Below are 72,089 nucleotides of genomic sequence, written 5' to 3'. Positions count from 1 at the left end.
TACTTATGTTGATGCTTTATCTTAAAATTTTCTTATTTCTGTTATGTTTGTCTTAAATGAATATATCTACTTTGTAAAAGTTTTAAATGCAATCTGCACCCTAAAAGTTAAAGAAACTCATTTTCTTTTATATACAAATTTATACAAATATCTTACAGAAAAGTCACATTCACTCAAAAATGTATATAATATAATTTTTCAACTATTATTAAATAATTACCTAACCATTTGATTTGAAACAATTTGTACGGTTTTTGTTATGAATAGGCATAAGAAATATTGCCAAAGTTTTCCTCATAAATATTTATTATTCCTAGAAGAACACTAGTTGAATAGGATAAGCTCAAAAATCTAATTCATGTGCGAATTATTTATATGGGATCATGCCAAAATGAAAGAAGGGCTTAGCTTTAATATACCCATACCCCTTAAGCAATTGAGACCTAAGCTGCATGAACCAGTGAGATAGAAGGTGGTGTTGCACTGCCAAGATACGGGTCTTTGTATTTCTCGTGCTCATTGATTTACTCAGATAAAGAAGAGAAGAAAGTATCATCACCGCCTCAGTTTCATTTCTCTTTTTTTGGTGAGGAGTTGCAGAGACGAATTTAGTACAACTCCAAAACTTAATGACCATTTTGAGTCAAAAAAATTCACATGGTGTGAATTATTTTTCCTTGAGATTTTTCTTTTAAGAGACAAGCCATCAGAACAACATAATATTATGTAACTCCTTGGTTTTAGTTTAAAGGACTATATAAGTTTTGTACATCCATCAACGATAAAGAATAACAATGGAAGTTATACATATCACCTTATCAAAGTGATCCAATAGTCATTTAGTGGATCATATGTTACTGACACGTTGAGTTACACGTTGAATTCTTATCCAAACATATATATTAATTAGTTAATATCCCACTAAAATCAATAATTACATAGTTATCCACATAATTAAAAATTATCTCAAATTACTTATCATACTACTTACTTTTAACACACTTTATACATATTGCTATTATGGTCATGTGGTATATTATTAGTCCATAAATACGGAGTATTACAGCTTGAACCGTATTTTATCTCCAAATGTCAAACTTCGACCAACCTCATTTTCTGCAACTTGTTTACCCTTTCACCTTCCCGACTTTACTTATCACTTGTTATAAATATCATAAGCACTTATAACCTCAAAGATAGTCTTGTCCCCATCCTAAAGCAGTACTATTAAAATATTAAAATAATAAGTCGTGCTACCATATAAAATTAATACATACATTATTATTATATTAAAATATCCATGTAAAAATACATATATTTTCTAAATGGGTCATCACTTGTTTTAAAAGTAAATTCTGCATTTTGAGGCCTTAAAAACCTCTTTCTGCATCACCTCGATTTACGTGCGCAGTCCATGCGCATAGCTGGAAAGCCAATATGTGATGTGAAAAATAATGAATTTTGACTTTAAAATGAATTAAGTGAACTTCGGTCAATATTTTTGGGTAAATGGACCCAGACCAGTGATTTGACGGTCCTGGAGGGTCCGTAGGAAAATATGGGACTTGGGCGTATGCCCGGAATCGAATTCCGAGGTACCAAGCCCGAGAAATGAATTTTTAAAGAAAATTATTTTCTGGAATAATTATGAGTTTTTGAATATGAAATGTGCCTAAAACTTGATGGTATTGGGCCCGTATTTTGGTTCTGGCGCCCGATACAGGTCTTACATGTGATTTAAGATAAGTCTGTGAAATTTGGTAAGAAATGGACTTGAAACTACGTGAATCGAATCGTATTTGAGAAAAATGGAAAATTTGAAGTTCTTGAGAAATTTCATGATTTTGATGTCAAATTCATAGTTTTTGATGTTATTTTAGTGATTTTAATGCACGAGCGAGTCCGTATGATATTTTTAGGTTGGTGTGCATGTTTGGTTTGGAGCCCCGAGGGCTCGGGTGAGTTTTGGATAGGCCACGGGGTAAATTTTTGGACTTAAGGAATTGCAGGCTTCAGCTGTTTCTGTGCAGGCCTGCAGGCTTCGACTGGCTCGCAAATGCGATATCGCAAATGCGAGGGCTATGTCGCAATTGCGAAAGTAGCCCAGGCCAGCCTATCTCGTAATTGCGAGGATTTTAATTGCAAATGCGATCCCCCAGCTTGTGGCCAGTCATTGCAAATACGACCCACTGTTCGCAATTCTCACTTCGCAAATGCAAAGGATGCTTCGCAAATGCAAACTTAGTAGAAGTTGGGGTTCGCAATTGCGAACCCTGGTCGCAATTGCAACACCTGCAACCTGTATATTCATGACTTAGACGCATTTCAACCATTTTTCACATTCTTTCAAAACTAAAACTCCCTAGGGCAATTTTTCAAAGGCAACTTCTTCTCCAAATTAATTGTAAGTGATTTCTAACTAGTTTTCTTCAATCTTTAACATCTTTTCATATGATTTCCAAAATCAATGATTTTCATGGGGGAAATTGAGTGTTTTGGGTAGAACCTAGATTTTTTCAAAAATTGGGGATTTGGACCTCGATTTGAGGTCCAATTTCAAAATAAATTATATATTTGGGTTCGTGGGGAAATGGGTAATCGGGTTTCAGTTCGAACCTCAGGTTTTGACCATGTGGGCCTGGGGCATTTTTGACTTTTTTATATAAAACTTTGAAAAACTTATTTTCATGCATTGGAATTGATTCATTTAGTGTTTATTGATATAATTAAGTAATTTGTGGCTAGATACGAGCAAATTGGTGGTGGAATCAAGGGGTAAAGCGATAGTTAGGACATGAATTGTGTTTGTGGCATCGAGGCAAGTGTTTGGTCTAACCTTAGCTTGAGGGAATAGGAGTCGAGTCCTATTTGCTATGTGGTATTTTTTGAGTACGACGTATAGGCATGGTGACGAGTATCTATACGTTGGTGTCAAGCATGCCCGTGAGTCTTAAATTGTAACTATCATGACTTTGTTGTATTATTCATGCTTTGGTGATGATTTCTATTGTTGGGCAAAGTTTGTAGAAGTAATTGTGACATTTGAACATTGAGAGGCGTTGGCTCAAGTTGTATAATGAAATGTGAAAGTATAAGTGGTAATGACACCTTTAGATCATTGGCTCAAGTTGTGAAGTGAGTTGTGAAGTAAGAGTAAAAAAGAGAAGAGAATCATTATATTATCTCCCTTGTCGGGATATTGTTGCTTTTAAATGTTATCTCCCTTGCCGGGATGTTGATGCTTCCTTTGATATTGTTCCCTTGCCGGGACTTGTTTGTTGAACTATTGTTCCCTTGCCGGGATTCTTATTGTAATTTCATTTATCCCATTGCCCTCTTGTTTGTGATTGTTGTTTGGGTGAGGAAGAGTGTTAAAGCACGAAGGATGATGCCGTGTATTGTTTTGGTAAGAGAGTGTTAAAGCACGAAGGGTGATGTCGTGTATGATTTGTGAAGAAAGAGTGTAAAGCACGAAGGGTGATGCTGTGCCGCACGATGTACCATTCCGTGCCAATTATATTGATTATATGGTGAGGACGAGAGTAAAAGCACGAAAAGTGATGTCGTACACGTTTTTATTACTTGATAGCTTTGGTAAGGACGAGAATAAAAGCACGAAGGGTGATGTCGTGCACTTATTGATTTCTGATTCTTTGTTGATATCTGAGATTTGTTGTTTCTTTCTATTACCTATCGTCTTTCTATTCTAAATTGATAGTTCCCCCGCAGCATGTTACCCCTCCCATACTTGACTGTTTATTATTGTTCTTCCTTTCCGCTGTATATAGTTGAATTGCACAGGTTTATTTGGTAGTCTGGTCCTAGCCTCGTCACTACTTCGCCGAGGTTAGGATAGGCACTTACCAGCACATGGGGTCGGTTGTGCTAATACTGTACTCTGCACTATGTGCAGATCCAGGAGTAGCAGCTTTTGGACCATAGATTGGGTGGTTGACTTCAGTCCACGCAGAGATCCAAGGTAGACCTGCAGGCGTCCGCATGCCTTAGCGTCTCCCTTTATTCCTGTTTCATTTCCTTAGTTCAGAAACAGTGTATTGTTTATTTTCAGACTTTGTATGTAGCATTCTTAGATCGTCTGTGGTACAGTGACAACAATTCTGGGTGGTCGAGGTTCAAATAGTTGTATTAGATACATATTTCAGATAGTTCACTGCATTTCTTCCGTTTATTGAAATTTTTGTTGTTTTCACATTATTGCTTTATAGTTGTTAAAGAGTATAAAAAGGGTAAAAAGGAAATTTGTTCAATAGTCGGCTTGCCTAGCTCACATTAGTAGGCACCATCACTACTCCCGATGGTGGGAAATCCGGGTCGTGACAAGTTGGTATCAGAGCTCTAGGTTATATGGATCTCACAGTTCACAGACAAGCTTAGTAGAGTCTGAAGGATCGGTACGGAAACGTCTGTATTTATCCCTCAAAGGCTACAAAGTTAGGAAAAACTTCACATTTATTCCTTCCTGTCGTGCGGTTTGGTTTCTCAATGTTAATTGAATTTCTACTCTGTTCTTTCGCAGATGGCGACAACACGTGCTTCCTCATCCACTGACCAGCAGCCCAAGTCCCCAGCAGCAGCTCCTGCGAGGGGCAGAGGCCGAGGTCGAGGCCGAGGTAGGGGCAAAGCTCAGCCCAGAGCAGTAGCACCAGCGGCGAAGCCTCAGGTTGACTTTGATGATGAGGTTCCGGCCCCGGCAGTTCCAGTGGGCCCAGCTCAGGTCCCAGAGGGGTTCATTGCTAACCCAATACTCCAGGATGCTTTGGTCTGTCTACTGGGCCTTATAGAGAGTGTCACCCGGGCAGGCTTGCTTCCTGTAGCCCCAGCCGTCTCTCAGGCTGGAGGAGGAACCCAGACTCCTGCTACACACACTCCGGAGCAGGTAGCTCCCCAGTTTCAGACTCCAGCAGTTCATCCGGGTGTGGTAGCTCAGACCAGTGATGAAGCAGTGATGTCTGCCAATGCTTTATGGAGGTTGGACAGATTCACCAAGCTCTTCACTACTACTTTTAGTGGTGCATCTTCTGAGGATCCCCAGGATTATCTAGACAGCTGTCATGAGGTTCTCAGGAACATGTGAATAGTGGATACCAATGGGGTCAATTTTGCTAGTTTTCGCTTGTATGGATCTACCAAGACTTGGTGGAGAGATTATTGTTTGGCTAGACCAACCAGATCGTCAGCTTTGACTTGGGAGCAGTTTACGCAGCTATTTCTGGAGAAGTTTCTCCCCATCACTCAGAGAGAGATCTATCAGAGGCAGTTTGAGCATCTCTAGCAGGGTTGTATGACTATTACTCAGTACGAGACCAGATTCATCAACTTGGCTCGTTATGCTCTTATCATACTTCCCACCGAGAGAGAGAGGGTGATGAGGTTTATTGAGGGACTATCCAGCCTATTCGACTTCAAATGGCCAAGGATACAAGGAGTGAGATTTCCTTTCAGGAGGCGGCCAATATGGCCAGGAGAGTTGAGATGGTTCTATCGCAGGAAGGTGGTCAGGGGTCTGACAAGAGGCCTCGTCATTTAGGCCGATTCAGTGGTACCTCGTCCGGAGGCAGAGATTCGTATGGTAGAGGCCATCCTCCTAGGCCTTTTCAGTCAGCACTTCAGGTTTCTCACGGGGCTTTAGGTGGTCGTGGTCCTCAGATGCAGTATTCTGATTAGCAGTCCTGCAGTGCACCACCAGCTCCTATCAGTGCACCGCCGCTCCAGAGTTTTCGGGGTGGTCATTCAGGTCGTCAGGGTCAGCAATCTCAGCAGTTGAGGGCTTGTTACACTTGTGGTGATATGGGTCACGTTTCTAGGTTTTGCCCTCGAGCATCGAGCAGCTCTCAGCATCAGGGTTCCCGTGCCATAGTTCAGGCACCGAGTGTTCCACAGCCCGCTCAGCCAGCTAGAGGTGGAGGTAGAGGTTGAGGTATTAGAGGTGCTAGAGGTGGAGGCCAGCCAACAGCAGGCCGTCCCAGAGATATAGTTTAGGATGGTGGGGCCCAGCCCCGATGTTATGCTCTTCCATCCAGGCCCGAGGCTGAGGCTTCCGATTCAGTTTCATAGGTACTGTTCTGGTTTGTAGTAGAGATGCTTAAGTTTTATTTGATGCAGGATCTACATACTCCTATGTGTCATCTTATTTTGCAACGTATCTGGTCATGCCTAGTGATTCCTTGAGTGCTCCTGTTTATGTGTCTACACCGGTGGGTGATTCTATTATGGTAAATCGAGTCCATCGTTCTTGTATAGTTGTGATTTGAGGTCTTGAGACTCGTGAAGATTTTCTTCTTCTGGACATGGTTGATTTTGATGTCATACTGGGGATGGATTGGTTATCACATTATCACGCTATCTTGGACTGTCATTCCAAGACTGTGACCTTAGCCTTAACGGGTTTACCTCGTTTAGAGTGGAGAGGGACTCCTGGTCATTCTACATGTAGTGTTATCTCTTATATGAAGGCTCGGTGTACGGTCGAGAAGGGGTGTTTGTCCTATGTTCGTGATTCTAGTGCTGAGGTTCCTTCTATTGATTCTATGCCCGTTGTTCATGAGTTTCCTAAGGTATTTCCTTCAGACCTACCGGGTATGCCACCCAACAAGGATATTGACTTTTGCATTGACTTGGCTCTGGGCACCCAGCCTATTTCTATCCCGCCATATCGTATGGCCCCGCTTGAGTTGAAAGAGTTGAAGGAGCAGTTGCAAGACTTTCTTGAGAAGGGTTTCATTAGACCGAGTGTTTCGCCTTGGGTTACGCCAGTGTTGTTTATTAAGAAGAAGGATGGATCGATGAGAATGTGCATTGATTACCGGCAGTTGAACAAGGTTACAATCAAGAATAAGTATCCATTGCCGAGGATTGATGATATGTTTGATCAGCTTTAGGGTGCCAAAGTATTTTCGAAGATTGACTTGAGATCTGGCTACCATCAGTTGAAGATTATGGCATCCGATGTCCCTAAGATAGCTTTCCGCACTCGGTACGGGCATTATGAGTTTTTGGTAATGTCATTTGGGTTGACAAATTCCTCAGCTGCTTTTATGGATTTGATGAACCGAGTGTTCATGCCTTACTTGGATTCGTTCGTGATAGTCTTCATTGATGATATTTTGATCTATTCATGCAGTCGGGAGGAGCACGAGCAGCATCTTAGAGTGGTTCTTCAAACCTTGAGGGATAGTCAGTTGTACGCCAAGTTTTCGAAGTGTGAGTTCTGGTTGAGTTCAGTTGCATTCCTGGGTCATATTATATCAGTAGAGGGTATTTAGGTTGATCCGAATAAGATAGATGCAGTCAAGAACTAGCCTAGACCAGCATCAGCTACAGAGATCCGGAGTTTCTTGGGATTGGCAGGCTATTATCATCGGTTTGTGGAGGGGTTTTCATCTATTGCAGCCCCGATGATGAGGTTGACCCAGAAGGGTGCCCAATTCAGATGGTCAGACGAGTGTGAGGCGAGCTTTCAGAAGCTCAAGATAGCTCTAACTACGGCACCGGTGTTGGTTTTGCCCGCAGGTTCAGGGCCTTATACAGTTTATTATGATGCATCTCGTATTGGACCTGGTGCAGTGTTGATGCAGGACGACAAGGTCATTGCTTATGCTTCGCGGCAGTTGAAGATTCATGAGAAGAACTATCTGGTTTATGATTTGGAGTTGGCAACCATTGTTCACGTGTTGAAGATTTGGAGGCATTATCTGTATGTCGTGGCATGTGAGGTGTTCATGGATCACAAGAGTCTGCAGTATTTGTTCAAGCAAAAGGAGTTGAATTTGAGGTAGAGAAGATGGTTGGAGTTGTTGAAAGACTATAATATCACCATCTAATATCATCCGGGAAAGGACAATATGGTGGACGATGCTTTGAGTAAGAAGTCAGCCAGTATGGGCAGTCTTGCTTATATCCCGGTCGGGGAGAGCCCGCTTGCTTTGGAAGTTTAGGCCTTGGCCAATCAGTTCATGAAGTTGGATGTTTCTGAGCCCAGCTGTGTGTTAGCTTGCACAGTCGTTCGTTCTTCATTATTGGAGCGTATCCGATATTGGCAGTATGATGATCCTCATTTGTGTGTCCTTAGAGACACGGTGCAACACGGAGGTGCCAAGCAGGCCACCTTAGGAGATGACAGAGTTTTGAAGGTGCAGGGTCGAGTTTGTGTGCCTAATATGGATAGGCTTTGAGAGTTGATTTTAGAGGAGGCCCATAGTTCCCGGTACTCTATTCATCCGGGCGCCAGCGAAGATGTATCAGGATTTGCGGCAGCGTTATTGGTGAAGGAGAATGAAGAGGGATATCGTTGCATATGCGGCTCGGTGTTTGAATTGTCAGCAGGTTAAGTACGAGCATTAGAGATCTGGTGGTTTGTTTCATAGGATTGAGCTTCCCGAGTGGAAGTAGGAGCGGATCACTATAGATTTCGTTGTTAGACTCCCACAGACTAGGAGGAAGTTCGATGCAGTATGGGTTATTGTTGATAGGCTGACCAAGTCAACGCATTTCATTCTTGTGGCAGTCTCCTATTCATCTGATAGGTTAGCTGAGATCTATATCCGGGAGATTGTTCGCCTTCATAGTGTGCTCGTGTCTATCATTTCGGACCGAGGTACGCAGTTTACCTTACACTTCTGGAGGGCAGTTCAGTAAGAGTTGGGCACACAGGTTGAGTTGAGCATAGCGTTTCATAATCAGACGGACGGCCAGTCCGAGCAGACTATTCAGATTTTGGAGGATATGCTCTGAGCTTGTGTCATTGATTTTGGAGGCTCGTAGGATCAGTTTTTGCCTCTATCAGAGTTTGCCTACAACAACAGCTACCAGTCGAGTATTCAGATGGCTCTGTATGAGGCTTTATATGGTAGGCGGTGTCGGTCACTAGTTGGATGGTTTGAGCCGGAAGAGGCTCAGTTGTTGGGTACGGATCTAGTACAGGATGCCTTGGACAAGGTCAGGATAATTCAGGATAGGCTTCGTACAGCTCAGTCCAGACAAAAGAGTTATGTCGACCGCAAGGTTCGTGATTTGGAATTCATGGTCGGTGAGCGGGTATTGCTTCGTATCGCCTATGAAGGGCGTGATGAGATTTAGGAAGAAGGGAAAGCTTAGCTCTAGGTTTGTTGGACCGTTTGAGATTCATGATTGAGTGGGAGAGGTGGCTTATAGACTTGTGTTGCCGCCGAGCTTGTCAGCCGTGCATCCAGTGTCTCATATATCCATGCTTCGAAAGTATCACGACGATCCATCCCACGTGTTAGATTTCAGCACTGTCCAGTTGGACAAGGACTTGTCTTCTGAGGAGGAGCCGGTGGCTATTCTAGACCAGCAGGTTCGTCAGTTGAGATCGAAGAGTTTTCTTTTTGTTCGTGTTCAGTGGAGAGGTCAGCCTGTTGAGGCATCGACCTGGGAGTCCGAGCCCGATATGCGGAGCCGTTATCCCCATCTTTTCCCCGACTCAGGTACTTCCATCTTCTGTCCATTCGAGGATGAACGGTTATTTTAAAAGTAAATTCTGCATTCTAAGGCCTTAAAAACCTCTTTCTGCATCACCTCGATTTGCGTGTGCAATCCGAGCGCGTAGCTGGAAAGCCAATATGTGAAAATCTGTGAAAAATGATGAATTTTGACATTAAACTAAATTATGTTGACTTTGGTCAACATTTTTGGGTAAACGGACCTGAACCCATGATTTGACGATCCCGGAGGGTTCGTAAAAAAATATGGGACTTGAGCATATGCTCAGAATCGAATTCCGAGGTCCCAAGCCCGAGAAATGAATTTTTAAAGAAAATTATTTTCTGGAATAATTATGAGTTGTTGAAAATGAAATGTGCTTAAAACTTGATCGTATCGGGCCCGTATTTTGGTTCCGGCGCCCGGTATAGGTTTTTATATGTGATTTAAGATAAGTATGTGAAATTTGGTAAGAAACGGACCTGAAACTACGTGAATCGATCATATTTGAGAAAAATGGAAAATTTGAAGTTCTTGAGAAATTTCATGATTTTGATGTTAAATTCATAGTTGTTGATGTTATTTTAGTGATTTGAATGCACGAGCGAGTCCGCATGATATTTTAGGTTGGTTTGCATGTTTAGGCTTCAGCTATTTCTGTGCAGGTCTATAGGCTTCGCACTCGCAAATGCGAGGGCTATGTCGCAATTGCGAAAGTATCCCAGGCCAGCCTATCTTAATCACAAATGTGATCCCCCAGCTTGTGGCCAGTCGTTGCAAATGCAACCCACTGTTCGCAATTCCCACTTCGCAAATGCGAAGGATGCTTCACAAATGCGAACTTAGCAGAAGTCAGGGTTCGCAATTGCGACACCGGCAACCTATAAATTCATGACTTAGACGCATTTCAACCATTTTTCACACTCTTTCAAAACCAAAACTCCCTAGGGAGATTTTTCAAAGGAAACTTCTTCTCCAAATCAATTTTAAGTGATTTATAACTAGTTTTCTTCAATCTTTAACATCTTTTCACATGATTTCAACTCAAAATCAATGATTTTCATGGGGGAAATTAGGTGTTTTAGGTAGAGCCTAGATTTTTTCAAAAATTGGGGATTTGGACCTCGATTTAAGGTTCGATTTCAAAACAAATTATATATTTGGGTTAGTGGGGGAATGGGTAATCGGGTTTTGGTTCAAACCTCGGGTTTTGACCATGTGGGCCCGGGGGCAATTTTTGACTTTTTGGGTAAAACTTTGGAAAACTTATTTTCATGCATTGGAATTGATTCATTTAGCGTTGATTGATGTAATTAAGTAACTTGTGGCTAGATACGAGTGAATTGGTGATGGAATCAAGGGGTAAAGCGATAGTTGGGACGTGAATTGTATTCGTGGCATCGAGGTAAGTGTTTGGTCTAACCTTAGCTTGAGGGATTAGGAGTCGAGTCCTATTTTCTATGTGGTATTTGTTGAGTACGAAGTATAGCCATAGTGATGAGTATCTATACGTTGGTGTCAAGCATGCCCGTGAGTCTTAAATTATGATTATCATGACTTCGTTGTAATATTCATGCTTTGGTGATGAATTCTATTATTGGGCAGAATTTGTGGAAGTAATTGTGACATTTGAACATTGGGGAGCGTTAGCTCAAGTTGTGAAGTGAGTTGTGAAGTAAAAGTGAAAAAGAGAAGAGAATCATTGTATTATCTTCCTTGTCGGGATATTGTTGCTTTTAAATGTTATCTCCCTTGCCGGGATGTTGATGCTTCCTTTGATGTTGTTCCCTTGCCGGGACTTGTTTGTTGAACTATTGTTCCCTTGCCGGGATTCTAATTGTAATTTCATTTATTCCCTTGCCCTCTTGTTTGTGATTAATGTTTGGGTGAGGAAGAGTGTTAAAGCATGAAGGGTGATGCCGTGTATTATTTTGGTAAGAGAGTGTTAAAGCACGAAGGGTGATGTCGTGTATTGTTTTGGTGAGAGAGTGTTAAAGCACGAAGTGCCGTGTATGATTTGTGAGGAAAGAGTGTAAAGTATGAAGGGTGATGTTGTGTCGCACGATATACCATTCTGTGTCGATTATATTGATTATATGGTGAGGACGAGAGTAAAAGCACGAAGGGCGATGCCGTGCACGTTTTTATTACTTGATTGCTTTGGTGAGGATGAGAGTAAAAGCACGAAGGGTGATGTCGTGCACTTATTGATTTCTGATTCTTTGTTGATATTTGAGATATGTTGTTTCTTTCTATTACCTGTCGTGTTTCTATTCTAAATTGATAGTTCCCCCGCAGCATGTTACCCCTCCCATACTTAACTGTTTATTACTGTTCTTCCTTTCCGTTGTATATAGTTGAATTGCACAGGTTTATTTGGTAGTCTGGTCCTAGCCTCGTCACTACTTCGCCGAGGTTAGGCCAGGCACTTACCAGCACATGGGGTCAGTTATGCTGATACTATACTCTGCACTATGTGCAGATCCAGGAGCAGCAGCTTTGGACCGTAGATTGGGTGGCTGCCTTCAGTCCATACGGAGATCCGAGGTAGACCTGCAGGTGTCCGCAGGCCCTCGCGTCTCCCTTTATCCCTTTATTCCTATTTCTTTTCCTTAGTTCAGAAACAGTATATCGTTTATTTTCAGACTTTGTATGTAGCATTCTTAGATCGTCTGTGGTACTGTGACACCAGTTCTGGGTGGTCGATGTTCAAACAGTTGTATTAGATACATATCTCAGATAGTTCACTGCATTTCTTCCGTTTATTGAAATTTCCGTTGTTTTCACGTTATTGCTTTATAATTGTTAAAGAGTATAAAAAGGGTAAAAAGGAAATTTGTTCAATAGTCGGCTTGCCTAGCTCACATTAGTAGGCGCCATTACGACTCCCGGGGTGGAAAAATCGGGTCGTGACACTAAACTTCCAATTTTCCTAATCTCATATAAAGAGTACAATTTTTCATACGCGTAATTCTTAAAATGGTAAACAGATAACCTTCTTTTCTTGTGAGAAAATAATTTCTATCTTTACAATAAAGAAAATCTTCTTTTATAAACTTTCTCATATTATGTGTATAATTTAAAACATATTCGAAAGTAATAATATTAATAATTATATGATATTATATTTTTCAAACTTTTTTTTTACAAAAATTGTTCTACTCAAAATACCATATCAAATGTATATAACGGCATCAATATTATTAATCTTACATAGTCTTACAATAACAATGTCTTAAACCCTCTATAACCTCCTAATAGACACAATCCCTTTTGTATTCATGTGGATTTACTACGACACATCTTAATGCTAAGTTACGAGATGTAACATTTTTTAATTTAAATATTGTATGAAAGTTGAAAAATATTGTATAAAAATTATATTTAAGTTGTATGATATTGTAGTTGTATATAACTGGGTAGAAATAATGTATGAAAATTGTAGATAAGTTGTATAATATATAATTAGTTGTATGAAATTTATTTTTACTATATATAAATCAGATACAAAATATACAAAAGACATATTGTATAAAATTTGTATAAAAATTATATTTAAGTGGTATGATATTGTAGTTGTCTATAACAGGGTAGAAATAATGTATGAAAGTGTAGATAAGTTGTAGATAAATTGTATAATATATAATTAGTTGTATGGAATTTATTTTTACTATGTATATATCAGATACAAAATATACAAAAGACATTGTATAAAAATTGTATTTGTGTAATAAGGAATAGTTTCAAGAACTGAGAAGTGGTTAAATTTGAGGTCATTTTCATCTATTTTCTTATAAAATTGAAACTTCTTTTGTGAACTTTAAAAGGGTGTATTGGTACTGATTTTTGGCTTGTTTGTTTATTAAAAACAATGAAGATGTGAACAGACTAATTTTAAGTGTGAAATTGAGGCGCTGGATATTTGGTGATTGGTATTACAATCTGATTCGATATTGAGGCGCTCGATATCGTGTTGAAATTTTTGAATTCACATTTAATTTCATTTTTTACTACGCACCCCAATAAAAAAACAAAAAAAGGGAATGCACCAATATTTATAGTGAACCTGTAGTTCACAGAATCAATGGCTGGAGAGACGAATATTCTAGAAGACGAATAGAGATGTGAAAGTAATCCACCAAGAAACTTGCCGGATATTGTGACGATCCGGCCAGTCGTTTCATGAGTTATCGCTCCGTTTTCCCCATTTCTGCTTCTTATTGATTTGTTTATCGGTTTTATATGTAACCGGGTTGGTCGGATTGAATCCGAAATGATTTTGGTAAGGTTTGAGACACTTAGTCTCTTTGGAGTGAGTTTAAGTTGGAAAAGTCAACCAGATGTTGACTTAGGTGTTAAAGGGCTCGGATGTGAGTTCCGGTGGTTTGGATAGCTTCGGGAGGTGATTTGGGACTTAGGAGCGTGATTGGAATGAGTTTTGGAGATTCGGAGTAGATTTCGGCTTGAATTGGCGAAATCAGATTCTTGGTGATTTTCGGTTGATAGGTGAAATTTTGATATAGGAGTCAAATTAGAATTCCGAGAGTTGCAATAGATCTGTTGTGTCATTTGGGATGTGTGTGCAAAATTTCAGGTCATTCGGACGTGGTTTGGTTGGGTTTTTTATCAAAAGCATAATTTAGAAGATTTTGGAATTCTTAGGGTTGAATACGATGCGAATTTAGTGTTTTGATGTTTTTTTGAGAGTTCCGAAGGTTGAAACAAGTTTGAATGAGGTTATGGGATATGTTGGCATGTTTGATTGAGGTCCCGGGGGCCTCGGGTGAGTTTCGGGTGGTCAATCGGACCATTTAATGTTGTTTGGAGTTGCAGAAAAACTGTTGTGTGTTGCAGAGAATTTAGACCTTCACGTTGGCGAGTGGGTTATTTGGTGAAGGCTGGGATTCAAGACTTCGCGTTCGCGAGGAAAGCTCCGCGTTCGCGAAGGGCTGGATGATTGCTCATCACGTTCGCATGAAGGGGATCGCGTTTGCGTAGAGGAATTGGGCAGCTGAGCTTCAGGGTGTTTTATTCATCGCGTTCGCGAGAGAGGTAATGCGATAGCGAAGAGTTGTCTGAGGAAGTATCACGTTCGCGATGGGAAGTCCACGATCGCGAAGAGGAAATTTTTGGTCAAAGTTGGTTTGTGCTTCACGAATGCGAGGCGTTGACCGCGTTCGCGAAGAAGGAAATGAGGCCTGGGCAGAATGTTTAAATAGTCATCTTGTCCGCGATTTTGGGGTTTATTTCCACCATTTTTGAGTGTTTTGGGAGCTTTTTGAAGAGAGATTCAAGGGGAATCACTTGGAGGTAAGATTCATGGACTTAAAACTCGATTCTAATGTGAATTCTACCTAATTTAAACATGGAAATTAAGCCTAAATTGAAGAACTAGGGCTTGGAAACTTAGGCCTTTGATTGAGGATTTGAAGGACCATTTGAGGTCGGATTTCAGAAATTTTGATATGTATGAACTCGTGGGGAGATAAGGAATCTATTGATGTAAAAATTATCGAATTTCGAGACGTGAGCCCGGGGGTCGGGTTTTGGTAATTTCGGCCCTTATGTTAAAAATTGATTATTTTCGCATGGGCTTTGTTCCCTTAGCATATTTTGACGTCGTGATTCTGATTTTGGATATATTCAACACGATTGGAGTCCGATTCGAGGGGAAAAGGCGTCGCAGGCTAGAGCTTGGATAGGATTGAGGTGAGTAATGAATGTAAATGATGTCTTAAGTTTATGAAACCCCGGATTTGCACATCGTTGTGCTATTTTGAGGTGACGCACACGCTTGATGACGAGTGTGGGATTGTGCACTATTGGGGATTGTGACTTAGTCCGTCCCGAATGACTATTTTACCGTGTATTTGACTGAAATCTATTTGCTATCATCTTGTTTTGGGCCTCGTGCCAACTATTTGAACCCTTAGGGGATTTTTATTAATATATCCTCATTGTTTTGACTTTATACTTGAACTCAGTCATGCTATATTCTATTGTTTTTCATCACTCAGCCATGTCTACTCTGCTTTAACACTTAAATGATATTTTAAATGATATTTTTGGCTGAGCACCATGTTTTACCATTGCCCGAGTGGCTTGTGAGGATTTTGACTGAGTAAGGCCGATGGAATATGTTGTAAGGAAACACCTGATTATGATTATGAGGCCGAGGGCCTAAGATTTGTACGCCACGATGTGGCTTGTTGATATGAGGCCGAGGGCCTAGTGATGATGCCACGAGATGGCTTGATATTGCGCTTGGGTCGTAAGGGGACCCTCTAGGAGTTTGCACACCCCCAGTGAACGCGGGTACCCATTGTGATGTGAGATATAGCCCGAGGGGCTGGTATTGTTTTGTGATTTTTGCCCTAGGGGCGGATTTGTTAACATTGTGCCCGAGGGGCGATTCTTTATATGCTTATCTTTCTTATTTGCTTGCCATTTTCTTGATCAAATTGTTAAAAGGCATTTTTATAAAGTTTAAACTGAACTCAGTACTTTACACCTATTTATTGTTTCGCTGTTTCTACTGGCTTTTACTGCTTCCTTATAGCCTGATATGTACCTTACGTGATTTCATATTTCTCAAACTTTATTTATTATTATTACTCACTGAGTTGGAGTACTCACTTTACTCCATGCGCCCCGTGTGCAGATTCAAGCATTGTTGATCCTGCTCGCGAGGGTTGAGAGCTCCCCGCTGACTTCGGAGTTCACGAGGTAGTTGCTTGGCGTCCGCAATCCCGTGCTTCTCCCCCTTTATCTCATTTCTTTCCCCTTTTAGTTATTCTGTAATAGCTTATAGACATTTCATACTTGTAGAATTTTGATAGATGCTCATGACTAGTGACACCCCGATATCGGGCTGTGTTGGGTTCTATTTTCGCAAACTGTAATGCTCACTGCTTATTATTTTGGGATTCTTATTATTATGATGTTTAAGACTTAATGCTTATTATTGTATATTGCTTAAAAATTCAAATGGGAATGTGTCGGCTGGCCTTGTCTTCACGAGATGAGTCATTACGATCGGGTCTGGGTTTAGGATCGTGACAAGTTGGTATCAGAGCCTAGGTTAGATAGGTCTCACGAGTCATGAGCAGGTTTAGTAGAGTCTCGTGGATTGGTATGAAGACATCTGTATTTATCCTCGAGAGGTTGCAGAACCCTTAGAAAAAAATTCATATTCTTGAAATTCTTGTCATGCGAATTTGTTGATCCGAGTACTAAACTTATGTTATTCTATTCTCTCACAGATGGTGAGGACACGTGCTACCGGATAGGATGGACGACCACTAGTGGATGTTCAGGCCTTGGAATCAGTTCGTGAGGTTAGATATTTCGGAGCCCAGTCGGATACTGGCTTGTGTGGTTTCTCGGTCTTCCTTATATGATCGCATCAGAGAGTGCCAGTATGATTATCCGCATTTGCTTGTCCTTAAGGACAGAGTTCAATATGGTAATGCCAGAGATGTGACCATTGATGATGATGGGGTGTTGAGGATGCAGGGCCGGATATGTGTGCCCAATGTGGATGGGCTTCGAGATTTGATTCTAGAGAAGGCCCATAGCTCGCGGTATTCCATTCATCCGGGTGCCGCAAAGATGTATCAGGATCTGAGACAACACTATTAGTGGCAGAGAATGAAGAAAGACATTGTGGGATTTGTAGCTCGGTGTCTCAATTGTCAACAGGTGAAATATGAGCATCAGATACTGGGTGGCTTGCTTTAGCAGATGGATATTCCAGAGTGGAAGTGAGAGAGGATCACTATGGATTTTGTAGTTGGACTTCCACGGACTTTGAAGAAGTTCGATGTTGTTTGGGTGATTGTGGATCGGCTGACCAAGTCCGCACACTTTATTCCTATATGTACTACCTATTCTTCAGAGCGGTTGGCAGGGATCTATATCCGAGAGATTGTTCATTTGCATGATGTTCCGATTTACATCATTTCAGATAGAGGTACTCAGTCTACTTCGCAGTTTTGGAGGGCCGTGCAGAGAGAGTTGGGTACTTAGGTTGAGTTGAGCACAACTTTTCACCCTCAGATGGAAGGGCAGTCCGAGCGCACTATTTAGATATTGGAGGACATGTTGTGTGCTTGTGTCAATGATTTCGGAGGGTCATGGGATGACTTTCTACCACTTACAGAGTTTGCTTATAACAAAAGCTATCAGTCAAGTATTTAGATGGCTCCATATAAGGCTTTGTATGAGAGGCGGTGTAGATCTCCAGTCGATTGGTTTGAGTTGGGTAAGGCTAGGCAATTGGGGACAGACTTAGTGCAGGATGCTTTAGAAAAAGTGAAGGTGATTCAGGAGAGGCTTCATACATTGCAGTCGATACAAAAGAGTTATGCTTATATAAAGGTTCGGGATGTGTCCTACATGGTTGGTGAGAAGGTTCTATTAAAGGTTTCGCCCATGAAGGGTGTTATGAGATTTGGGAAGAAAGGTAAATTGAGTCCTCGATTCATTAGGCACTTCGAGGTGCTTCGGAGGATTGGGGAGGTAGCTTATGAGCTTGCTTTGCCACCCAGCTTGTCGAGTGTGCATCCGGTATTTCATGTTTCTATGCTCCGGAAGTATATTGGGGATCCGTCTCATGTACTGGATTTCAGCACGATTCAGTTGGATGGTGATTTGACTTATGATGTGGAACGAGCAGCTATTTTGGAGTGTCAGGTTCGAAAGTTGAGGTCAAAGGATATAGCTTCAGTGAAACTGCAGTGGAGAGGTCGGCCCGTGGAGGAGGCTACCTGGGAGAACGAGCGGGAGATGCGGAGCAAATATCCTCACCTATTTGAGGCTTCAGGTATGTTTCTTGATTCGTTAGCGGACGAACATTTGTTTATGAGGGGGAGGATGCGACAACCCGATCAGTCGTATCATGAGTTACCGCTTCGTTTCCCATATTTCTGCTTCTTATTGCTTTGTTTATCGGTTTTATATGTGATCGGATTGGTCGGATCGAATCCGGAATAATTTTGGTAAGGTTTGAGACACTTAGTCTCTTTGGAGTGAATTTAAGTTGGAAAAGTCAATCGGATGTTGACTTAGCTGTTAGAGGGCTCGGATGTGAGTTCCAGTATTTGGATAGCTTCAGGAGATGATTTGGAACTTAGGAGCGTGATCGGAATGAGTTTTGGAGGTTCGGAGTAGATTTAGGCTTGAATTGGCGAAATTGAATTCTTGGCGATTTCCAGTTGATAGGTGAGATTTTGATATAGAGGTTGGAATGGAATTTCGAGAGTTGCAGTAGTTCTGTTGTGTCATTTTGGGATGTGAGTGCAAAATTTCAAGTCATTCGGACGTGGTTTGGTTGGGTTTTTTTATCAAAAGCGTAATTTAGAAGATTTTGGAATTCTTAGGCTTGAATCTGATGCGAATTTGGTGTTTTAATATTGTTTTGAGCGTTCTGAAGGTTGCAAAAAGTTTGAATGAGGTTATGGGATATGTTGGCATGTTTGGTTGAGGTCCCGGGGGCCTCGGGTGAGTTTCGGGTGGTCAATCTGACCATTTCATGTTGTTTGGAGTTGCAGAAAAACTGTTATGTGTTGCAGAGAATTTAGACCTCCGCGTTGGCGAGTGGGTTAGTTGGTGAAGGTTGGGATTCAAACCTTCGCATTCGCGAGGAAAGCTGCGCGTTTGCGAAGGGCTGGGTGATTGGTCATCGCGTTCGCGTGAAGGGGACCGCGTTCGCGTAAAGGAATTAGGCAGCTGAACTTCAGGGTGTTTTATTCATCGCATTCGCGAGAGAGGTAACGCGATCGCGAAGAGTTGTCTGAGGAAGTATCGCGTTCGCGATGAGAAGGCCGCGATTGCAAAGAGGAAATTTTTGGTTAAAGTTGGTTTGTACTTCGCGAAAGCGAGGCGTTGACCGCGTTTGCGAATAAGGAAATGAGGCCTGGGCTGAATGTTTAAATAGTCATCTTGTCCGCAATTGTGGGGTTTATTTCCATCATTTTTGAGCATTTTGGGAGCTTTTGAAGAGGATTAAAGAGGGATTCACGGGGAATCACTTGGAGGTAAGATTCATGGACTTAAAACTCGATTCTAATGTGAATTCCACCTAATTTAATCATGGAAATTAAGCCTAAATTGAAGAACTAGGGCTTGGAAACTTAGGCCTTTGATTGAGGATTTGAAGGACCATTTGAGGTTGGATTTCGGAACTTTTGATATGTATGAACTCGTTGGGAGATAAGGAATCTATTGATGTAAAAATTATCGAATTCCGAGACGTGAGCCCGGGGGTCGGGTTTTGGTAATTTCGAGACTTATGTTGAAATTGATTATTTTCGCATGGGCTTCGTTCCCTTAGCATATTTTGATGTCATGATTCTGATTTTGGATATATTCGACGCGAGTGGAGGCCGATTCGAGGGGCAAAGGCATCGCGGGCTAGAGCTTGGACCGGATTGAGGTGAGTAATGATTGTAAATAATATCCTGAGGGTATGAAACCCCGGATTTGCACATCGTTGTGCTATATAGAGGAGACACACACGCTTGATGACGAGCGTGGGTTCGTGCACTATTGGGGATTGTGACTTAGTCCGTCCCGAATGACTATTTTACCGCGTATTTAACTGAAATCTATTTGCTATCATCTTGTTTTGGGCTGAATGTCATATTTGGGCCTTGTACCAACTATTTGAACCCTTAGAGGATTTTTATTAATATTTCCTCACTGTTTTGACTTTATACTTGAACTCAGCCATGCTATATTCTACTGTTTTTCATAACTCAGCCATGTTTACTCTGCTTTAACACTTAAATAATATTTTGGGTTGAGCACTATATTTTACCATTGCCCGAGTGGCTTGTGAGGATTTTGACTGAGTAAGGCAAAGGGCCTATGTTGTGAGGAAACACCTGATTATGATTATGAGGCCGAGGGCCTGAGATTTGTACGCCACTAGGTGGCTAGTTGATATTAGGCCGAGGGCCTAGTGATGATGCCACGAGCTGGTTTGATATTGCGCTTGGGCCGTAAGGGGCCCCTCCAGGAGTCTGCATACCCCTAGTGAGCGCGGGTACCCATTGTGATGTGAGATATAGCTTGAGGGACTGGTATTGTTCTGAGATTTTTGCCCGAGGTGCAGATTTGTTGACATTGTGCCCGAGGGGCGATCCTTTATATGCTTATCTTTCTTATTTGCATGTCATTTACTTGATCAAATTGTTAAAAGGCATTTTTATAAAGTTTAAATTGAACTCAATAATTTACACCTATTTACTGTTTCGCTGTTTCTACTGGCTTTTACTGCTTCCTTATAGCCTGATATGTGCCTTACGTGATTTCATATTTCTCAGTCTTTATTTATAATTTTTACTCACTGAGTTAGAGTAATCACTTTACTCCATGCACCCCATGTGCAGATTCAGGCGTTGCTGATCCTGCTCGCGAGGATTGAGAGCTCCCGGCAGACTTCGGAGTTCACGAAGTAGCTGTTTGGCGTCTGCAGTCCCGTGCTTCTCCCCCTTTATCTCATTTCTTTCCCTTTTCAGTTATTCTATAATAGCTTATAAACATTTCAGACTTGTAGTATATTGATAGAGGCTCATGTCTAGTGACACCCCGGTATAGGGTTGTGTTGGGTTTTATTTCCGCAAACCATAATGTTCACTGCTTATCATTTTGAAATTTATTATTATGATGTTTAAGGCTTATTGCTTATTATTTTAAATTGCTAAAAAATTGAAATGGGAATTATTATGTTTAAGACTTAATGTTTATTATTGTAAATTGCTTAAAACTTTAAATGGGAATGTGTCGACTGGCCTTGTCTTCACGAGAGGTGCCATCACAACCGGGTCCGGGTTTAGGGTCGTGGCAGATATAGGAGTAATTGCGAATGAATTATTTTCTAAAAATGAATAAAGGAATTAGATCTTCGTTGTTTACTGAAGAATGAAAAGATTCTCTCATCTAATGTTGCAGGAGAGAATACCTTTATTAAACTGAAGTTAATTGGATAAGATAGCTACAAATAACCTTGAATCAAATACATCAATAATGTCACGACCCAAACCAATGGGCCGCGATGGGCACCCGGTACCTTATTCAACCGAGCACCAACACAACGTATCTTTCTTATTACATTATCATATACATGTGACATACGAGCCTAATAGTCCAACATGATTATTTATAAACTCAAGACATATGCCGACAAGGCCGTACAATCTTTCACGTACACGACATATGTCTACAAACCTCTAAGAGTACATAAATATCATAAAGGTTGGGACAGAGTCCCGCCATACCAAACAATACACATCTAAATCATACCAGCCAAACAAGCAACTCCGAAGTAAATGGAGCGCACCAACATCTTCCGCTGATCTGATAGCCTACTTGGAGGGCTCTTGACCTGTCTATCGGGACCTGTGGGCATGAAACGCAGCATCCGCAGGCAAAAGGGACATCAGTACTAAAAATGTACTGAGTATGTAAGGCACATAAATAAGTACATAATAGACATGGAAGAAATATAGAGTGCTTGACTCAACCTGTAAGTATGAATAACTCTGTAAATCATAAAATACTTTTAGCGTCATGCATATGCGTATGAATGTCATGTCGTGCATAGGTACATATCTCATAACATCATCAGCCTCTGAGGGCATCCCATCATATCATATTAGCCATTGTGGGCAAAATCATCAACGTATATCAGCTGATCAGGTGGTGGTGCATATATAACGTCATAACCTTTCCTATATCCCATATACATACATACATACATACATATATATATATATATATATATATATATATATATATATATATATATATATACGCGTATATAACGCCATCTGGTCATAGGTCAATGCACATGAATGCAATGCATCAAAAGTACGTTAATAAAATCTTTCGGAATTTCATAAGACCATTTTGCCTTTGAGTAATATCATAAAGTAAACTCTTTTCAACTTTCGTATTTTTCTAAGATCCATGAACAAATGATAAAATATTATGACACATGAAAATTTAAGAACATATATATCTCTAATACTTCTATGAATAGAGTCATTTATGGAATTTGTGCATTTGCATTCATTTGTGTCATATAAATCATGACAAAAGAAAGAAGGGATAGCCTTAACATACCTGGAGTAGGAAAAATCCGCATGATATTCTTGAAAAATATTGCACCGTACTCCTTTATAACCGCAAAACTTTACATTGTTAGTCTTCTAAAACTTCTCGTGGTGAATGAAGTGTTGAAAATCAGAAATTTGTTGAAAGTGTTATAAGATGGCAATGTTCTGTTTTCTATAAAACTTCCTAACTATCAAGTCATTCCTAAGCTCAAATTGTAGGAGATGACTACAATTCTGATTTGGTGTTATTGTTTGTAAGAATGGTATATCAAAATGTAAGGAATGAAGTGGTGTAGGAATTTTTGTAAGAAATAACGTGCAAGAGCTTATTCTAGTTGTACTGTTGACATTATAAAGTAGTTTTGCTCATGTTTTCAAGATATGAAGTATTATCCATTTGTTTCCACCTATTCAAATGTGACCATGAGTCATTATTCAAGACCTCTATGGCTTTCACATAAGTTATTGTAAGGCTTATCTAAAAATTATCCACGTATTAGTTAATTGGGTAATATCCTGTTACCCGGTAATCAACGAATTACCCGCATAATTGAGAATTATTTCCACTTTCTTAAAATACGACTCATTTTTCACATACCTTATACACCTTACTATCATGGTCATGTGGTACCTTATATAGTACTAGTCCATAAATACTGGGTATTTTAGCTCGGGCCTTATTTTATCCCAAAATACCAAATTTCAACGAAATTCATTTTCTTCGACTTGATTCCCCTCTCACCTTCACGAATTTATTCATCCCTCACAATCCTTATAATCTCCAAATAATGTTTTCCTTTGACTGATGTCAATTACCTTACAACAAATTCAACGCACAATACTACAGGGTGCAACATCGTCGTAACTTAATACTGTGAAGCGTAACATCACCATAATGTAATATTGTTGGGTGCAACACTATCGTAACTTATTACTGAGAAGCGTAACATCACCATAATGTAATATTGTTGGGTGCAACACTATCGTAACTTATTACTGCGAAGCGTGACATCACTGTAATGTATTACTGCAAGGCATAACATTATTGTAATATAATACTTCAAGACGTAACATCATCGTAATATATTACTGCATGACATAACACCATCATAATATATTACTGCATAGGGTAACATCATCGTAATATATTGCTGCAGAGCATAACATCGTCGTAATATAATACTAAGGGATGTAATATCGACGTAATATTACGGGGCGTAACATCATTCCCCCCTTTGGAATATTCGTTCTCGAATGTTGACTGATGCTCTTATCATTTTCGTAACTTATAGTTCTTGTGAATACCTTAATACTCTTCTTGCCATTTAAGCACTCGTCCTAATTTTTCAACTGTTGTTATCTTCTGTCATGCAGCCTTTATAACCCTGGCTTTATAAGTGCACTTATGCAATTCATCTTTCCTTTTTCCTTTTATCTTTTAGTCAATCTCTAGGCCTTACTTTGTATATACAAGGATTAAAAGGATGCCTCTCTGGGCCTCTATAGGTATACTGAAGTCCTTTGCTCGATACTTTGTAGAACTTGCGAATATGGCCATATCTTATTTCATAGATCTGGTTATCCATTCATATGACTTTACTGCATTTCCATGGATTATACTATACCATAATTTTTACTTCAATCTATCTTTACTGAGGTATGCTTACCAAGCTCCCAGTTACTTGTTACCTATCCTTTAGGTATAAATCTCAGTCCTCCAATGCTCCTTCATTACCGTTCGTCTTAAGAATCATGGCATAATCTCATGTCATACTTTGAAACTTGTATCTGCCAATTGTTGATTCGCCTCAATGTTGATCTATAATCCTCTACTTGAAGACTTGAAACTTCTTACGTAATACATTACCGCTAGGGCTTACGTTGCATTGAGGAATATTTGAAGTGATTTCCATAATCATATTTCATAGTGTCTCAATGTGATTCACCTTATGGGCACGTCCTAATTTCGTGCCGGCAGCGAAATCTTTTCTCCTTCTCTTCTTCTATTTTCTTTTTTTTCAAATCATTATTCAAATGAAGGCGCAAACGTCTTCCTTTATCTGTCACAATTATACCCTCATTTTATTACTAGGTCAACATTTTATTCTTTCTAAATGCTATTAATCTTATATTCCTTTGAGTTTATTCAGGCTATACTGAACTTTCAATAACTTAGAGAAATCATTATCTCTCTTGTTTTCATGGACTTAATTCTGAGGACTTATCCATTCTCGTCACCTTTTCACTTGTCTTTCCTCATCCTTACTCATGTTTCCTTAAAACTTTGTCTCTCTACCATACTTTAGCTTGTGACCTATACATATCCATATATAAACTTTCCTTCAACTTGCTTGCACCATAGATTTCCTTATGTTATTCTGAAACATCAAACGAGAAATCACATCGTCTCCAACTTTTCTCCATTCTCTTAACTAGTTCTCTCAGTACTTAGAAACCATAGGCTGGAAGACATTCTGCCGACAATGTCGCTATCATTCCCGGTTATTGGACTCCCGTACTTATAGCCTTTTATCCAAAGTATGGACTATTCACAACTTTCTGTATTTGAGTATCTCGTATGTTGTTCACTTTTACCTTACTTACTTAAAATCTCGTATCATATCTTCTATCTCTTTCATAACCTCTCTTCCACATAGGTATGATCCACACCACAACTTGAAGCTCTATTATAATACTACAATCAGGTGGGAGCTTCATACTGACTTCTTATGAGGCTGTTACTTTTTTTTTAACTGGCTTTATCGTAGAGCCGTTATAGATGATGGTTGTTGCACTATCTCTCTTGTACCTCTGCTTTTAAGGGAGATCCTGCAATGTTCTCGATCACGATGTTTCAATTTTTTGGGTCCAATAATCAGACTCCTGATTTACTTGGGTGATGTAATTCTTTAGTTCCCTCTTCCTTTTGATTAGCCTTTACGTAGGCTTAAGCTATCTTCCGATGTGTGGCTCATGGTATCACTTATTACCTTAGCCTTTCATGGGCGTTATGGAATATTCATGACACATTCTTCAAACAATTCAATCCTTTGTTTATGCCCTGGGCTCAATTCTTTCTTTTAACTTATACCAGAGTCTTCTATGACTGTATGATTGTCAACAAATATGCTGCCTGGATAATGCTCCAAAATTTTGAGTGTATCTATAACGTACTAACTCTGGATCACTGATCGAATAATTCTTTCGTTCCATCTTAGCTTTCTTTCAACATAAGCTATTACTTTTCCTGGTCTTTATGCCCCTTGTTGCGTTCATACTTAGCTTATCTTAGAGCCCACACTTGCCAGAGTTTTCATACAACTCATATGATCTCGAATATTACTTTTAATTCTTACTTCCCGTTCATTAGCCATGGTAGGTGCCATTTTCTTTTGGAATGCTTACAATGTTGTTGCGAGATTGTTATTACATGACCATTTCCTCTTTAGGTCATTGTGCATAGGTTGAAGCCTTCTTTCTTATCTCCTCAGCTAATCTTTCGCTGTAGTACTTAGGGAGAACCCTTGACTCGTAAAGTTGTGAGCTTATTACGGACATTTTTGATGTCCTTACTTGCCTATATTCATCCGTAGTTGCTTACTTCCATGCCTTTGTACTTGTATGGTTGCTTCTGAATTTATATTTTGGTTGCCTTTCCAGCGGCACTTTTTTTATCCCCGTAACACTCATACGGTATCTTTAACTACCCCGACTCTTGTTTGAATATATCTCAAGTATTATAATGATATTCTTCGAGGCTGAATTCTCCATGTTGGGTTCTACTATGTTTATCTTACACGATCTGATGACTCGTCTGCAATCTCCTATTTAGCCATAACTGGGATCTTCCTGACCAATTACTAACTACTTGTTGGCCCACTCTCATATCAATATTCCTCATAATCTTTCTTGGGTTATTTCCTTTGTCTTAACTTACATCTCGTACTGGCTCCTTATTTATTAATAACAGCTAAGGCAGGAACTTTTACATCCTCTCCTTGACGTCGTGCTTGCACAATATTCTTGAATCGTAGCGTATTTGTAAGATTTGGATAAGTGCCATCTCATTCCTCTTTCATTTATCGCATTCTTCCTTTACCATTCCATATTTACTAGAACACTTAATTCTGACTTAACGCCACATCACTCCATATTCCCCCCTTTAGGGGAGTACTAAGATTTAGTGCTACAACGATCTATGTATAGATGTTTTACCTCTTCATCTTTGGCGTCCTTTTACATCATCCATGACCCTTACTCGCCTTGCGGTAATCCTTTTGTACCAAGGATAACAAAATTTCTCACTCACGATGGTGACACTTAGTGTAACTGGCACATACAGTCCCTTAAGCTCAACTTTGCTCATATTGCTTGCTTTAAGGAAGCGTCTCCCTGCATGACCATTCTCTGAATTTATCATGGATCTTCTTCTATTGTCTATTCTATTATCCCCAGAATGAAATCTGAAATTCTCATGATGTCGATCATTATCAAATCACTAATCCCTAATTCATGTTTACGTTATCTTGTTCACCAGCCCATACTGATCTCTATTACTCTAGGGTCTAACTTTTCCTTCTGTTAATCACGTTAGAGTCGCGAACTTATTTTTTGAAATGAGGATGTGATTGTATGGCCTATACTCTTTTGTTGTCTTAAGGCCCATCACCTTTTGTCTCTTTCTTCATTTGACTATAGGTTCTGTAACACTCTACTGTTGTCATCCATGTATCACACCTTATTCATAATGCTTTCTTATCTCTCTTCTTATTTCCCTGCTAATATTTCTGCCTATCACTTTCTTTTGAAAACTTCAACATGACATTCTTTTGCTTTTAGCTCCCCTTGCTTCATTCATTGGCTCTTCGGGTTGCCAAGCACTCTCGTTCTACTAGGGATGAGAGCCATACTAAGGTAATATTTATACCTTTAAGGCTTCCAGTGCCTATCTTTGTAGTATTCATATCTAGCTGTACTATTTTAGAGTGCACCATCTGGGTGTCTCATAAAGAGATCTATTAGCACATTCGCAATATCCTTCAGAAATGTCAACTGGCGCAAACAATTCATCCATCATATCTTCTTATACTATTTCTCTTAACCCCCATAGGGCATATCTGGAATGGGTGCGTCCAATTGTATATACCTCTGTTATTTTTGAATATAACTCAAAAAGTTTATGTTCCTCTGCCTGAATTATAAACGTTGTTAACCTTCATTAACTGGGCGCCTCGTATCCTTCTTCATCTTGCTTCTTTTGCTTGTTGAAACTTGTATTTATCTTGTTAATATCTCATTGTCTTTCACCATAAAGATGGACAGACATTCTTGCCTTAAGGCTTCTTATCAGGAAGCTTACACCTTTTAGTACACCCATGATCTGCTAAAGACCTCACATTTACTTATCGTAGGCATCATAGAAAAATCCAATTCCTCTGACTCAACTCTTTCTCAGCTATCTCTCTTTCCAACCTTCTTTCCGGATGTAGGTATCGTCTTATTACGAATGAAATAGAATTTCGGAGTTTGAATTCTTATAAGTAAGCTCTACCACACGATCTAGAGTAAGAAGAAAGAGTGACAATCCTAAATGCCCTGTAGCCTCCTGCTTATAAGTATGGTGCACGACACACCCAAAAATAAGATTCTACTAGACACGGCTTGTAGATATCCCTAGGACAGAACTGCTCTAATACCACTTTTGTCACGACCCAAACCGATGGGCCGCGACGGGCACCCGGTACTTTGCTCAACCGAGTACCAACATAACGTATCTTTCTTATTACATTATCATATACAAGTGACATATGGGCCTGATAGGCCAACGTGATTAATAAACTCAAGACATAGGCCGACAAGGCAGTACAATCTTTCACCTATACGACATATGTCTACAAGCCTCTAAGAGTACATAAATATCATAAAGGTCGGGACAGATTCCCACCATACCAAACAATACACGTCTAAATCAAACCAGCCAAACAAGCAACTCCGAAGCAAATGGAGCACACCAACATCTTCCGTTGAGCTGATAGCCTACTTGGAAGGCTCTCGACCTGTTTATCGAGACCTGCGGGAATGAAATGCAGCGTCCCCAGGTAAAAGGGCAGTACAAAAAATGTACTGAGTATGTAAGGCACATAAATAAGTACATAACAGACATGGAAGAAATATAGAGTACTTGACTCAACCTGTAAGTCTGAATAACTCTGTAAATCATGAAATACTTTTAGCGTCATGCATATGCGTATGAATGTCATGCCATGCATAAGATATATGTGCCCATAACATCATCAAGCCTCTGAGGGCATCCCATCGTATCATTTCGGCTATTGTGAGCAAATCATCAACGTATACCAGCTGATCAGGTGGTGGTGCGTATATAACGCCATAACCTTTTCCCATATTCCATATACATATAATATACATATAGACGCATATATAACGTCATCTGGTCATGGGTCAATGTATATGTATGAATGCATAAAATGCATATGGTCATAGGTCAATGCACATGAATGCAATGCATCAAAAGTACGTTAATAAAATCTTTCGGAATTTCATAAGACCATTTTGCCTTTGAGTAATATCATAAAGTAAACTTTTTTCAACTTTCGTATTTTTCTAAGATCCATGAACAAATGATAAAATATTATGACACATGAAAATTTAAGAACATAGATATCTCTAATACTTCTATGAATAGAGTCATTTATGGAATTCGTGCATTTGCACGTTTCGTTTGTGTCGTATAGATCATGCCAAAAGAAAGAAGGAATAGCCTTAACATATCTGGAGTAGGAAAAATTCGCGTGATATTCTTGAAAAATATTGCACCGTACTCCTTTATAACCGCAAAACTTTTACGTTGTTAGGCTTCTAAAACTTCTCGTGGTGAATGAAGTGTTGAAAATCAGAAATTTGTTGAAAGTGTTATAAGATGGCAACGTTCTGTTTTCTATAAAACTTTCTAACTATCAAGTCATTCATAAGCTCAAATTGTAGGAGATGACTAAAATTCTGATTTAGTGTTATTGTTTGTAGGAATGGTATATCAAAATGTAAGGAATGAAGTGGTGTAGGAATTTTTGTAAGAAATAACGTGCATGAGCTTTTTCTAGTTGTAGTGTTGAAATTATAAAGTAGTCTTGCTCATGTTTTCAAGATATGAAGTATTATCCATTTGTTGCCTCCTATTCAAATGTGACCATGAGTCATTATTCAAGACCTCTATGGCTGCCACATAAGTGATTATAAGGCTTATCCAGAAATTATCCACTTATTAGTTAATTGGGTAATATCTTGTTACCCGGTAATCAACCAATTACCCGTATAATTGAGAATTATTTCCACTTTCTTAAAATACTGCTCATTTTTCACATACCTTATACACTTTACTATCATGGTCATGTGACACCTTGTATGGTACTAGTCCATAAATACTGGGTATTTTAGCTCGGGCCTTATTTTATCCCAAAATACCAAATTTCAACGAAATTCATTTTCTTCGACTTACTTCCCCTCTCACCTTCACGAATTTATTCATCACTTACAATCCTTATAATCTCCAAATAATCTTTTCCTTGGACTGATGTCAATTACCTTACAACAAATTCAACGCACAATACTACAGGGTGCAAATACTGTGAAGCGTAACATCACCATAATGTAATATTGTTGGGTGCAATTACTGCGAAGCGTGACATCACCGTAATGTAATACTGCAAAGTATAATATTATTGTAATATAATACAGCAGGACGTGACACCATCATAATATATTACTGCAGGACGTGACACCATCATAATATATTACTGCAGAGGGTAACATCATCGTAATATATTGATATAGAGCGTAACATCGTCATAATATAATACTGCGGGACGTAATATCGACGTAATATTGCGGGGCGTAACAAATAACTAGATCCAAAGAGCACAAACAACCAGATATATAAGCACTGTACAATTTACCAGTGTCTTCTATAAACCATTGTCCAAAAGTTTGGACAATAGAATAGCGTTATTTTTTTCATATAACAGCTAAATCATGCTATAAAACCCCTCTCTGCCAGATAAAGGGATCTGCTGTAAAAAAAAAAACTTTTCTTTTTCCGAATAACTAAACTTAAATCGTGCAAAGCAACTACCAGAATATTCAACTATGCCCTTCACACAGAACAATCACAAAGATGAAAACTTTGAGAATTTTAGTAAATCTTCGCTGTTGACTGAAGAATGAAAAGCATTTAATTTACACCACGAATAAGGAGAATAAAACTCAATCAAAACTTGTATGCTTATAAACGGAAACAAAAGAAAGAAAAAGCACAATTTCTCTGCCTTCAGTAGAACAAATTTGCAGAAGCACGAAAGAAAAGGATGAAAATGGTTTGAAAAAGGAAGAAAGAGAGTTGAAAAGCGTGCAACTAAATCCTTGATTGAATGTATTAATAATGGATTGAGAGTCTTTTAAGTTGGAATATATATAATTTGTAGACTAAATATGAGTATGTCGGGTAATTATGTAAACATGAATATTTTAGTAATAAAGTTTCTAATTTTGTATAGGTATGAAAAAATTCCATGCCAATTTGATCATGGAAGTGGATAGAAATGGCATGGGGTAGCCACTTTGTAATGTGGTATTTAGTTTTTATCCAACATTTTTAATGCTAAGCAAAAATAGCCACTACTTTATTAAAATTAATACGAAAAGACAATTTTACCCTTTCTTCACGAGTGTTGTGCAAATATTAAGACATGATGTCCTAAAGTTTAATAACAGAAGATGCAAATACCGAACACTTTGTCCTTACTATTTACACATCACTCATGAAGTTAAGGACACCATGTCCTTAACATTTACATTACACATATGAAGTTAAGAAAATGATGTCCTAAAGTTTAGAACAGAAGGTGCTAGTTCAGGATACTTTGTCCTTAATATTTACATAGCACTCATGAAGTTAAGGACACCATATCTAGCAAATGGGTATTTTCGTCCAGGAAGGTAAAAAATTATTAAAGCGTTGTAAATACATTTTAAACTGTGGTTTAAGAGTAAATATAACTCTAATTAGTGGCTAATTGTGCACTTCCCCCTAAGATGCTTGTTTTGAAGTTAAGGACATGATGTCCTAAAGTTTAACAACAGAAGGTGAAAATACAGGACATTTTGTCCTTAATATTTATACAGCTGTCATGAAGTTAAGGACATTAAGTCCTTAATATTTACACAACACTCATGAAGTTAAGGACACTATGTCCTTAACATTTATACTGCACACAAGAAGTTAAGGATACAATGTCTTTAACATTTACATTGCACATATGAAGTTAAGGACATGCTGTTCTAAAGTTTAACAACAGAAGGTGCACATACATAACACATTGTCCATAATATTTACACAGCACTCATGAATGGATGACATGTCCTTAACATTTACACTACACATATGAAGTTAAGGACAAGATGTCCTAAAGTTTAACACAAAAGATGCTAATTCAGAACACTTTGTCCTTAATATTTACACAACACTTATGAAGTTAAGAACATCATATCTAGGATAGATATATTTTCATTCGGACGGGTTAAAGTTATTAAAATATTGGCTAAATAGTAAATACATTTTAAACAGTGACTCAAGAATAAATATAAATCTAATTAACTGTGCACTTCAGTTTCAATAAAATTACTTGATTCTCTTCCAAGGATTTCTAAATGATTGTGTCCTAGAGTTTTTTGCAGCATTTTGAAACCCGTGAAAATTTCTTAGAGTTTGTGTGGTTATTTTCAACTACTTTGTCATATTTTTAAATTGTGATTATTTTAATTGCTTTGCAAGCGCATACTATATTTCAAATTTACAACCCTAATAGTGGTTACCTGGTATATTCTTCGTAAAAATTTCACGAACGCCCCAGAATAATATGTACTTACTTTTTATTTTTTTCTAACTCATACTCAAAGTATAGATAACTTTTTTTTTCTCCTCCTCCTTATCCTTCTTCTCCTTCTTCTTCGCTGTGAAAATAAAAGTGACGGTGAATTTATATGGTGTTTGTGAGCATATCTTATGGTAGCTTATGGTATTTTACACTAGCGAGCTGTTGTGACGCTTTATTTTTTAATATTGCTTAGAGTTTCTTCTTCTTAATTGCAAAATGAGTTTGTTAGATTTATTATTATTTTGATAAATTGATGATTGGGGTTTGCTCTTAATGATATTTGGAGGTTATGTTTCAAATTTGAGCTCATTTGGAGTAGATTTAGGTGTTAAATCGTGTATTGGATTGTTGAAATTCGAAAAACAAATTTATGTTTTTTGGCAATTTGCATTTTAGACCTATTTGGCTTTAAGTGCAAGAAACATTTGTTGCACGTCAGACTTATTTGGGCTTAAGTGCATCTGAAATTTAATTTTTTCACTTCAGACCTATTTGGCTTTAAGTGCATGAAAACATTGATTGCACTTTAATCCTATTTAGTTAAGTGCATTTGAAGTATAATTTTTTCATTTTAGGCATATTTGGCCTTACATACATCCGAAGTGCAATTTTTTCAGTTCAAACTTGTTTGACCTTAAGTGCAACTGAAGTATTAAATTTTTTACTTCAGACATATTTAACCTTAAGTGCATGATAATATTTATTGCACTTCAGACCTATTTGGCCTTAAGTGTAGTTTTTGCATTTTAGATTTAATTGGCCTTAGTGCATTGTACTTCAAACTAATTCTTTTTTCAACTTCAGACCCAATAAGTTTAAAGTTGATCCTAAAATGGGTAAACTTACAATTTTTTGTACAAAATGGGTATAACTTCAATTGTGACCCAAAAACTGTTTATAAAAGCAAATGCTCCTATTCTTTCTAAATGATCCTATTTATGAGAAGGGATTTTTACCTATCTATACCATATATCAAAACTTATTACCCTCAATGTTTAAGGTTTGTGTTTATTACATTTAAGCATACCAAATTACCATTTCTATACCATAATTCAAATTAGGGATATAATTAAGGGTTCATTTTTATTAGGCATAATTATAGGACTGTATCTTCACGTTATTTGGTTTACCCGCCCCTCTCTCCTCCCACCCCCCCCCCCCACACCCCCTACGATTTACCTTCAGTTCCCCACCCCCACGATTTACCTTCAGTTTTTCCTCCATTCTCGTACAATCTCTTCTCACCCACAATTACCATCACTTTCTTCTTCACTTAATTACCTTCAGTTGATAGTATCCCCCACGATTTGAATTCACTTCCATCTTTGTCTTCAACTCCTAAATCATGAAAAAAACCAACACTCCCCAAAAAAATCATCAAAAGCTATATTAGCTGATATTCCAACCTTTGATTTGGGTGTTTTAACACCAAAATCACCACCAAAAACCCACAAACGACGCATGCAAGTGAACAAACTACTGGTATTTCATCTCCTAGACAAATTCGTGCGGAAATGAGAAGCAAGCATTTGCACGATGTTGATGTTGGTGGAGTTGATAAACTAGTCGACAATCAACTGAAACGCAAGGGGAAAGAGTTGAGTGTAGATGACGATTTTGTAGATGATTCTCCCAAAGTTCAATCTGTGAAAAAACACAAGGTCTCTCCTTCTTCATCAAAACCAAAGAAGAAGAAACCCTCAAAAAAAGTACCAAAATTGGTTAAGGAAAAAATTTCAATAAAGGTAAACACTATTTATGTTTCCTCACTGTTTTGTAGTTTGATTTTGGTTGTAAAAATCTGTTGTTCAAGTGTTAATTTAGCGTTCAAGTGTTTTTTGGCCAAATGTGGTATTGTCCTAATTTTGTAGATTATTTTTCACAATTTTGTAGGTTTAATGGAACTGTGATTATTAGATAGTGTATACTGTAGTTAGTTTGTAGTTGATTTGTAGTCTGATCGTTAAATTGTAGAGATGGTATTTTTCATTGCAACCTGTATTGCTGCTACATTTAACTTTATTCTAAATACAATTTATCTACATGTTGTGAGTTAATTGAAGTAACTGTTACATTCTGTAGATAATGTTTTACAAGTGCATTGTTCTTCTTTGATTGTTCAAGTGTATTTTGGTAAAATGTGGTGTTGTCCTAATTTTGTAGATTCTTTGTCTCAATTTTGTAGTCTAATTGGAACTGTGACTCTTAGACAGTGTATAAATGTAGTTAGTTTGTAGTTGATGTGTAGTCTGATGATTAAATTGTAGATATGTTATTTTTTATTGTAGCCTGTATAGCTCATATATTTAACTTCATTCTAACTATAGTTAATCTACATTTATGTGACATACTTGAAGTAACTGTTACATCCTGTAGATTCTTTGTCTCAATTTTGTAGTTTAATTGGAACTGTGACTCTTAGACAGTGTATAAATGTAGTTAGTTTGTAGTTGATGTGTAGTCTGATGATTAAATTGTAGATATGTTATTTTTTATTGTAGCCTGTATAGCTCATATATTTAACTTCATTCTAACTACAGTTAATCTACATTTATGTGACATACTTGAAGTAACTGTTACATCCTGTAGATTCTTTGTCTCAATTTTGTAGTTTAATTGGAACTGTGACTCTTAGACAGTGTATAAATGTAGTTAGTTTGTAGTTGATGTGTAGTCTGATGGTTAAATTGTAGATATGTTATTTTTTTATTGTAGCCTGTATAGCTCATATATTTAACTTCATTCTAACTACAGTTAATCTACATTTATGTGACATACTTGAAGTAACTGTTACATCCTGTAGATTCTTTGTCTCAATTTTGTAGTTTAATTGGAACTGTGACTCTTAGACAGTGTATAAATGTAGTTAGTTTGTAGTTGATGTGTAGTCTGATGGTTAAATTGTAGATATGTTATTTTTTATTGTAGCCTGTATAGCTCATATATTTAACTTCATTCTAACTACAGTTAATCTACATTTATGTGACATACTTGAAGTAACTGTTACATTCTGTAGATAATGTTTACACGTGCATTGTTCTTCTGTTATTGTTTTGTAGTTATAGGTGTGGGTAGGCTATTCTTCTTCTAGTTATATTTTGTATTTGTCATGTAGTTATATGTAGATTACTGTTTCCTTTTTATGCAAACTACTAATGTTCATTAATTTTATATTTTCTACAGAATGGACCTTACTTTGCACAACAAAATGTTGATTATGGTGTGCTTAGATTCCACAGTTTGTATGATCCTAGCATACCTAGCCAGATACAAGCTTTACTCTCTCCGAATGCTTTAAGGGTTTTCAGAAAAACTTGTTTTGGTTACTTATTAGGTCTCCCCAAAATCTGTATGCAAAACCAAACACTTCATCTTCTGATGAAGTATGAATTGACAAAGTCTACTGACTCATATTTTTCAGTACTATTTAAGGGTGAAAAATTGAATTTTTCCTTGAGAGAATTTGGGTTGATAACTGGTCTTAATTGTGTGAATAAGTTTTCAGACTATGGTTATACTTCCACCTATTTTAGCCCTTTAATGAATACATATTTTCCGAACAAAGAAAGGGTTGAGAAATGGCATTTGAAAAAAGTAGTGACTAATAAAGCATGGGCAAACGATGTGGATGCGGTGAAGTTGTGCATTCTTTATATGTTGGAATTTTTTGTTTGTCCTTCTGATAAAGATCATGTGACTTTCATAGACAAGTTTATGTTCTTTCTAATAGAGTCTGGTAATTTTGAGTCATACCCATGGGGTATCAAATCCTTCAAGCAGGTTATTGAATCTGTCCGACATCGTCTTAATCCCCATGTACATTCTTATCTGATACGGGGATGCTCATTAGCCTTGCAAGTGTGGCTATATGAGTGTTGCTCGTCCGTCAGCACCGAGCTTGCTACGAGATGTTCTGAATCTATACCTCGCATTTTAAGATGGTCAGCTACAAAGGGGCAGATTTGGTTAACTGCAAAAGAGAAGATGATCAAGCCTGAGTGGATCAAGGTATTTTTTTCCACTTTTGTATGATGCTACAATTACATTCATAATAACTACATTGAATCTACATTTTTTTTGTCACTTGAATTAACTGTTATTTTCATCATTCAGTTCACAAACATGATTGAATCTGGAGAAGAGCTTGGAGTGCTTAATCTGCCAGACAAGATTCAATATGAAGATGAACATGGTGCTCAACCATCACATGTTCCAACTGCTGCTTCTCCATCATTTGAACCCAAATATACAGATTGTCAAGAGGACATTGAATCTGTCAGTAGCAAGCTCATGAAGTTGGAAAAGGGGATTGTGCAGGTATTATGAATAACTACAATATATTGACATAATTTGCTACATTTTGACTTCATTACATAACAATTATAGTATGTTATACATTGTAGTTAATTTGTGGTATAAATCTATAACAATTATAGTTTGTTGAATTGTAGTGTAACTGTAGCAGTTAGAATAAGATTACCAACTAATTATATATTTAATTTTTAGGTTGATGTAAAGTTAGATGCCTATAGGAAGGATGTTTTTGAGGAACTCTCAAGCCTTCGAGAGTTCATAGATCAATCTTTGAAGGGTGTTATGAATGTGATAAACAAGAGGTTTGATTTGGATGAGTCAAAGGTAAGAATTTACATATAATTTTGTACTAAGACTAATTAAGACATATGAATAAAGTAGTCTCAAATATTCCCCAAAATTGTAGTTTGCTAGTAGTTCAACAAAAAATAATTACCAACATCAAGGAGATAACAACCAGCAATTCCAGTTCAATGCTGGTGATCAACTGCATGGAAGCACAAGCAATACAGGTATCTACAAAATTCCTGCATACATATCTACAAATTTCAAGACAGCATTATTAAATTATACTAATCATTTTTTTACTATGTGTTGCAGCTACAATTTCTCCAGAACATTTTCAACCACATGTTGACTTATATCCTGACTTCCAAGAAGCAGCTGAGGCATATAAAGCAGGTACAGAACCATTCCTTCATTACAATAAGGATTTTATGCAAAATTTTAATAATTTACACCTTAACTACATATTCCTACATATATCTACAATTTTCATTCCCAATTATTCATTCAAGCTGATGTTTCACCAGAACATCTACAAGGAAATATTGAGGAAGAACCAGTAATTGATGAAGTGGCTGAGCCACAACAAGCAGGTAATATATTCTCTATATTCTCTATAACTCCATAATACTGTTCATATCTACATTGATCTACACTTATCTACAGAAGGTGAAGTTCCACAGTCGCCAATTCACGGTGTGACTGTGACTGAAGTTGTTCCTGAAGGCATTGATAAAAAAGTTGTTCCTGAAGGCATTGAAAACAAAGGTTTGACATTGGATGACTTTGAGCTGCCAGAAAACTTATCACAGTTGGTCATGTATGGCGAGCCCATACGAGATGAATCAACCCCTGTTCATCCCGGTAGAACAAGGCAACCGAGAAAACATGCACGATCACCTTTCACATCTTTGTATAGTTCTGGAGGCAGCACATCTGTTGGACCTAAATTTTTTTACCTCAAGCACCCCTTCACAAGTGTCATAGGTGAAAATGTAGATCCTGAATTGACAGAAAGGTTCACCAACTGGTTATATATTCGTAGTGATAAAGTATCTAGGAGGTATGAATGCTTCATTTTACACTGTCTGTTCACTATTTTTATACTTTAAAATTGTAATTCATTTTGTAAATTTTTTGTATTTGATCATCTTTTTTTTGTTATTACAGGAGGAAATATTACTTTTCCAAGAAGGATAACCAAATCAAGCCTTGGTTGGATTTTGGTTGTGAAAAGATTGATAGGAAGGACTGGTTTTATGACCTTGCTCACCCCGGACAAGTCATCAATAACACAGTAAGTATAAAGAACATAATCATTCACAATATCTGTTTTGTCTTCAGCTGTGTAGTGTAGTTGTAGTTTATTTTTCAGCTATGATGTGTAATTGTAGTAATATTGTAGACAACATATATATGTTACTATATTTATGTCTCAGCTGTGAAATTTTGCTTTTTATGGACCTTATGTATCATATGTGATGATGATTGTATGTACAAACTGGAATTTTGGTACTTTTGACTGACTTGGAATCTCCGTGTACCACAACTGTAGTTACCTTGTAGTAATATTGTAGAGCTTGTGATTGTGCCTATTAATATTAACTGTAGGTTGAACTTGCTGATTTTTGGGAGCTTAAGTTAGGTGGTATGTTTCATTTGTTCCTTTGTATAGTGAATAAATGTAGACAGTGCATAAATATAGTTAATGTGTAGTTGTTTTGTAGTCTGATGGGTCAATTGTACATATAGTACTTGTTCACTATGGTTCATACAAACTACAATTAAATTACATTTTGTGAGGAACTTGGACTAACTGTTATATTTCTGTAGTTATAGTGTAGCTAATTTGCAGCAATCTGTTAGAGTTTTTAATAAATTCAAATTGTAGTTAATCTGTAGCTGTCTTGTAGACAAGTGTGGTTACACCGTACCTTATTGTATATGTTTATTCTATTTTGGCAGCACATTGATGTTATTATGTATTATCTGCGAAAAAGAGGCAAATATGGCCCCAACAATAATACTAGGTTCACAACCACGGATTGCTTGTTCAAGACAAAGATTGAAAGAATCTATGACAAGTTCATAAGTTCTCCACCGGAACAAAGGTATTCGGTTGTTAAACCCGAGGATGATGTTGGAGAATATATTCTTGGGTACAGAATTCTTGCTAATGTTGCCTGGGATCTTGTTGACTATGTGCTCATGCCTGTGAACCTTGTAGAGAACTTCCATTGGTTGTTGCTAGTTTTTGACATAAAGGACAGACAACTTTATGTTTATGATTCCATGGTGAGAGCAAACCGTCATAAAACAGTAGAGACATTGGTTGACAAGTTTTCAATCATTATCCTTCTGTATTTGTCATGCACTGGTTTCTATGGTAAACGTAAAGACATTAACTTCAAGAGCACAAAGGCATACATCGAAAAACCAGTTACGGACCCTCTCGACATACAATGGATGGTTGCTGAGATTCCACAACAAAAGGAAGGCTCAGTGTAAAAAAATAATCTCCCTTTCTATATGTTTAATTTTTTTATTTTAATCATTTGTTATATAATGAAAAATTCTCATCTTATGCAGCAATTGTGGTGTATTTGTGGCTGCATTTGCGGAGTATGTTAGCCTTGGAGATTTGGCAATCCCAAAGGAAGATCTTTCTGATATTGACCAACACCGTAGACGCTATGGAGCTCTACTGTGGGACTATGTAACAAAGAAGCAAGAAGATGGGTCAATCAGTGAGAGTGAGGTTACTGGCAGGCTAGCAAGGAGGAAGGGTGCTCCGGCAAAAAACGAGAGGACTAGAGTGCAACGAAAGAAGAAATAGACTATTGTGTTCCTAGTTTGGTCTGTGAAATTTGGTAGTTGAATTGGAAAACAATGTAGGAAATATGTCGTTTTGGTTTTCTACAACACTTTTTGTTGATTACATTATACTCTAGTACTCTGATTACATTTTTACAGCAACAACTTTGTCTTACAATTTGACTTTAATCTTCAAGTTATTTTTATAAATACCTTCAAGTGCCAAGTAATATTTGTATATAACTGTCATTTGTTACACAGCAGAAAGATAAAATAAATACAGGAATCATATAAATAATTTAGCCATTTTTTATCAACAAGGTTTATCAAAAAAATTCAATTTATCTACATTTAAACTACGTCAAACTACATTTTAACTACAACTCCTCTACATATGAATAACAGGACTACAGTTCTAACACAGTTAAACTACATATTCACTACAATCTGGATACAATTTACGTTGAATGCATTCTTTATTAATATCAGTTTTTTGTATACAGTAAATATTAAAGTTTAACTATTCTATATAAAAAAAGACAACTTTAGATGCTTGACAGAATACATAAAAACATAAATAGTGCAGATAAACAAATTGATGTTTATACTTCTTATTCATCTTCAAAAACTTAAACAATTAGACAAGAAAATCCGATAATTTGAGCTCACTAACATTTATTTTGAATAACTATTCTAACTACATGATATTCATTTCTTTTTCGGTGCATTCTTGCAAGTTCTTTTGTTATGCCCTTCACCTCCACAATTACCACATGACACCTTGTATTTCTTTGACTTTATTTCATCAAATGTTTTATATCTTTCCTTGTGAGGTCTCCCTGGCTGCCTTTTATCTCCCGCCGGTGGCTTTACTACCTCATCCAAAATATGTTGTGGCACTTCCCATTTGCCTTCATCAGGAAGAGGATTTACTGGCATTTCATAGGTAAGCAGAAGGCTCTTCCTTGTGTAATACGGAGAGCAATAGTTTTCGTATGTTTTATTCCTATGCCTTAATGCTGCCAAAGCATGCGCACATGGAAGTTCATCAAGTTGGAATTGTCCACAGCTACATTTCTTGTTTTCTAGACACACAATGTACCGCTTCACACCATCTAACACAGTATGTATATGATCTGTTGAAGCCCTCACCTACAATTGAAGACCAAACAGAAATAATAATACATCAATCATTAAAATGGATTATCAACAATTTACCTACAAATCAGCAACAAATATATTACAGCTCATCTACAAACTATTATTACCGACAATTTGACTACAGTTTAACTACAATCTGGAAAAACTGCAGCTAGTACTTTTTTGATTCTACTGCACCAAAAAAAATATCTTACCCTTAGTTTCTGAGATAATGTACTGTTGTCTTCCAATTCTTTGTTGTATTTGTGACCAAGGTATGTGAAAGTACCCTTTGCCTTCGATAACTTTTCTTTTGTCCAACGTTCAAGAAGAGTCCTCATATACTCAAATAGATCAAATATTGGAAGCTCTCTTGCATCTTTTGTTACAGCATTCAACGACTCGGCAATGTTTGACGTCATAGTAAAAGTTCTATTTACCGTTGCATGTACTCTTGACCATCTATGATAGCCAATATCATATAGGTAAGACTTTACACGCAGGTCTACCCCTTCAATCTTCAACATCCTTTCATTAAATTCATCCATAGTGTATGACCGTGCTGTAGCAAAGTACAATTCATGTAATTGTAGATGTCCCTTCTTGAATTTTGACCTTATATTTGTCCATATATGCCACATGCAAGAGTAGTGTGCCAATCCCGGATAGACAACTGATGTTGCCTTTAGTATACTCTCATGCCTATCTGAAACAACACACATTGAATGTCTTTCACCATATGCCTCCTTGAATTGCTCAAAGAACCACTTCCAAGACGCGTCGTTTTCAGAATCAACCACAGCATATGCCAAGGGAAAAATAGTACCTACATTTTTAAGACATAAAATATGATTAAATAACAACTACAATATATATTGAGAAATATAGACATGCTAACTACATTCTTTTATATAACTACAAAATAACTACAACATAACTATAATTTAACTGCATTTTAAAGACTGTCTACAAATAAGTACAAAATTATTCCATTATTTACCTGCTGCATCCATGGTGCTTGCTGTCAGCATAATCCTCCTGTAGGCTGACTTTAAGAATGTCCCATCAACCACTACTACCGGCCTACAATGTTGCCAACCATTTATTGATGTACAAAGAGCAATAAATGCGTATAAGAAGCAATCATCTGCTGCCTTCTTCAATTTAACAACAGAACCAGGATAATTCTTCTCAAGAATATAAAAATATTTGGGTAATTTGTTGTAGGAGTCACACGGATTCCCTCTCAAAAACTGTAAAGTTTTTTCCTTTGCTCTCCATGCTTGCATGTAGCTTAGGTTCAGTCCATGTTCGGATAACATGTCAGTTTGTATGTCCTTTGGTGTGTAAACAGTCTTAGGATCACAATACTTTGGAACGACCATGCTACCAAGTACTGCTGCAGTACGTTTGCGCTGTATGAATGTTTCGTCCATTAGGCAGCATGTGTGTTGACGGCTGAAACTTCTTATCTTGAACATTGCCGAATCATTAATTGACGTTGCCTTGAAATGCCATTTACAGCTTTCAGCAACACATATAAGCCAGTAGCTACAAAAGAAATACAATATTTACACAAATTTATGAAAAAACTACAATTAACTACAATTTAACTACAATTTATAAAACCCACCTATATTCAATCATACACTGATTTTGCTGATATATTATCCACAAATGACTACATACCTTCTGTGACTGGATCTTTTTACTCTGAACTGGAACTTGTGCATCACTGAATAATTCTTCATTGCAGCAGCTACTGTTTGCTTGTCCTGATAAACTTGTCCTTCTTCAATATATGTTTGCGTAGATTCAGTTATTATTTCACTTTGATATTCCTCTATAGCTGGTGAGGATGGAAATTCAAGTAAGTTTAGGGATCCAGACGAACCTGCAAACAATAAATTCATAAATGTAGTTTCTATGTAGATAATTTTGAAAGCAACATTGCTTTATCCTTTTCAGTACTATGTGAGCTTTGTAGTTTAATTGTAGGTAATTGTAGTAATATTGTAGATAACATAGTAACACCATAACTCTCTGCAATGTCGAATCAAACATACCTGCACTGGTGCTTTCATTGTTGATCGCCAATTCCATATTGAAATCTCTTACGCTTATACATAAAGGATACGAACCTAAGTTTTTATTCTCCTTTTTGGTTTCCATGTAAGCACGAACCCCCATATCATTCCTAATCTCCATTGGAGGACAATTCTCGTTCACAATGTATTTGATTTCTATAATTTTATCCGATGTATCAATCGATAATTGTTCTGCAATTGTAGAACTGAGAATTCCGTAGTTTGCATTATCATCTACCACAATGGCATCAACTTCAAAATCTCTAAATCTGCCATAGTTATCCCAATTACCATTCGATTTCAGCATTATTGGGATTTTTGACATGATTTCGTGTAGTTGATAGGAAAAAAGACAAAGAAGAGATATAGTTTCTACAATTTGAATACTGATATCGACGAAGAGCAATTTTGTACAATTTGAGACGAAGAACAGATATAGTCTCTCTTCAGTAATTGTACAATTTGATTGCGTTTTTTGTGAAATCTCTTTCTGTTGAGGAAGGAGAGAATTACGCAACTAGTGCCTTCATCAGGAATGAAAATCGCCTTCATTTCAAAATTGGAATAAAATCCTTGACAGAATCACATCAGATTTGGTGCCTTCATTTTAGGGCTTTTTTAATGGCAAAATCTACCTATTTTTGGATTGGTATATAATTTGTAGTAAAAGTGTGGACTATATGGGTAAATAACAAATTATGAACATTTTTGGTAATAATGTTTGATATATGGTATAGATAGGTAAAAATCCCTTATCAGAATCTCCATTTTGAATTTCAATTTGTAAGCCCAAATATCTTTAAGCCCGTTTACTTTCTCACCCAAAGTTATATTGGTTTCAGACCTTTTTAGCCCACCAATTGTATTTATGACCAAAACCCTAGACCCTTGTCCCCAGAGCTCAGGAGTGTCTCTCCACCTCTTTTCGAGTTCTTCCATTTGCTGTAAGTTCTTTCTGTGTCTTATTTCTCCGTTGATTTTTTGTGGCTGAAATTAAGGAAACCTTAATAATTGTGGTTTTCCTTTTTTTTATTTTATATTTACTGCTTAATTTGCAGTGTTAATTAGCTTCTCTCGTGATAATGGCTGAAAACAGAAATCCTTACAAATTTGGAGTGAAACAAAGGAAAAAGAAAACAAAGAAAATCTACGGGTTTGTTAAAAGAAAAGATTTCGTTACAAAGAAGTTGTTATTGTTGTATAGCTAGTGTCAGTTCCTGGGTTGAAATTTGGCAAGTTCAACTTTTTGTTCTTGTATTGTTAGTGTTCAGTTGTAAAGTCAAAACATCTAGTTAAGTTTTAGTGGCTAAACAATGGCTTCTTCAAATTATACCCTCTTCATAAATAACAATATGTAAGACAAGTTTAATTTGAATTCAGTGTATCTGAATTTGTCAAGTCTTATATTTGTACTCGACCTTCGTCAACCCTCATCCTTTATTTGAGCTTCACATAGAATGTGTAGCACAAATAGAAAGAGTTAGTTAATATCTCTAATATTGTCCTTTTCTGTTCTCACCAGAAAGTGTGAGATTATGATGGTTGCGGATGAATTGGGCATGAGGAACCCAGAGCATGAGGATTACGAGCCAGAAACAGAATCAGAAGAAGATGATGAGCAAGTTGTAAAGTTGGCTGAACCTTCAAAGAATGTTGTATATAACTGGGATGGTTTATTTGACAAGCTGAGAGATATCGGTTTGCCTGATGGTTTGGATTGGAGTCACAGGCTTAACATCGACAAGGAGGAGGAGCAAGAAGTGGTGGATGTGAATGATGATTGTGCAAGGGATCTCTCTTTCTACATGCAGGCGTTGGAGGGTGTATGCCGAGCCTTTCTCAACTTTCAGTCAAAGGGTGAACCTTTTCTGAGACCCTGTGATTATTATGGGGAAATGGTGAAGCCTGATACTCACATGGAGAAAGTTAAGGGCAGACTCTTGACTGAGATGAGGAAGATACAGGAGGATGCGGAGAGGAGGAAGGCCAGAGAGAACAAGAAACTGGCCAAGGAAGTACAGGCACAGAAGATGAAAGAAAGGGCTAAGCTGAAGAAGCAGGAAATTGAGTCTGTTAAAAAGTGGATGAAGAAGAGGCAGCAGAGTGGCTTCGATAAAGAGGGTGCTGGCGGCCTAGATTTGGCTATTGATGAAGATGGGACTAAACCCTTTCAGAGGTCAAATAAGAATAGACCTGGTGTATCTCCTGGAGATCGTTCAGGAGGAAAGGCGACATTTGGTGGAAAAGGGAAGGGTCCAGACAAAAAGAGGAAAAGCAGGGAATTCAGGGACTCCAAGTTTGGATTTGGTGGGAGAAAAGGTTTGAAAAAGCAGAATTCTGCTGAAACTACCAATGATTTCAGAGGATTCCACAAGTGATGATTCTGCTTATTACCTTCTAGTCTTTGTTGCAGTAGGCTAATGTTAATCCTTTGTGGTGTGGATGAAATTAATGTTTAATTTAGAGCTTTTTCCTGTCAAAAAGAATGAATTATTGACTCTTATCGTTAAGATGTTTGCTAATTGATGCCTATTTTTGCCTGGATTTGGAATTTAATCATGTCTTAGCTTGTCTTTATTTTAGCATAGAATACTGTACAGAATAGTAACTTCTCCGTTGGATAGTAGTCTGTTTTTCTATGTCATCTCATTTGTTTTCTTTTTTCAGTCTGCAGAAGTTCCTAGTTCTCTCTGTCTCAGACTCTCAAAGACTATGATTATATCATTATTGCATTCACATTAGTTCTAGCTTTCAGTAAATTTCCGGCTAAAAATTGATGAAACCATGACTTTTTGGTCATCTGATACTTATTTTATCATGAAATCATGACCAGTGAGTTTTAAGAGGATGAGAAACTGCCCCCTGAGCTCCATCCACGTTTAGTTTATAGTGTCCTCCCCTTGGAGGATACAACTTCACTTGTGTTGTGGTTATTTTCTTAGTTTTCCGATATCTTTCTGTTGGTAGAGTAAATTCAGTAGTTCCCACAATAGTGTTTTTTTTTTTTTTTTTTTTTTGGCTGAGATAGGGATCTTTTATCTATTAAAATAATCTTAGTTTTGAGTTAAATGAACAATAAGCTCGTACTATGTACTAATATAATTATGAAAGTGTCATTTTCTGCATTCAGAAAATCAGATCATGCGGAATGAGGAGATAACAAACGTAGAAGTGTCTCCTTATTCCCCAGTCTCACGATATTTCGATTTTGAGGTAGATAGAGCATACTCATTAGGCATTGCGATTAAGCAAAGGATCTCATGGATCAGAAATACCTCTGCCTTCTAATAGAAAGGGATGGAATAACTTCGTAAAAATAGCACGGTATAACCAGTTTTCGGACTGGTCATTCAAAAATAGTCAACGTTTACGAAGTCAATGAAAAATAGCCTCTATTTTGCTGCAACAGAGACCGGTCCAGCATAATATACTGGAGTTCGGTGCACCTGTGTATGAACTCCAGCATATTATGCTGGACCGGTATACTTTGTTGATTCCAGTATAATATACTGGAGACTGGAGCGCCGGTGCTTCAAACTCCAGTATATTATACTAGACAATTATACTTGCTGGAACTCCAGTATATTATGCTGGAGTTCTAGTGTACTTATGCTAGAACTCCATCATACTTATCCTGGAACTCCAGTATAATATGTTGGCGTATTTTCCGGGTTTTGAACAGTGTTTTCACTCAGATTTATCTTTACATGAAAAGTGGCTAAATTTCGATTACTTTTAAAACTAGACTATTTTTAAACGACCATTTGTAAATCTGGCTATTTTTGAATTTCTCCCAATAACTTCCGGAGTTCAGATGTAACTAAGCAATATTATTGGTGGATTTTACCTTTAGTGGATCGGATCGGGTGTATTGGCAGGTTTCCATATTTTGTTTGGGTGTTAATTATTTTAGGGTCATTTGCATCCATACTCGCTTTTTGGGTCACGTTTTAACTTGTACCCGCTTTGCAAAAAAAGATACAAGCGTACCCATTTTTTCGCGTAACTTTAGCATACGAGCCTGAAGTAGCAAAGACAATCATGCAAACTTCAGCATTCTTGTAGACGGGCCTGAAGTAGCAAAAATTGTTGAACCAAGTATGCTGAAGATTTTGTTTGTAATTGTTGAACTTAAGCATTCTAGTGCTGAAGTTTTGTTCTCTATTGCTGGGTGAAGTTTTGTTCTCTATTGCTGGCTGAAGTTTTGTTCTCTATTTGCTGAAGTTTTTATTTGTAATTGCTAAACTTAAGCATTCTACAAGCTAAAATTTTGTGATGCTGAAGTTATTTAGTTCATTTGTAAAAACTTCATCACTAAATAAGCTGAAGTTTTTTGTCCTGGATTCATTAGTTTTGGTAAAAATTGCATGGGGCGTCCTATTTGGTCACCTTCATTTAACTTGTACCCATTTTTTTAAAAAGTTTTAACTTGTACCTAGTTTTTAAACAACTTCAGCCCCTTTCTCCCCCTCCTTCTCCTCCTTCGTTTCTTCTTCTTCTTCTTCTTCTTCTTCTTCTTCTTCTTCTTCTTCTTCTTCTTCTTCTTCTTCTTCTTCTTCTTCTTCTTCTTCTTCTTCTTCTTCTTGCTCGTCCCTTGCTGTTGGTGCTGCTATGAAACTTCAGTTCATGGGATGATTGTCATAAGTATGTTTATCAAATTATTTAAAAATAAATTATAAATAATTACGTAAGTTAGTAGACAATAATTTGTGAATATTTCCACGTACGGGGAGTTTAAGGTCACATTTAGTGATTCTTTTCATGATAATTCTGTTTTTTTCACGTTTATTGTTTTCAAAATTTATGATTTAGATATTGTTGGCAATCTGATTATTTATCCAGTATATTAGAAAGCTTTTTCAAAAACTTCAGCTTATATAGTGCTGAAATTTTTACAAATGAACTAAATAACTTCAGCATCTTCTGCTGAAATTTTTGAAAAAGCTTTATGACAAAACTAATGAATTCAGGACAAAAAAAACTTCAGCTTATTTAGTGCTGAAGTTTTTATAAATGAACTAAATAACTTCAACATCTTCTGTTGAAGTTTTTGAAAAAGCTTAATGACAAAACTAATGCATCTAGGACAAAAAAAACTTCAGCTTATTTAGTGCTGGAGCTTTTATAAATGAACTAAATAACTTCAGCATCTTCTGCTGAAGTTTTTGAAAAAGCTTAATGACAAAACTAATGAATCCAGAACAAAAAAATTTCAGCTTATTTAGTTATGAAATTCAGCTACTATGCTTAAGTTCAATTACAAACAAAAGTTTCAGCAAATAGAGAACAAAACTTCAGCTACTATGATAAAAACTTCGGCAAATAGAGAACAAAACTTCAGCTACTATGCTTAAGTTCAGCAATTACAAACAAAAACTTCAGCACACTTGGTTCCGCAATTTTTGCTACTTCAGGCCCGTCTACTAGAATGTTGAAGTTTTGCGTGATTGTCTTTGCTACTTCAGCCCCGTATGCTGAAGTTACGCGAAAAAGTGGGTACGCTTGTAATTTTTTTTGCAAAACGGGTACAAGTTAAAACGTGACCCAAAAAGCGAGTATAGATGCAAATACCCCTTAGTTTTGTCATAAAGCTTTTTCAAAAATTTCAGCAGAAGATGCTGAAGTTATTTAGTTCATTTGTAAAAACTTCATTACTAAATAAGCTGAAATTTTTTGTCCTGGATTCATTAGTTTTGTCATAATCAGACTACTATAAAATAATCAGATTGTCAACAGTATCTAAATTATAAAATTTTGGAAACAATAAATGTAAAAAGAACAGAATTATCATGAAAAGAATCACGAACTTAAACTTCTCGTACGTGGAAATATTCACAAAGTATTGTCTACTAACTTACGTAATTATTTATAATTTGTTTTTAAATAATCTGATAAACATACTTATGGCATGACAATCATCCCATAAACTAAAGTTTCATAGCAGCAACAACAGAAGAAGGAGGAGGAGGAGGACGGCTAGCCATAATATGTATATTATACATTAATATACATAAAATATACATTTACATGGTATTATTTTTTAGAGCGACTATATTATGTAATTTTTTCATTATTTCATTTGGACACATTTAAGACCACAAGGTTAATAAAAAATTAGCTCGATACACAAAGCATCTCACGTTCACGCAGGTGCCGGAAAAGGATCGCATCCCAAGCGGTGTGATGTAGACAGCCTACCTAAGAAGTTTAAGACCACAATTTTAATTCTCTTAATAAAAAACACGTTTATAACCACACAATTAATATGACATATTTAAGACCACAAGTTTCAAAGTTTTGTATTCACATAAATATTATGGCATACATACAAGGCAACAAAATTTTAAATTCTTCCATTTTATATGAAATGTTAAGTCAAAGGATAAACAAACTGAAATATTCTTATATGAATTTGGTTTATTTGAAATATATAAACTATATATTTAATTAGAAGATTACAATTAATTTAGTCAAAGGCATGAAAATGTCGTCCCCATTCTCTTAATGTTGCTGTGATGAAACCTCCCTAAGGCTGTTCGCTCAAGAAATTTTTGCTAGAGTAAGAGTCCAGTGCCACAAAAATAAAATAAAATTTCTGTTTTTTTAACGAGAAAGGGCGGCGATGTTGGATGATCATGATTGATGATAATGATAATGATGAAGACGAAGACGACAACAATGTTAATTCTCTTAAGAAAAGGGATACTAGCAAGTTCCTAGAAGAAAACAAAGAATACTCGAGGAACTTTATCAGAGATGAAATAGATCTGATTTAATTGTTTCAGGTAGTCGTCAAATTGACATAAGCAGAGAAAGCTGAATTAAGATGCAAGCAAAAAATTGAACTATTTGGAGGAATCGTCAAAATGACGGAGTTAGCAGTCCTAGTTAAGTTGCTTTAGAACTGCAAGACCATAATTTATTTACTCTCGTGTTTAGCTAGATGTTGTCATGTTTAGTACCATGACTTAAAAAGTCATTTATTTCTGCCTCTTAATTTGTTTCGAGTACCTTATTTGTTTTACATTCTGAATTATCACTCCATATTCTCTTACATTCTGATAAGCACAAGCACATACAAAATTCACTTCATGACCCTCTTTAACTTCAACAACACAGATTGCAGCTTTCCAGGCAATGTACTCTTTATGAAAAAAAATTCATCTGCATTACAGTACAGTATCTGATAGTCGGGTAGTTATTCACAGGTGTAGTTTCCTGCCAGAAACAAAAATCAAATGCAAATTAGAGATAAATCCCAGTGAATAATGTTGTCAAGAGATCACTGCACAACTTTTCATCCATAATTTCTCAAAGATCCTTATGTTATATTGATGGGTTAAAAGATGCCCTGTATTATCGCATTCATTTATTCGAACAAGAACAAAGCAAAACTCCAAAGGGAATCTAGTTACCAAAAAATATTTCTTGTAAAAAAAAGAAGAGAGAGAACGAAAAAGAGTTAATGCTCATCAAAACCACCAATATTTTGATTCAATAAGAGGCTGGTCTATTAATATATGTTCCTTTCAGCAGCTATTAAGCCTATCACAAGCCAGCTTACAAATGCATATATATATAACCTATGAGCTCAGCAGGATAAACGTTCTCCTTTGACATACTCTCTGCTTCTGTAACTAAGACAACATACATACAAACAATACCTCTCCCCCACCCCCGGCCAAGGAGAACGGAAAAACAGCCTATACTTACGATTTGCTGAACAGAAAATTATATCCTTTTTGTACCACTGTGTACCTTACGCCAAACATGAACATCAGAAGTGCATATTTAACATAACATGATTCCCCTGCTACATATTTCTATTTGGTCCAAGGTGCACAGATGAGTATGATATCATAGTAATGAAGTTCTCTCCTGGAAGCTGCTTAATGAAAGATTTTTTGACGTCAGCTTTTATGAACGATATCACTATTCATTAATATCTTCATTGCATCTCTCCGGGAAGCTGCTTTTTCATTCTAGGATTCTGAACTTTATGAGGGAATCACCTCTTATATATTATCCACAAAAATAAGACATCTTTAAAATCCAAAGCCTTTGCCCCCAAGGCTTTGGCCTAGAGGTAAAAGTGCAGTGCGTGATGTGTGGGTTAGGCGCATATCACGCGTTCGAGCTCTACCAAAGACAAAAGCTTGGTATTTAAGTGGAAAAGGGTCAAAGAGGCGGGCACATCATCCACCGAGTTTCAAACCTTGAGCTATTTGCCCTTGGGGAGTTCTCGGTTATCAAAAAAGGTTCAAAGCCTTACAAACATGCAATCTAGTTATCACTTACCAATTCGGGTGAAGCTTTTTCACTAGACATGGAGATAATGGACTTCATTTTCCTTACAGAATAAGTATATTAACTATTCAAGTTTGTGTCGGATTTCAATTTGATGTGACACATCACACCATACTTGAAACAGTTCCAAGCAATTCAACTTTTTATACTAGAATACGGTCTGTAAATAATTATAACTTTAGCATCAGTGTTGTATGCTCCAAAGTGTCCAGAAAAGGAAATAGCGAGCAAGTAACAGGAAAGAGGGAAGAAAACAGATGCAAGACAAACAACCGGTCGAAAAGAGAGAAGTTGTTGTAGCTGAAATTACTGTCCACTCGGAGAAATCAATCATAAAAGGAATTTAGGATTTTGCAGAGAAAATGTGAGCTAGCCAAGCCTATTACGTTAGATTTGGGCGATTCCAAAATCTAAAGATAGAACTATGGCTCCAAACATCTTTCTAATTGTAAGATATCAGATTCATCAGTTTTTGAAGGAAATGGCTTAGTACATTGTAATTGTAAAGATTACAAGATCTGACTGAAAATGGTAAATAGCCTTGTCGATTAGTTCTCATGTCCTTCCTAGTAAAACATTGCGTGTTAGAACTTAAATCATTTTATACCGAGAAAGCAGGACCACCATATAAGCCTAAGTACTCTTCCATATCTTATAATGTACATACACGACGGGGATTGAAAAGACCATATTTAGAGTGATAGAACCTATGATGCAACCAGAACAGTCAATCCACCAGCGGAGCTTACATCCTTTACTTTGTGTAAAGTGTGTTCTGATGGCGTACCAATCAAGATGAGATAAAGCTATTTTTCGCAAAATCTACATAAATAGGGTGTATGAAATCAATGGCCCGAGCCAGAGCACTCAATGGTCTAGGGTGACCACTTTCACTTAGGTGAAACAATACGTTAAAATAGAAGTAACTAGGGAAAACAAAAAGATAAATTTTATTTTCAAAACTCCACACGCATACCCAATCCAAACTTAGGTGAAACAATACGTTAAAAGGGAAGTAACTGGCCGCACAAACACAACTTCCACTCCCTTTCCCCTCATTAGTTTTTATCAGTTTCACATCTAACAGCTTCAGAACAACTTCAAATGGCAGACAATCAAGGGCATCAGCAGCCCAAAAAAATGAAAGACAATAAACCGAAAGAGATTATAGTTCATACAAGTCACTAGGTCAAATTCGGCACTGCATGTGGTGTCCCGCCTCAGAGAAATAATAGAATAAAAGCGAGCAAGGTAAAATGAATTTCACAAATGATAAACAACGCACTCATAGATCAAGATAAATAGTACTACAAGATTATCAAAGAGAATGATGAATCCTTTTACCTGTATAATTCATACTTCTGGCAAAGAACCACTAACGCAAGTACTAGCTCAAATGTCAGACATTTGATGATGTCCTGGATTCCACGAACCAATTTGAAGGTATGCCGGGATCAGGGGTTGGACAAGGAAACGTATCTTCATGCACATCTGACACAGGCTCAGAGCATTTATTCCTTTTGCTGTACTTTAACAAACAGCGGTCCTCCTGCGCATTGCAGCTTTCGGCCTGCATTGTATTTTTTGCACAAATCTCACCAACAGTATTATCTCCATCAGAACTCAAGGGGCACAAGGTGATAGAATCCACCAAATGCAGGTTATGCTGTGAACCTTCTCGTTGAGAAACTTGAAGACCACAAAAATCTCTACAGTCATCACCAAGATTGTGCCCTGCTTTAATAAGGTCAGATAAACCAACCATTTCTTCGGACATCTTCCTCTTTAGTCTGCTCCGCTTGTAAGTAAGTAACTCAGCTTTTGAACAATCAGAATCAACACAAGAACCATGCTCCTTCATTGTAACACAAGGTGGGGCCTCTGAACTAGTCTGGCCGACTTTTTCCTTCAACCTAGTGCGAGAGTACACCATAACACAAGGAGGGCCATCTGAAGTAGTCTGGCCGACTTTTTCCCTCAACCTAGTGCGAGAGTACACCATAACACAAGGCAGGGTCTCTGAAATAGTCCGGCCAACTTTCCCCTTTAATCTAGTGCGAGAGTACACTATAACACAAGGCTGGGTCTCTGAACTAGTCTGGCCAACTTTTCCCTTTAACCTAGTGCGAGTGTACACCTTAAGCCTCTCACCTGGATCATTAGAGAGAGTTTGGCCTAACTCTAACAATTTACGGGACACATTACTTGATTCCAGCATTTCTGGAGTATCCACATAGCTGGAATTCGCAGGGCATAAGGTTCTTGAAGTTCGTGGCGAGCTGTTCATGGCGCGATGCAATTGAAATGCCAACTCTGCGTCATTTACAACCTCAGTTTCATTAGTATCATCACTCCTTATACTACTGCTTTTCAGCAACACTTTATCCTTATTCTTCTTGGAAGCAACTAATTCCGATGCATTCTTAGCCATGTTCACGGCATTTTTTGCCACGACAGCCTTTCGCCAAGTCTTATACTGCGCTTCCAGCGCCAGTACAACTGTCCTTTTGGCTTCAAAGTTAGTAATTTCTTCAAATGATTTAACATAACTACTAGTATAATTTTGTGTCTTTAACACATGCTTTTTACAAACTCCAATTGATTTCCTAAAGAATGTTGGAACCCAACAATCTATACAGACCGAAAATCCCGACTTTACCCCTTCTTCTTCTTCTTCTTCTTCTTCTTCTTCTTCTTCTTCTTCTTCTTCTTGTTCCCTAGAAGAATAAGACCAAGGTGCAGAATTCCCATACCTGATAACACAGTCCTTGTGGACACGCCTTTTGCAGCTGCTGCATTTGAAACAATCAGAAACAGCCGTGTTGTTGAAACAGTAAGGGCATGTTTGGCCGGAATTAACACTCCTGATGCACTTCTTGCAAAGAAGGACTATCCGCCAAACGCTGTCTAGGGTTTGAAGGCGGTCGCTGGGATCAGTGTGGTTGATTCGGAGACGGCAGCCGTGACAATCTGACAAATTGGCCAAGTCCCTCGTGACCCTTTTGGGCAATTGATCAAACGCCGATGATGATGAAGAAGTGGAATTTGTGGAGTGAATTGGAGCTAAATTTTTAGGGTTTGTTGAAGGATTAGCAGTGGAAGATGGTGGTGGAGGTGGAGGTGGCGGTGGCGGTGGCGGTGGCGGTGGACGCGGCGGAGGATGGCGAAAAGATTGTCTGTTTTCTGGATGGAGCGAAGGTGTCATCTTCATGAGATCGTTAGGTTTTTGCGCCATAACCGTATTTTCTCATCGTTTCGAGTGGTGGGTTCACATAAACTGGCCGGAGACGGTACTAACTCATCGTTTGAATACATCATCATTTTAACTCTGTTGGGTGTTGGTTTAGTTAAAAAAAAAAAAAGGAAATTCAAATATCATTTCATGAATAGTATAAGTTACTTATAAAATTAGTATTTTCGATTACATGTTTATAAGAGTACTGAAGAGCAAATATTTCCTAATAATTCAGTCCTCAATGCCTTAGATCATCCAAATGCTAGATATGATGACGTATATTCTGGGGGTTTGAATTGTTGATTAAGTGATTGAAGTGGAGGGTCATAAAAGTGTAAAAGTATACAAGGATCTTTGGATTATTTTATTCCTAATGTAGCTCAAGTGCAGAAGGATATGAATTTGAAGGTTTATGAATTAATTAATAAGAATGTGCACACAAGGAAAATACAAGAGTTATAACATAGGCTTTTTGATCCGGAAGGAAGATGTTAATGACTGGAACAGAAGATAGATTAATATGACATTATACAAAATCTAAGAACTATGTATAAGGTAAAATTGGAATGCTATATTAGGAAATGACATTATTTTTTATTGTTTTTGTATTTTCAAATTTTTGTTTTTTCGCTTTCTGCACCACTCAGCCCACCTCACTGCCCCCCGCCCCTACTCCGCACAAAAAAAATTCAGTTTTAGTTTTTTCATCTTTCGGTTTACAAGTTTGAAATTTTACAAGTTTCAAGGTTGTGAGTTCGGAGGTTTATATATTTGGAAGTTTACGGATAATTAGAAATTATAAAGTTTACAAGTTCGAAAGTTCGTGGTTTCGAAAGTTTAGCGATTCGAAAGTTTATGAAATTTGTGAGTTCGGAAGGTTGTTGGTTCGAAAGATTATGACTTCATGTTTATTGTATTTAAATTATTTATGAACAATTTTGAGAAGAGATAAAGAATCAAGAAATGAAGCTAAAAAAAATACTCTTGAGAAGTTATTTTCCTTAATTTGCGTACCAAACACCGGAAAATGAATAAGATTACCACTTGTTTTCCAAGAAAACATTTTCTTGCAAATATTTTCAACAAAAAACATTTTCCATTATACTAAATACATCCTGAAACTTCTAATTTAAGGCACTAAAAATGGATTGCACATAAATTATAAACAAACCTTATTTTGAACGGGTAATATACAAAATTATGATAATATTAATAAATAAGTTTCAAATATTGTATAGTAACGAAAAAAACCCATGTAAAACCTACATGTTGATGCCCACGATTTCGATAGTCATACCAGTAATTTTGAAGATATCTCTCGAAACGTATTTAGTGCATCATCTTCTTCGGCTGAGCATCATGTATTTCCATTTTTCTAATAATGAAGCCTAATTAAGTGATCCAACTCGTATTGGGCCTAGCGCCTAAGTGGTTTGGCAAATACTAGGCTAAGAATTATTAAATGGTGATAGTAGGCAGGGGTTTTGAGGAAGGAATTTTTACCTTCCTATACCACATAGGAAACCTTATCACTCTCAATGTTTAAGGTTTGATTTAATTATAAACTCGTATACCAAATTATCAATCCTATACCATACTTAATTAAGGGTCTAATTAATGAGCAGTTTTTACTCCTTAATTAAAGGTATCCATATATCCCACGTTTCCCTCTCCCCTTAATTCCTAAGATCTGACCAGCGTCGTTTTCCCCCTCCCATTTCTTTCTTTTCTACATTTCTTCTTCTTCTCAAAAAATACAGAGATGAGACCCATTGAATATAATCAGATTTTTAGCCAAATAGATTCAATATGAAACCCATTGTTTCGGTTATTGTAATTTCTGATAATTGTCAGATATTGTTCTGAATTTTAACAACTACGAGATCGAGAGTAGATGTATGACACAGAGGACTTCCTCAATCGATCAATCAACTCAACAATTCTCAATTGTAAATTTGTGGGGTAGCCATATGAATCTTCTGTAACCTCCGGCTCCATTTTGTCTATATTATTTTAATATTAAATAAATTGTCTTTTTAGGCAATTTAGAGGTTCTTTAAAGGTAGAGATTGTTCAAGTGTCACACTTATCCGGCATTGACACACAAGTTCTTGACCAAATTAGAAAAAAACTTAGGTTAACAAACATATGACCCAATATAAGTGTGACATTGTGGGTGCAATTGTAGTTTCTTTGTAGTTTTTTGTAGAAATTTTGTAGATGAAGAGCAAATTTTGTTGTCAACATTTTTTTCACATAAGATTGTAGTTTAATTGTAGTATAAATGTAGTAATTTTGTAGATACCCTTAAAAACAATACAACTTTATACAATACTTAAACTGATTTGTAGTTTATTTGTAGAAATTTTGTAGATAAAGAGAAAATTTTGTAGTCAACATTTTTTTTTCAACATAGATTGTAGTGTAATTGTAGTATAAATGTTGTAATTTTGTAGATACCCTTCAAAACAATATTGCTTTATACATACGTAAACTGATTTGTAGTTTCTTCGTAGATTTTTTGTAGAAAATTTGTAGATTAGGAGAAAATTTTGTAGTCAACATTTTTTTTCAATATAGATTGCAGTTTAATTGTAGTATAAATATAATAATTTGTAGATACCATTAAAACAATATTGCTTTATACATACTTAACTGATTTGTAGTTTATTTGTAAATTTTTTGTAGAAAATTTGTTGACCCAAGCGCATCAACTCACTCCCGTTAAGAACAAGAGCTCCTCCCTTCGAATAGTTGACGAAAACAGAGCCTTGCATATTTAAATATGCTCAGCCATTCCTAAAAGAAAAAAGAGGAGAACCAAATCAAAAAGACCCTGAGCTTTAGAAAGGGAAGACTGGTATATACTTAGAGAAACAGAAATACGTGAAAAATGAGGAAAGAGAAGCCTGCAGAAAAAGGAGAAAACAAATCTAATGTGAATATGAAAAAATATTTAGTCCCAAATTTTTAGGCGCCTAATTTGGAAGGAATAAGCTATTCAAATATTTATCCCAGATTTGTAAGCGCCTAATTTGGAAGGAATCAGCTCTTAATATTGGGTATTTAATAAATGGTATAAATTTTGTATGAAAAATATAAATATAGCGGATAATAATGAAAATATGCACATTTTTAGTAATAAGGTTTCATATATGGTATAGATAGGAAAAATTCCCTTTGAGGAATTCCCCGTGTTTTTTTCAAATTCAGAATGAATTACAACTCCGTTGTATAGTTATTGGGCCATTGGTCTTGTAGCGTTAAAGTTGCAGAAGAACAACAAAAAAAGTATGGCCAAACTTTAGACATGATGAGCTAAAGTTGTCCGAAAGGGCTAGAATAAATTTTTAGTGCATGGATTGTCTTTGTAAATTAGAGATAGAATATAAAGAGTAACCTCAAAAGAGGCTACTTGTGCACTTCAGCCCCTAATCAGTACATATGTACTAGGGGTGTTCATTAAAACCCGAAAAATCGAACTAAATCGATCAAAAAAATTGATATTTTTTGGTTTGGTTTGGTTTTGTTTTGGTTTTAATAAAAAAAAATCGAACCAAAACGACTATAAGAGTAGCTATTTCAAATTTATTATTACACCTATATATATGCATATTTTTATACAAAGTTTCAAAAAAATTATGGTAAATGTTAATAGTTTGCATTTTTAATATAGTTCTTTACATTTACATTCTAGTTTGATTTGTAGTTTTCTTTTGTTTAGTGTAAGAATTTATTTTGTGTTAAAAATAATATATTTTTAATTGAGTCCTTAAACTATCCATCACTATTTGATTCAATTATCATCAATATATCTTGTTAAATAATAGATTTCTCAAAGGGCAATTAATTTAATAGTGTTACATTAAAAATGTGGTCGCCGAAATATGTGTTTGGTGGTGTATGTCTTATATTTAAGAAAAAACCGACAAATAACCGAAAAAACCGAAAAACCGACATAAACCGAATCGAGAAAACCGACTTAATTAGTTTGGTTTGGTTCTACTATTTGAAAAATCGACTTACTTGGTTTGGTTTCTTTTTAGGAAAAAACCGATCCAAACCGAACTATGAACACCCTATATATCTAACGTTCACCATGTCCATATCCCACACAACTTTAGCTTATTCTAGGTTCAACCGCAGCTGGACAGACTCTCTAGAATTCTCCGTTGGCGGCTCAACTTTACTCCGTAGACAGTGGTGTCATTTACGAAGGGATCTTGGCGTAGCTGGTAAAGTTGATGTTATGTGATCAAGAGGTCACAAGTTCGAACCGTGGAAACAATCTCTTGCAAAAATGCAGTGTAAGGCTACGTACGATAGACCCTTATGGTCCAATCCTTCTCTGAATATCGCGCACAGAGGGAGCTTAGTACACCGACTGCCTTTTACTGTGGTGTCATTTATGGAGCCCCGTTAATGGGTCTACGCTTACGGCCCACACACATGTCTATCATGTGTCTAGGATTTGGCCGTAATGTGGATGGAAAAAAATACAGTGACACAACCAATTAAATCAACGTATATTTCTAAAGCAGGTAATTCAAGTTGATACCAAGGAATACAAAAAGAATCTTGTTGTAACTTTTATTTTTTAGAAACTGAAATATTTTATTCGTATAGACTACGTAACGTCCATTACAAGATTCAGAAGATCATTACAAAAGGATGAAAGGCCATATAAGGCCGTTACTTTCACAAATAGATTTATTTCTAAGAGAAAAACCCTCCTTGTCCTCCAGCATCCTAGACTCAACAAAGATAGGGGTTACAACATAACAGACTAAATCATATTGCTTTGGTTGTTTGGCTCCTTCCGGGCTAGCAGTGAGCAATTTCATTTCCTTCTCTAAAGCTATGGCTGATCACTAGCTCCTTGTCCTTCTGGGAGATAAAGTACCTGCAGGATTGCAATAAAAAGTCATAAGAGGTGTTGCCTTCCTTTAAAAGATTAATTACCGGTGTTGAATCAGTTTCTATTTCACGAGGCAATATGTTGTGTTGAGTGATAAATACTAGGATCAAAATTCCGCATGTGTACAATTTAGAGTTTGTACTTTTTCTTAAAATCTCATGATCCATTCTCCTGCGCTATTTCTTATGACTCCTCCCATTCCTGCGTGATTTTGGTAATCTTGTTGTAACTTGGCTCTAATGAGAATATAACATTGTACCTTAGAATACCTGCCATAATATCACCCACTAATAAAACTAAGGCAACAAATTAAAAAATTAAATAATTGAAGAGAAAAGCTAAGAAGAAATAATTGATTGTGACACACAAATGGAAATAAATTGTGAACCGCTCATATGACGGAGCTTAGTATAATTAGAGAAACAAAATGCCACTTTTAAAATTAAAAAAAAAAAAAACTGTTTTTCTTATTGGTCCCAGAGAAACCATATGCATGAAAGCATCAACTAGTTAATTTAAGGATAATAATTCTAATGGGACCTTGTTGGGGTGGTTTTATTTAAGAAATTTTTCATTCATCCTACCCACAATCGATGTATCTAATATTCTAAACTTTTTGCATATAGTTAAACAAAATAGATGTAAACATTATTAACTTCTTTTTGTTTAAAATGTGCCTTAGCTTGGTAGTTAGTACTAATTGATGTAATTCATACTCACTAATCACTATGGCAAAAGAGGTAAGACATTAATCAATTGCAGTTTAATAATAATATTCAGTGCGCGTCAAGATATCAAAATGCGGACCCAAAATATAAGCTTGTTTAAATCCATCGAATGAAAAGGAGGGAGTGTGGCATCAATACGAAAGGCAGTAATAACAACAACAACCCAGTATAATTCTATTTAGTGGGGTCTGAAGAGGGTAGTGTGTACGCAGACCTTACCCCTACCCTTACCCCTACCCTGAGGTAGAGAGGCTATTTCCAATTAGACCCTTGGCATCATTCTCTCCAAAAACTTCTTACCTTACTCTTAAGGAAACTCGAACTCACGACCTCTTGATTGGAAGTGGAGGTTGCTTATTATCAACACTAAAGGTAAAACAAGAACAAGGAAAAAGAAAGGTAAGAAAATAATTAATTGCAATTCAATGCTAATGGGATACTAATTACTATCATCAAGTGCGCGGCAAGATATCAAGATTGATGACCAAGATACCAACTAATTAAAATAAAACCCATTCATTTAATTAAAGAGAAAGAGTGTGGCATCCACACGAAAGCAACTTCTATTTTAATTGATGATAACAAAGACGGTCATTATTTATTTGAAGTTGAAAAGAAAAGTAGTGGGAGTATAACGAAAGTCCCCAATCCACTAAGGCAAAAGTGTTTTTTTTGCCCCAGCTAATTGATAAGTATCAATTGTGTAATGGGAAAGAACTATTTTCCTGTTCAGTTAATGTGTACCTTGAAAATACGAGTAACAATTATATTGGGAAAAATTAAGTTAATATTTGAAATTAAATAAGTGATGACACGTCAAGACACGTGGATCAATAACAGAAAGGCAGCCGGCAAAGAATAGTCGAAGAGACACGAACCTTAACAGGTGCAGATAAAGATTCAATAAAACAAGAAGGAACGGTTATTCGGACCTCTTGATAATTTGAAGAGACATTAGAGGAATGAACCTAGATAGTAAAAAGTACAGATACGTGTTATCAGTGATTAATGAACATCAATGATGGAAAACGTTATAGAATCTTCACGAAACAGTTACGATTACCAGTAATAACGTTACATTAATGCCATCAAATGCTCATAATGGCTCAGTTATGAGAGGAAAGAAATGTACTACTTAGAAATAACTATAAAAAGAGAGAAATAACATTTGTAAAGGGACAGAATATTATTGAAAAACACTGATTTACTTTTTCTTCTTTTACTTATTCTGCTATCAAAAAAGTTAATTTCTCTTATTTGTTTTATATTTGATTATCAGTAACCCGAGTTCTTCTAAAAGTAAGCTTTGACCGAAATTCCTATTTTTTTGGTTAAACAAATCGGTTTCGTTACCGGGAATCTGATAATATTCTGCTTTCCAAATCGATTCTTTATAAAAAATAATCATGTCAAATGTCAACGACAAAAACCAACAAATTTACCACTGCAAGGAGATCCACAACAGCTGAACCAACAAGGTGACAGGACTCCCCCCCTCTTCACCACAACATTCTCGGCGACAATCATGAGAGGGGTCTCCTGATAGATCTGAATCGAATGAAATGATAGGCTTGCAAATGATCAAGCCATCGATGAAGCTCTGAAGAAATTAATCGCTCAACAGGTCAGCAATGCTCTTCAGGCTTTTATCAGCTAGTTGCAAGTCGTACCGCCAACACCAACTCCAAACAACAACACCTTGGAAAACCCTCGCCCAGGACTCGTTAATTCAGGCAGCGGCGGAACTCCCAGCGAATCTCGTGATGGAGAACCAGGTAACCCAGTTAATTCTGATTTACAAAATCTAGTATTAACTTTGCAGAAACAGCTCAAGGAGCAGAGCGACCGCATAGCGCAAATACCTGGAGTGCCACCTATAATCAAGGGAATAGATATGGACAAATACTCACAACAACCTTGGAAGCTAAGTGTTGTTCCTCTACCAATTCCGAAGAAATTCAAGATGCCTGATATTCCAAAATATGATGGAATGACTGATCCACGAGATCGTGTAACTGCATTCACAACTGGTGTCAAGGGCAACGACTTGACCAAGCAAGAGATTGAATCAGTATTGGTCAAAAAATTCGACGAAACACTCACTAAATGAGCATTAATATGATACTCTCTTTTACCCGAAAATTCTATATTTCTTTTGCTGAGCTTGCATATTCATTTTTCAAAGAACATTCGGGAGCTCAAAATGTTGAAAAAAGATTGGAGGATATTTTCAAGATAAAACAAGGAGATACAGAGCTACTCAGGGAATTCGTAGACAGATTCCAGCGTGAAAGGATGATGCTACCACGTGTGCCTGATAACTGGACAGCTATGGCGTTTGCTAGTAATCTAAATGAGAAAAGTTTAGAAGCTACGAGACGACTTAAGGAAAGTCTACGAGAATTTCCAGCAACAACTTGGGATGATGTTTACAACAGATACAACACCAAGCTGCGGATAGAAAAGGATACCATCACTCAGTCTCGAAAAGAGGAAAGGGTAAGTTCAAGACGAGCTGAAATTGAAAAAGGGTCCGGTAAAAATAGGTATGAGCCTTACATGGTACTATCAGGAAGAGACTCTCGTTCAAAATAAGAAAACCCGAGGTACGATCATAGATCACGAGATAGGGAGTCAGGTTCATCATCAAGGTTCGGAAAAGAACGAAACACGCAAGAGGTGCAAGATGATGACAGAAGCATGAAGGAAAAGATCGGCGGTTACAGTTTTAATGTTAGTACATCTGAGTTGGTGGCTGTTTTAAGGAGCATGAGAGACAAGGTACGGTGGCCAAAGGAAATGAGATCAAACCCGAATAGGCGAAATCTTGATTTTTGGTGCGAATTCACAATGATCACGGTCACAAAACGGTGGATTGTAGATTACTGCAAGTCGAAGTCGAACATTTATTAAAGCAAGGGTATCTAACCGAATTATTTGGTGAAAAGGGTAAGCATGCCTATATGAAGAATAGGCAGGAGCCCCTAAACCCCCTTCACCAAAAAGGACGGTTAATGTCATAAGCAGAGGAAAAGAGATTAATGGCGTAACATACACGACAGCGAAGAAAGTTTCAAAAATTGCAGTCACACACGGGAAGCGAGTTCGACAGGTTCTGGAGGAGGAAAGTATTACATTTGATGATGCAGATGTAGATGGCGTGCTAACCCTGCATAATGATGTACTGGTAATCTCTTTACTTGTACATGGCACTAATGTAAAATGAGTTTCGATTGATCTAGGTAGCTCCGTGAATATTATTCTGTTAAGAGTGGTAAACGAGATACAAGCTGATGATAAGTTGGTACCCAAGGCACACACCTTATTTGGTTTTAACAACTCGAGTGTCGTATCAAAAGAGGAGATAATACTCACCACATTCGTAGAAGGGGTTGTCAAAGATATGAAATTTCAGGTGGTAAAAATGGATATGGCTTACAATATGATTCTCGGTAGACTATGAATTCACGAAATGGACGTTGTTCCATCTACTCTACATCAAGTTATCAAGTTTTCATGACAATTGGGGATATGGAAGATCAGTGGTGACCAACAAGCTTCACGAAGCATTAATTCTGTAGCAGACTCAAACACAAAAAATGATGAAAAATAGCAATCACAGAATACAGTTAAGGGCGCATCAACACGAACCTCAACTGAAGATGGGCAACCAGATGTAGATTTGAGGCCCGATACTATTTAGGAACCAGAAGAAAACGAAAATATCAAGACGACGATCGAGAAACTGGAATCTGTAGTGTTGTTTGCACATTGGCCAGACAGAAAAGTCTACATTGAAACCAACCTCAGCCCGGAAATGAAATGTAAGTTGATCGAATTTTTAAAAGCTAATGCAGATTGTTTTGCTTGGTCCCATTCAGACATGACATGTATAGCACCGGAGTTGATGACTCACAAATTAAATAAAGACCCATCGTACCCACCTGTCAAGCAAAAGAAGAGGGAGCAAGGCTCCTTCAAAAACCAGGTGATTTAAGATAAGGTGCAGAAACTTTTAAAATTGGGTTCTATCCACGAGGTAAAGTATCCAGATTGGCTAGCTAATACTGTGGTAGTTCCTAAAAAGAGTGGTAGTTCCTAATTTGTGTAGATTATACTGATCTGAATAAAGCCTGCCCTAAATATTCTTTTCCGTTACCGCATATAGATCAATTAATTGATGCTACTGCGGGGCATGAATTGTTAAGTTATTTAGATACCTATTCAGGATATATTCAGATTAAAATGGATCCTCTAAATGAAGAAAACAATTCTTTCATAACGGACAAGGGGACTTATTGTTACAAAGTCATGTCATTCGGTTTAAAGAATGTTGGGCCACATACCAAAGGCTAGTGACCAAAATGTTCCAAGAACATTTAAGAAAAACCATGGAAGTGTATATAGATGATATGTTGGTCAAATCAAAACAAGCAGGAAATCATATTCAACACTTGACTGATACGTTCCAGATTCTTCGCAAATTCAATATGAAGTTAAATCCTGAGAAATGTGCATTTGGCGTCTCATCAGGTAAGTTCTTGGGATTTCTTGCTTCTAACCGTAGCATTGAAGTGAAAACTGCGCAGATTAAAGTTATCGAAGAGATTCAAGACATACTAACGAGCAAAAAGAAGTTCAAAGGCTGATAGGAAGGATAACAGCCTGAGGCAGGTTTATTTGCAAGTCATCAGAAAAATGCTTCAAATTCTTTTCAGCTTTAAAAAAGTGAAACCAATTTGAATTGTCTGAAGAATATCAATAAGTACTTAAAAATTTAAAGGCATACCTGTCTAATCCACCACTGCTAGCTAAACCAAAAGATGGGGAGAAATTGTTTGTCTACCTTGCAGTTTCAGAAATGACGGTAAGTGCCGTATTAGTTCGAGAAGATTAAGGTAAACAATCACCAATTTATTATGTTAGCAAATCTTTGCTAGATGTTGAGACTCCATATCCTCATTTAGAGAAACTTGCATTAGCTTTGATTATGGCATCTAGGAAATTAAGACCTTATTTCGAATGTCATCCTATTTCTGTGGTAACCGCCTACCCCTTACGTAATATATTGCATAAACAAGAATTATCTGGTAGATTAGCCAAGTGGGCTATAGAATCAAGTGAATATGACATCACATGTCAACCTAGAATTGCAATAAAGTCACAAGTTCTTGCAGATTTTATGGCATATTTTAGCCAAGGGATATAGTTAGAAGCAGAAAAAGAACTGCAGGTATTTAACGAATCTAATCTGGGACATGGACCTTATTTACTAACGGTTCGTCAAATGTAAAATGAGTAGGTCAGGGCATTGTCTTGGTACCACCTACGGGTGAAACCATAAGACAAGCAATAAAATGCCATTCAATCACTAATAATGAGGCAGAATATGAAGTTGTGATTGCTGGTTATTGGCACGAGAGCTCAAAATAGAGCAGGTAGTAATCAAAAATGACTTGCAGCTTGTTGTTAACCAGATGTAGGGGACTTATACAGCCAAAAAGGTGAGGATGCAACAATACCCGGAAAAAACACGGGATTTGGTCAGGCAATTTCAAACTTGGAAAGTTATGCAAATACCAAGGGAAGAAAATACTGAGGCAGACGCCCTAGCTAATCTCGCATCAGTTGCAGAGGTGGCAAAAGGAGAGAATGCTTCCGTGATTCATTTGTTTCATTCAGTACTCGATCAAGACAAAAATGAGGTAAATTACAATAATCTAACTTGGGATTGAAGAAACGAGATTGCCAATTTTTTGCAGCATGGAATTTTATTTAAGGATAAGAAAAAGGCGCAAGCACTTCGCAAAAAAGCTGCTCGCTACTGTTTAAAGCAAGATAATCTTTATCAAAAAATGTTCGGTGGTCCTCTAGCAAGATGCCTCGGGCCTTCTCAAATAGAGTACGTGATGAGAGAAATACACGAGGGACATTGTGAAAATCATGCTCGAGGAAGATCTTTGGCAAAAACCATGATTAGAGCCGGCTATTATTGGCCAAAAATGGAAGAAGACGCGGAAATTTTTGTGGCAAAATGCGATAAATGTCAAAGATATGGTATCAACATGCATCGACCAGCTGAATTATTACATCTGGTCGTTGCTCTATGGCCTTTTATGAAGTGGGGGATGGATATCGTAGGTCCACTGCCACAAGACAAAGGCAAGGTAAGATTTTTAATAGTGCTCACTGACTATTTTACTAAGTGGGTAGAAGTGGGAGCTTTCAAACAAGTACGAGCAAAAGAGGTTAGAGACATGGGGTCATACCTTTATTCGAATTTTGGAGATTTAATGTGATCAGACCCTCGTGAATTTTGACCTCGTCCATTTATCTTCTCACTTTCTGCGAAGCCCAGACCCGCTGCCTCTATGGTCTCCGTTTTACGGTTGATATCGATCTCTATTTGACCTCGGCTCTCGACCGACGTCCCCTTTGATCATACCCATAGGCATGCTAGGATAAACGGACCCCGAAGGAGTCCCTAGTTGATCATCTTTGATTCTAATCTTCGTCTAGTACCAATTATGTACGTCGGCCCAAGTCACAGTCGGGTACTCCAGCAAACTTTGCTTCAAGTAACGTGAAGTTATAGAACTCCGAGAGTTGAGAACTTGAGAGAAAGCTTGAACTGCCTAGTCATCGGTGACCGGAGGCAAATTTATTCTTTTGCTTGGAACCGAGATACGAATTCCCTGAGCATCTCGTTTTCTTTCTGCTTTACATTGAAAAGGTCTGACTTCCTTGTTGCAATTTTGATGGCTCCGGCGTGTGCTTTTACAAAAGAATCTGCAAGCATAGCAAAGGAATCAATAGAATTAGGGGGTAAGTTATGATACCATATCAAGGCACCTTTGGACAGAGTCTCCTCGAACTTCTTCAGCAGTACGGATTCAATTTTGTCATCTTCCAAGTCGTTTCCTTTGATGGTGCACATATACGAGGTGACGTGTTCATTTGGATCGATCGTCCCATTATACTTGGGAATCTCGAGCGTATGTAACTTCTTGGGAATTGGCTTCAGAGCCTCACTAGAGGGGAAGGGTCTTTGCACGGACTTTTTAGAGTATAGTCCTTCTAAGATCGGGGGTGCCCCCAATATTTGATCAACACGGGAGTTATAAGTCTATACTTTTTTGTCATTATCCTCGATCTTCTTCTCCCCGAACTCGATTCTCTTGGTAAGTTCCTCGAGCATCCTCATAATCGTGGTGCCCCGAGTCATTTCCATTCGACCTCTCCGGGGCTGGTTCAACATGTCAAGTGTTTTCATGTTCAGCTACGCTCGGAGTCTTATTCTGATTTTGTAGTTGAGCGATGGCTATCTGCTGAGCTTGCAGCATCTCGAATATCACTTGGAGGTTGCTTTCCCCATCTCCTTGTGCTCCTTGGCCACCAGACTGGGCTTCTCTGCGTACATTCTTCCCGAGGTATGTGCCTGTAAGCACGTGATTTTTGACCCTCCCCGAGGATTTTCACATTTTTTAGCATAAATATGTAATTGGGTCTAATATAGCCATTTTAACTGTTTTTACTTTATTTCGTTGCAAAAAGAAAAAATCACAAAAATACATATATATAAATTTTAGTTTATGTATTTCTCATAAACTTGAAAAAAAATAATACAAAAATTGTACTTTATTTTGGTACTTTATATAAATTCGAAAATTACAAAAAATATATAGTTCTATTAATGTTTGCAGTCATTATAATTTTGAAAAATACAAAAAAATATTGCTTCATATTTTATCTTTATATATAAAAACGAAAATTACAAAAATAGTTTTTTGTATCTATTTTAAATCTTGAAAAAATATTCAAAAAAAAAGATACAGTTTTGTTTAAATATTAGTCTTATTTTTGGTAGTTATTTTGCTTGCATAGGACTACTAGTTGAGCAACGTCGTGTTCCTATTTCTCGGGTCCGGGCAAAAGAATAATATTCGGGTTCAAACTACCCGGTTTTAGGCCTAATTTTCGGACCTAGCCCATAATAAACCGAGTCCATGACACATGGGGAACCCCACCATGCGTGGGGGACACAAACCTCGAACCCCACCACGCGTGGGGCTCATTTTTCTTGGAAAAGAGGTATCAAATACCCGGGCAAACACAAAAGGGAGGGGGACAGATTTTAAAATTTGGAGAAGAGGCACTGTTGACTCTCCTTCTTCATGACAAAAAACCTAGCAAACCCCACACCCAAAAACCACCCTCGACCAAACAGACTACCGCCCGAACAACCTATCCAAACTCCGTCGCAACCAGCAGTCCGCCATTGTCGCTTCATTCTTCTACAGTCGCAATCCCCCGACGCCGGAACTCCAGCTCCCTCCGTCGTTCACCATCCTCGCACCCCCGTCACCATCAACCACCTTATTCCCCCTCACGTCCAAACCAACCAGCCCTTCCACCACCCAAAACCACCATAAACAACACCACCTCTGTCACCTTCCCCAGCTGACCCCTCGTCGTCAACCACCAGACATCGTCGCAGCTGCCTCACGACCATCGACTGTCCAAAACCAAACGACCAAATAGTCCACCAGCTGACCCCTCTCCGTCTCGCCTGTGTCGTCCCTCCACCGTCGACCACTGCCCTTCCACCACCCAAAACCACTCCCTCACGTCCAAAAACCCTCACCCAAACCGTCCGCAACCCCCCCAGCTCCACCATCGTCAACTGTTCAAACAACCAACAAACCACCATTCCCTCCGTCACCTTCATCAACGCCTGAAACCACCCGCGTCCACGTCCAACCAACGACCAAACGACCATCTCCATCGACGCGTCAACCACTGCTCGTCGCCACCACCAAACGACCACCCTCGTTCCACCTCCAAACCCTCCCCAGCTGACCCCTCTCCGTCACAACCCCAACCAGTCAACGCCCGTCAACAAACACCCAAAGCAAGCCCGTCAGCAGCCCCCCCTGGCGTCGACTTTACTACTGTCGGCATTGTTTCATCGTTTCCGAGCAGCTGTTGGTTGCCTCGATTCTGCCTTGCCGAGTTTTCTGTTTTCCGTTGAGGTCGACTTTGGTCCGAGCTTTCTGTTTTTCCGGTGAGTTTGCTTTTGCTCGTCGAGGTGTTTTGTCTGAGGTTTCATCGTTGTTCCTTGTCCAGTGAGGTCCGGCTTGAGCTCCGTCGGGGTCGTGTTTATGGTCCTGAGGTTGCCGAGGTTCACAGGTCAGTAAACCTCAAGTATTAGATAAGGAAATGTTACTTTAAATGTTCGAAGATGCAATATAGAGATTGGCATGAAAATTTTCTGCTTATGTTTCACCGTATGCATTTTTGTTCATCTTTGTATTATGTTATTCTTGTTTACTTGATGTCATTTGATTTAGTTGTATTAGTCGTTCTATGACATAAGTTTGATGTTAATTTGTTCGCCCTTTCCTTCGCTTAGCTCATTCGAAAAAAAGAAAAGAAAAATTATTGTTAGTATATGTTGTTACTACTCCCGAAACACTCATTCGCTAAAACTCTTTTTATTAAACTTCCAACAAGTTATGAAATTTTAGTGGTAAAGAAGCTGTAAGGTTTAGTATGGTTAAAGACATAAAAACGGCATCCTAAAAAATAAAAAATAAAAAAATAAAAAATGAGACGAGCCTCGCCAAATAAAAAACACAAATTGCGGGGCCCTCAGTAAATACTTGTTTAAAATTACTTAGAATTCAGGAGGGTCGTTTAGCGAATTTCACGGCCTCCGCAAAATAATAACGCGATAGTCTCTTTAGGCGCGTGTTTAATAATTTACTTTCTTAAGCTTGGGTGTGCATTTCATGCGACCCAAATCCAAATCTCAAAACATCAAATAAAATGCGTTCCGGATTGTGGGTGCATTTCATGTGACGCAGTCCAAAGACGTGTTTTAAGCGATGTTCACATTCTTGTAAAAACAATAATAATAAAGCGGTTAAAAGTTAAAATTGGCACATTGGTTCATAATTGTATTTAAAATCAGATAAATAAGCCGAATATGACAGTTGAGCGACCGTGCTAGAACCACGGAACTCAGGAATGCCTAACACCTTCTCCCGGGTTAACAGAATTCCTTATCCGGATTTCTGGTACGCAGACTGTAATATGGAGTCATTATTTCCCTCGATTCGGGATTAAAATTGGTGACTTGGGACACCCTAAATCTCCCAAGTGGCGACTCTGAAATAAACAAACCAATCCCGTTTCGATTGTCCTTTAATTGGAAAAACTCCCCCTGCACCCCCTCGGGTACGGAAAAAGGAGGTGTGACAGCTCTGGCGACTCTGCTGGGGATCGGTGTAACCCAGAACCACTGGTTCAGGGTTAAGAATTCGAGCTTAGAATAATTGTTGTTATTTGGCTTTATTTATTATCTGATTTTATTACATGTTTTGTGCTTAATGTGCTAATTGGTTGCCTTTTACTGCTTTGATATTACGTGAACTGTATATAAATTGTGCCGAAACCCATCTTCTCTCTGAGTCTTCTAAATCATGAAGAAGGGCGTACTTCGTACGGCTTCTTTTCTGTATAGTGTCAAATCCCAATTTAGAACGAGGTTCGGACAAGTTGCTAAGCCGGTGAAGCTTCTGTATTCCCGGTACGCTGCCCCCCGGCTCGAGCTGTCCGCTCGGGTAAGCCAGGTCTAGAACAAACACCCAGTTCTGAACCTAGAATAACTCAACTTCATGCCGGATCCCTAGTAGGAACGCTTATTTGCATCATGTGCATTTTTGACTTAGGGGACTCAACACAGGGGTTGGGTCCGTCTAGGAATAGCAACCTGAAATAGAAAAGGCCATCCTGATGCATCCTACTCACTGCTTGTGCATTTATTTGCTTCAAACATGCATGATGACCGGTTTTGAATGTTGGGAAATTTTTACAAAAAAAAAATAATAAATAAAAAAAAATGACAAAATGCAGATAGAAGAGAAAATGGGTATATTTATGAGGAAAAGAGAAAAGAGAAAAATAGCAAGCTGAGAATGAGGAATGAGTTTTTATTTTATTTTACTCTATTTTCAAAAAAATAAAAAAAAAATAAAAAATAATAATGATAAATAAATAAACTAGTTAGTTTATCACCCGAACTACGTCGGTTTGATTCTCGCCGGATGTGGGATACGTAGGCAACCCTCATCGGGTCCAACTCCCTTTTTCATTTTACCAATAATGATATACCATAAAGCATATATGTACATATACACATGTATATAAATACATATATCGTTTGTTTTGTTTTCCAAGATTTTTGTTTAGAGTCAAAATAAAGGTTTTTGTTTTCGCCTAAAAGGTCACCTTAATAAATGTGCAGGATGAGCACAGAGCAAAATAAACCATTCTCGGCCCTCAGCGAGGTCCCCCTACAACTCCACATGTGGTGGAATGATTTGGAAGCCAATAGCAAAGGGGTAGTAGGAAGAATATTGGGAGGTTTTGTAAATTTGTTGGGTGTTAGGCCAAGGACAGATATTCTTGAAGCTCTAATACCATTTTGGGACCCAACCCGCAATGTATTCCGTTTTGTTGACTTTGAACTTTCACCAACACTTGAGGAAGTCGCCGGATATGCGGGATTGAATGAGAGGTTAAGAGGGCAATATTTGCTTTCGCCAAGGCCAGTGTCTCCGCATGCGTTTCTGGATCTACTAAGCATCAGTCGGAAGATACAACATGACGATTTATCGAGAGGATGTTGTGATCTCCATTTCTTGTATCAGCGGTACGGAGCCCCGCA

General features: G+C 37.5%; 4 protein-coding genes across 4 annotated transcripts; 2 read left to right on the top strand and 2 right to left on the bottom strand.

Moving 5' to 3' along the window:
• Positions 1–34,044: 34,044 nt before the first annotated feature.
• Positions 34,045–39,965, top strand: LOC142162216 (uncharacterized). Its single transcript, XM_075218539.1, has 11 exons — positions 34,045–34,191; positions 35,714–36,538; positions 36,644–36,847; positions 37,037–37,168; positions 37,251–37,356; positions 37,445–37,525; positions 37,657–37,722; positions 37,796–38,192; positions 38,300–38,426; positions 39,095–39,633; positions 39,719–39,965. Exons 1-11 carry the CDS (start codon positions 34,045–34,047, stop codon positions 39,963–39,965), a joined length of 2,871 nt encoding a protein of 956 aa, XP_075074640.1.
• A 686-nt stretch (positions 39,966–40,651) lies between these two features.
• On the bottom strand, positions 40,652–43,495 carry LOC142162215 (uncharacterized). Its single transcript, XM_075218538.1, has 5 exons — positions 43,150–43,495; positions 42,773–42,977; positions 42,084–42,634; positions 41,299–41,909; positions 40,652–41,095 (listed from the first exon to the last, which is right to left on the bottom strand). Exons 1-5 carry the CDS (start codon positions 43,493–43,495, stop codon positions 40,652–40,654), a joined length of 2,157 nt encoding a protein of 718 aa, XP_075074639.1.
• A 506-nt stretch (positions 43,496–44,001) lies between these two features.
• Positions 44,002–45,729, top strand: LOC107806245 (putative rRNA-processing protein EBP2 homolog). Its single transcript, XM_016630371.2, has 2 exons — positions 44,002–44,114; positions 44,693–45,729. The coding sequence occupies exon 2, from the start codon at positions 44,706–44,708 to the stop codon at positions 45,546–45,548; it is 843 nt and encodes a 280-aa protein (XP_016485857.1). The 5' UTR covers positions 44,002–44,114; positions 44,693–44,705; the 3' UTR covers positions 45,549–45,729.
• Positions 45,730–50,124: 4,395 nt separating this feature from the next.
• LOC107806244 (uncharacterized) lies at positions 50,125–54,883 on the bottom strand. Its single transcript, XM_016630370.2, has 2 exons — positions 52,822–54,883; positions 50,125–50,388 (listed from the first exon to the last, which is right to left on the bottom strand). Exon 1 carries the CDS (start codon positions 54,710–54,712, stop codon positions 52,877–52,879), a length of 1,836 nt encoding a protein of 611 aa, XP_016485856.2. The 5' UTR covers positions 54,713–54,883; the 3' UTR covers positions 50,125–50,388; positions 52,822–52,876.
• Positions 54,884–72,089: the final 17,206 nt, after the last annotated feature.

Source organism: Nicotiana tabacum, chromosome 7 (assembly GCF_000715075.1).
Source record: "Nicotiana tabacum cultivar K326 chromosome 7, ASM71507v2, whole genome shotgun sequence".
NCBI lineage: Eukaryota > Viridiplantae > Streptophyta > Magnoliopsida > Solanales > Solanaceae > Nicotiana > Nicotiana tabacum.
This window is presented reverse-complemented; position numbering and strand designations above follow the sequence as displayed.

Coding starts and splice junctions, on each gene's coding strand:
- LOC142162216 (XM_075218539.1), top strand. CDS start 34,045: ATGAGAAGCAAGCATTTGCACGATGTTGATGTTGGTGGAGTTGATAAA. Junction 34,192..35,713: donor AATCTGTGAAAAAACACAAG/GTCTCTCCTTCT, acceptor TATTTTCTACAG/AATGGACCTTACTTTGCACA. Junction 37,526..37,656: donor AGCTGAGGCATATAAAGCAG/GTACAGAACCAT, acceptor ATGTTTCACCAG/AACATCTACAAGGAAATATT.
- LOC142162215 (XM_075218538.1), bottom strand. CDS start 43,495: ATGTCAAAAATCCCAATAATGCTGAAATCGAATGGTAATTGGGATAAC. Junction 42,635..42,772: donor AAAAGATCCAGTCACAGAAG/GTATGTAGTCAT, acceptor TTTCTTTTGTAG/CTACTGGCTTATATGTGTTG. Junction 41,910..42,083: donor AAGCACCATGGATGCAGCAG/GTAAATAATGGA, acceptor TTAAAAATGTAG/GTACTATTTTTCCCTTGGCA.
- LOC107806245 (XM_016630371.2), top strand. CDS start 44,706: ATGATGGTTGCGGATGAATTGGGCATGAGGAACCCAGAGCATGAGGAT.
- LOC107806244 (XM_016630370.2), bottom strand. CDS start 54,712: ATGGCGCAAAAACCTAACGATCTCATGAAGATGACACCTTCGCTCCAT.